Source organism: Vicia villosa, unplaced genomic scaffold (genome assembly GCF_029867415.1).
Source record: "Vicia villosa cultivar HV-30 ecotype Madison, WI unplaced genomic scaffold, Vvil1.0 ctg.004457F_1_1, whole genome shotgun sequence".
Lineage (NCBI taxonomy): Eukaryota > Viridiplantae > Streptophyta > Magnoliopsida > Fabales > Fabaceae > Vicia > Vicia villosa.
In genome coordinates this window covers 1,460-72,817 of record NW_026706441.1, presented here as the reverse complement: position 1 = coordinate 72,817, position 71,358 = coordinate 1,460, and the positions used below count along the sequence as shown (strand labels likewise).

General features: G+C 40.5%; 2 protein-coding genes across 2 annotated transcripts; both read left to right on the top strand.

The window, feature by feature from the left end:
• Window positions 1-18,819: 18,819 nt before the first annotated feature.
• On the top strand, window positions 18,820-20,022 carry LOC131642076 (uncharacterized). The gene has a single exon (XM_058912360.1). The coding sequence runs from the start codon at window positions 18,820-18,822 to the stop codon at window positions 20,020-20,022; it is 1,203 nt and encodes a 400-aa protein (XP_058768343.1).
• Window positions 20,023-26,201: 6,179 nt separating this feature from the next.
• Window positions 26,202-28,088, top strand: LOC131642075 (arogenate dehydratase 3-like). Its single transcript, XM_058912359.1, has one exon. The coding sequence runs from the start codon at window positions 26,367-26,369 to the stop codon at window positions 27,618-27,620; it is 1,254 nt and encodes a 417-aa protein (XP_058768342.1). The 5' UTR covers window positions 26,202-26,366; the 3' UTR covers window positions 27,621-28,088.
• Window positions 28,089-71,358: the final 43,270 nt, after the last annotated feature.

Sequence of the window (71,358 nt, the reverse complement as noted above, 5' to 3'; positions counted from 1 at the left end):
GCTGTGAGAGGAATTCTAAAGCTACAGATTGATGAAGGTAAAGTATGCAGAGAATGTCATGCTGACAAACAAACCAAGATGTCTCATCCAAAGATTAATCAACTCACTACTTCCAAAACTCTGGAACTATTACACATGGATCTAATGGGACCAATGCAGGTAGAAAGTCTTGGAGGAAAAAGGTATGCCTATGTGGTGGTTGTTGATACTCTAGATACACGTGGATAAGCTTCATCAGAGAAAAATAAGATGTGTTTGAAGTGTTCAAAGACCTATGCACGAGACTGCAAAGAGAAAAGGAAAGTGGTGTAATCAAAATAAGGAGTGATCATGGAAAGGAGTTTGAGAATTCCAAATTTGCTGAATTCTGCTCTTTTGAAGGAATCAGCCATAAATTTTCCTCACCTATCACACCTGAACAAAATGGAGTAGTAGAAAGAAAAAATAGGACCATACAAGAATCAGCCAAAGCTATGATCCATGCAAAGAAGTTGCTTATGTACTTTTGGGCTGAAGCAATGAGCACAACCTGCTATGTCCATAACAGAGTCACATTGAGGAAAGCAACTTCCTCCACTCTGTATGAACTGTGGAGAGGAAAGAAACCAACTGTTAAGTACTTTCATGTATTTGGAAGCAAGTGCTATATCTTGACAAATCGTGAACAAAGAAGGAAAATGGATTCCAAAAGTGATGAAGGCATATTCCTGGGATACTCCACAAACAGTAGAGCGTATAGAGTATTTAACTCCAGAACACAAGTCTTGATGGAATCCATCAATGTTATTGTTGATGATCGACATGAAGAATTCGATGTCACGGAGAATGTTGGAACATTCCTTGAAATTCAAGCTAAGAAGTCAGACCAACCTGAAGACAGTAATGATTCTCCCTCAGAACGTGAACCTGAAGCAATCAACAAAGATCCATCTATCAGGATTCAGAAAGATCATCCCAAGGAACTTATCATAGGTGATCCCAACAGTGGCATAATGACCAGATCAAAAGGAACCATTGCTAACTCATGCTTTGTATCCAAAATTGAACCAAAGAATGTGAAGGAAGCCTTGACAAATGAATTTTGGATCAATGCCATGCAAGATGAACTTGAACAATTCAAAAGAAATGAAGTATGGGAACTGGTGTCTAGACCGGAAGGAACCAATATTATTGGTACCAGGTGGATATACAAGAACAAGTCTGATGAACAAGGAGTCATAACTAGAAACAAAGTAAGACTGGTAGCTCAAGGATACACTCAAGTAGAAGGAGTAGATTTTGATGAGACCTTTGCCCCTGTGGCAAGACTTGAGTCAATCAGATTACTTCTAGGAGTAGCATGTATCTTGAAATTCAAGCTATTTCAGATGGATGTAAAAAGTGCCTTTTTGAATGGATACTTGAATGAGGAAGTGTATGTGGAACAACCTAAAGGTTTTGCTGATCCAAATCTGCCTAACCATGTCTACAAACTAAGAAAGACTCTCTATGGTTTGAAACAAGCTCCCAGAGCTTGGTATGAGAGATTGACTGAATTTCTGACCACAAATGGATATAGGAAAGGAGGAATAGACAAAACTCTATTTGTAAAGAATGAATATGGAAGAATCATGATTGCTCAGATATATGTGGATGACATAGTGTTTGGTGGAATGTCAGATGGAATGGTAAAAAACTTTGTCAATCAAATGCATACTGAGTTTGAAATGAGTATGGTTGGAGAATTAACATACTTACTTGGACTACAAATTAAGAAAATGGAAGACTCTATCTTTCTATCTCAAATAAAATATGCCAAGAAAATTGTCAAAAAGTTTGAAATGGACAATGCCAGTCACAAAAGAACTCCAACACCAACACACTTAAAGTTATCTAAAGATGAATGTGGCACAAGTGTTGACCAGAGTTTGTACAAGAGCATGATTGGAAGTATACTATATCTAACAACCAGCAGACCGGATATTGCATTTGCAATAGGAGTATGTGCTAGATATCAAGCAGAACCCAAGGTAAGTCACATAAACCAAGTCAAGAGAATCTTCAAATATGTAAATGGAACTTGTGACTATGGCATATTGTACACTCACAGGTGTGACCCTATCCTGTCTGGGTACTGTGATGCTGACCGGGCTGGAAGTGCTGATGATAGAAAAAGCACATCTGGATGATGTTTTTTCTTAGGAAACAATCTCATATCATGGTTTAGCAAGAAGCAGAATTGTGTCTCGTTATCAACAGCCGAAGCAGAATACATAGCAGCTAGTAATAGCTATTCTCAACTGGTTTAGATGAAACAAATGCTGACTGAATACAATGTTACACAGAATGTCATGACTTTGTACTGTGACAATCTTAGTGCTATCAACATCTCCAAGAATCCTATTAAGCATAGAAGAACCAAACATATTGATATCAGACAACACTTTATTAGAGAACTTGTAGAAGACAAAGTGATCTGCTTGGAATATGTATCCACTGAACTTCAGCTAGCTGACATATTCACCAAAGCTCTTGATGCAACACAATTTGAAAACTTGCGAAGCATGTTAGAAATCTGCACCTATGAGGAACCATAGATCTCTTTAAAAAAAAGAGAGATAAGGGGTTTGGCAACTTTTCTGGCTAAACAGGGGGGAGTAGTAATATGTCACCCCAGAACAACAAGAGTGTGTGTGATCAACAATTCTGATAGCTTATTTTATGTTGATCTGTTTGAATGTGTGTAGTATAGCAGTTTATTTCTGTTATACTTGACAGCTGTTCATGTGGTTGTAGTGGTAGTATCTATTTGAATGTGTGTAGTATAGCAGTTTATTTCTGTTATACTTGATAGCTGTTCATGTGGTTGTAGTGGTAGTATAGCCATGTTATGTGCCTTGATGTTTGCTGTGGTAGTAGTAGCTGTGGTTGATGTATGCATGCTGATGGTAGTAGTAGTGATTGCATGTGTGTGTGGTATGCTGTACTGTATTATCTCTGATTGTGTGTGGTTGTGTGTTTTCTGCTGCAAGTGTTTCTCTGATGTGGTGACAGGATGTTTTAGCAAAAAATTTGCCAAAAGGGGAGATTGTAGATGTTTTCAAGTTGGCTGCATTTGTGGTAAAACAAACCTGGGTGTTTAATGTCTTGACAAATGTCATGACATGCTTTATATGATGTTATGCAGGTTGCATATGTTTAAGCTATTATAGGTTTTTAGTGAATGTCATGATCGATGTCATGAAATCCATGTTTGACAGCAGGAGTTGTTATGTTTTACTATTATGTTTCCTGATTTCTCTCAGTTAGTTTAGGAAACATTTTATTGTGTGTTGAATATTTCTCCTAGAAGATCTCGTATACAGCATATTCTATAACAGCCTGATGATGTGTGAATTAGGTTAACCCTAATTTGTTCTCTTGGAAAGCCCAAGGCCCAAGAGCTGCATATAGGAAGACTGCAATCCTAATTTGGAGCGCAGAGATTTTTGTTCGTGAAGAACCATAGTTATGTGTGTGTGTGTGTGTGTTTAGTCTCTTGTACTCAGAGCAATTGTCTTTTCATGATTGTATTGGAGTAAGATGTTTTTGTAAATTGTCACTCTAAGCTTTTAAGCACGAGTGCGTGTCTCTTGATTGAAGCTTTTAAGCAAGATTAAGGTGTGTTTTTGAAGTGTGTCTTCTCTCTTTTGATTAAAGTCTGGTTGTAATCACTGCTGTGATTGAGGGGGAGTGAGTGGAGATACTCAGGTCTAGCACTAGATTGGAATTGCATTGGGTAGGTCTTAAGTGATTAGTTGTAAGCGGGGGAGTTTAGCTCTGAATTAATACTGCTTATATTAGATTCCCTCCCTGGCTTGGTAGCCCCTAGAGTAGGTATTGTTGTATACCGAACTGGGTAAACAATTCTCTGTGTTCTTTTCTGTTTTATGCTTTTCTATGTTAAAGTATTATTCTGTGTTATTGTGGATGTCATAACATCCGGTAAGACATCGCGTGTGAGTTACTAGAATTTTCAATTGGCATCAGAGCAGGCACCCTGCCTGTTTATATCTGGGTGAGATCAAGGGACAACAAAATTCTGGTACTATGAAGAAAGAGTTGTTAGTGTTTGGGAATAGACCACCCATTCTGGATGGCTCCAACTATGACTACTAGAAACCTTGTATGGTAGCTGTTCTAAAGTCTGTGGACAGCAAGGCCTGGAGAGCTGTGGAAAATGGATGGAAACATCCCTCAGACCAACGCCCTCGGAGTTTAGCCCAGGATTCAGGACCTTCAACTGAGACACTGCCATGTCAAAGCCCCCCTGGCCCATCTCGAAGTAGACGAGTCGTAGCGCCTCAATCTTCTCGATAAGTTCAGCCAAGGTTCCGAAACTTTTCACGTCTTTGGGCTCATCAGCACCAGCCTTCCATTCGGCTTTCAGATCCTCGACCAGCTTCTTCTTCTTCTCCTCCTCCCATTCTTTGGCCTTCTTTGCCAGCTCATTAGTCTTCTTCTTGAGTTTGTCCTTGGACACTCCGAGGATAACCTCCACCTTCCTAAGCTTATCCTCGACGATCTTCTGGGCGTCTTCGGCCTTTTTCAGGTCAGCGGCCGAGGCTGTTCCTCCCCCCTCCAAGACTTGCGCCATCTTCAAGACCCGCATCATGGAGGCGCCATCATCGGCAAGCTACTTCAAGCGAGCAATGAGGTCCATCTGCTCGATCTTCTAAGTGTATACCGGAGACACGCTCAAGGGGAACTGGCCGAAGTAACTAGGCTTAGAGAAACAAGGGGGCAACACGAATCCCCGGTCCTGATTCTCCTCTAGGACCACATTAGCACCCCATCACGGTCCCTCTTCCCCGGTCCCATGTTGGCCCTAGGAGCCTCTTGGTCAAGGTTGACGACCACAGGAGAAGAACCGCCGCCGTCGCTCGCTTGCTGACGATCCTTGTCAGCTTTTTCGCTCTCGACCTCCGGGTCTTGTGCGCCATCTTGGTGAGTTTGTCATTGGTCATCGGCATGCTATCTTCTAAATAAAAAAACCAGTCAGTACGAAACAAAACATATTTACCAAGCAAAGAAGTGCAGTCTAAACAACCTAAGAAGTACAGTCTAAACAACCTATCAAGGCCCTAGCCTCCTCGTCCGTCTTGCACAAAAGTAGGGCCTTAGTGTTTATGGCCCGAGCTTCCCAAACGGTCTCTCCCTGCTCGTCAACCACCGGCTCCCCCGCCCTCGTCACCCATTGGGACAGATTGAAACCTTCCACATATCTGCACAGGGCCGCGTAAGCTGCTGTGTCCTAATCGTCTAAGTCTTCGTCCTCGTAAGCATAGTCCTTATGATTACTGAGGAAATGTGCTCTCCACCACCTAAAGGGGAACAACGACGTCAGCTTGGTTTTAACTTGACCTTGCTCGTCAAGGATCATTCTACCATCCTCGTCGGTGACAGAAACCAACCTCAGGACCGAATTGTACGCACTTTCACTCTCGGGACGGATGATGAAATACCGGTCCTTAAAGTCCTTAACAGAATCCACAAACATCTTAAAAAGCCTGCGGTCGACATTCCAAAAAGAAACCCAACTATGTCGTTCCCCGGATGACTACCGCTGATCCGGAAACAGCGAAAGAACAACGACACTGTGGCCCCAACGCGCAGATAATCACACACGACCTCGAACGCCCGCATAAAAGCAAAAGCGTTCGAATGAAGTTGAGAAGGCGCTAGGTTAAGGTTCGCCAGCAACGCAATTTGAAAACTGGAGAAAGGGAGCCAGAATCCAACTTCCTTAAAGACGTATTCGTACATGGCGAAGCGATCGCCAGGAAATGCAAAACATATCCGATCAATGGAAGACGGGCAACTAACAACTCAGTTTCTCGTGTCATTAGGCCCCCTGTTCTCAACCATCCGGAAAGCACCGGGTAAAGAGTCAGTGTAACGCGAGGCTACTCCCCTCGGCTCCTCAGCGACCCAGTCCAAACCCAGATCTGTCACAGAGTCAAATAGAGGGATATCCTCATCGGATTCAGACAAAAGCATTATCTCATTCTGGACGGCCGAATCACCTGCATGCATAAGGAAACAAGTGAATTTGACGCCATATCAAATCCACCATTCCACTGCAAGACAAGTGAAATGGTAGAGCAGAGGGCGACAGAGGCCCCCGACCGAACCCTTAGCTAGCCCCCGAGCGGCAATCGGACGGACACAGGATGCACATCCCTAGCAACAAGATGCATCTCCCGTGGGCAATACAGGGAAAACATGAATTTCCCGGGAAAAAGCATGAAGGACCCGAGGAAAAACATGGATCTCCCGGGTAAAAACATAAAGGACCCGGGGGAAAAACACAAAGATTTCATCAATTCCTCGAGGAGGATATCCTCTTGTGCCAGATCTCATGCAACCTCTCTAAAAAACTATCACTAGCACCATTATGAATCACAATTACAGGCAATGGAGGAGTTGGGGACATTGATCAGTGGTTTTCACACATATTTTTATCGTTGTTTTTAAGTATGTTTAAGTTTTGCTATTGAGTGTTTTATGTCTTTATTCGTCATTTTATGCTTTGGTTGTATGTTTTAATGTTTTCAGGTTCATATGGAGAAACCGGAGTAAATCAGTGCGAAACTCGGAAGTTTTGAGGAAGTTCAGAAAACATGCTACAGGAGGCCTGACACGGGTGGCCGTGTTGCCCAACACGGGCCGTGTCAGGAAGAGAGTTGGGAGCGAAGTTTGAGAGAGAGGAAAAACAGTGAAGCAACACGGGTGCCCGTGTTGCACAACACGGCCCGTGTTGCACATCCTGGGACCAAAGTTGAAAAATAAATATTACAGGGGACCAACACGGGTGCCCGTGTTGCACAACACGGCCCGTGTTGGGTGATGACGCTGATTTCAGTGATTTTTATTATTTAGTTCAGTGGTTGGCCTGCAGGGGTGTTTTTGGAATTTCCAACCAACTTAAGTGAGTCTGCACTATTTAGGAGGGTTTCCAAGATGAATTAGGGATCTTTTTTGCCACACAAAGAATTGGAGGATTGAGAGAAGAAGCCTATGCAATTGGAGAAGAACGGAGAACTCTCATGAGCGGAAGCCATTGAAGATCAAAGTTCATCATCTCTATTGTAATGTCTTTATTTGATATCTTTGTAATTTCTTTGGATGATATGAGTAGCTAAACCCCCCAATGCTAGGGGGGTGTCCCTGATTAACATTTGTGATGATTTTGAATTCCGAATTTCAATAACATGTTTCTCTTTTACATTCAATTTAATGGTATAAGGTTTTTAATGCTTTCCTCGTCGGACCAACTGGATTGATTTATGACTGACAATTAGGATTGACCTCCATTGTTAGGGTTTTTATACCATTATATTATAGTAGATATCACCTAGGACTAGGGATACCCTATAGTAACCGGATTGTTCTTGATTATAATAATATTTGATTTGATCACTAATTTCGAAGGACTTTGGGATTAGGATTTAAATGTTCAAAAGTTTGCCCACTAAGGACTTAGGAGCAAATACCCTTAAGAACCGGTAATTGATAAGTTGAATTTTGTTAATGAGATAAGGGTTCAGAATTGTTACATGTTAATGCACACACCTACCCTGGCATGTTACTCATATTTGGCCAATTCAACCTTTTTAAGTTTATTTGCAATTTAATTTGTAATCACAAAAACCAAAACCCCAAGGCTTTTTGTTTAATTGAAGTGTGACTAACTCTATAATCTCACGCAGTCCTTGAGATCGATATTCGGGAAATTTTCCCTTTATTACTACAGAGGCAAAATAGTACACTTGCTATTTTACCGATCAAGTTTTTGGCGCCGTTGCCGGGGACTGCCGAAAATTGTAGAGTTTTTAGTTTTATTTCAATTAGAATTTTGTTGCTCTGCGACTAAAATTTTATTTTCAAAAAAAAAAAAAGAAAAATATTTTTATATTATTTTTGTTCCTCATTCTAATAATTGTCTAATCCGTTTATGCGAGGCAAGGCCTCAGCAGAATTTCCTTTTGTCGCAGAAATTGAAAGGACTTTTCACGCAAGGCGCAGACAAGCTCATCAAGCTAAGCTGGAATCTGAGGAAGAAGTTGTGACAGTTCATTCAGGTTCTGAAAGTGAAGAAGAAGTTATGGGCGAGAATCCACCCCCACCTGAGAGACTCCTCGGAGACTATGGAGTTGCAAATACACCGGGGGGAAGACAAACAATTATCAACCAACCGGTGAATGTTCCTAATTTTCAATTGCACCCAAGCACCATCACTCAGCTCGAAAGAAAGCCTTTCACCGGAAAGGTTAATGAAGATGCAAACAAGCACTTACAGAGGTTTCTGACCATGAGTACAACTTTGAAAATCGAAGGTCATACAGAAGAGGCCAAGAAGTTGAGAATGTTCCCATTCACCTTGGCAGAAGAAGCAGAAGAGTGGTTTTATTCCCTTCCAGCGGGCAGCATTACATCATGGGGAGAGATGGAAAAAGCTTTCTTAAATGAGTATTTTCCCGCCGCGGTATTTATAAGGAAGAGGTATGACATTCTGAATTTCAAGCAGAAGGAGGGTGAGCCCTTAGGAGATGCATACAAAAGATTCAAAAGAATTCTAGTAGCATGTCCCACTCACAATATGGACAAGACTGAACAGATGCAAGTATTTGTCAATGGGCTCAGAATGAAAACAAAACAGTTAATTGATACAGCAGCTGGAGGCTCGACAAATTTCACAACAGCTTCAGGCATCATCAAAATCATTGAAGCAATAGCTGCAAATGAGCATTTGGAATTGTATGACAGGTGTGCTAGCAAACCGGAAGGAATCATTGATCTCAAGCTGGAGACTTCTAAAACTCGGGTTGAAGATGCGATAGCCGCAGAAGTTGAAAAGAAATTGAGGGCTATGAATATAGGTAAACAACAGGTGGCTCAAGTTCAACAAGCTCAACCTGTCAGCTGTGAAATCTGTAATGGCCCACACCAGACGGTGTACTGTTTTGCTACTCCCAAGCAGATTGAAGAAATCAAATTCCTAAGGCAAAACAACCCGTATTCTAACACCTATAATCCAGGGTGGAAGAATCATCCAAATTTTGCTTGGAAAGATCAACAACAACAAGGTACACAGAAGGCAGAGTGGGAGGTGGCAATTGAAAGATTAGCTGGGCAGTGTTCTCAGTTCCAAGAAGAAACAAGAAACAACCACAGAAACACTTCGGCCTCAATTAAAAATCTGGAAGTCCAAGTGGGGCAGATAGCACAGCATCTCACTCTACAGGCACAAGGTACCCTTCCAAGCTCAACTGTGAAAAATCCGAAAGACCAGGAGAAGATTAATGCTGTTACTACAAGAAGTAGGAGAGCGGCAGAATCTGAAAAAGAAAAAGAAAAAGAGGAAATAGATGACCCCATGGTAATAGAGGTGGATTTGGAAATAAGAGAGAATCCAAAAGAGCCAGAAGTTGTGGTACCGCCGGGTAAACCAATTGAAGAAAAAAATAAGAAAGACACTGAACCGGTGATAAAACTACCTTTCCCCTCCAGAGTGACAAAGAAGGTTTCAAGAGAGAAAGACTTTGAAAAGTTTACAAAATTGTTCAAAAAGCTAGAGGTAAATCTACCATTCTTTGAAGCACTTGAACACATGCCCTTGTACAAAAAATTTATGAAGGAGGTGTTGGCGAAAAAGAGATCACTAGAAGGAGAGCCAAAAATTGCAACCGAGAAGTGTGGTATAGTCTCGACAGCAAGGAAGATCCCAATAAAGAGGAAAGACCCTGGGGCAGTGGCGATACCATGCACTATCAAGAATATAGCATTTAAAAAGGTACTCCTCGATTCTGGGTCTAGTGTGAGTTTAATGCCTTTGTCCATTTTCAAAAAGCTTGAATTGGAAAAGATTAGTGAGAGTAAGACCCAGTTAAGGTTCGCCGATCACACCGTTAAAAAATCATATGGGGTAGCTGAAGATGTACTAGTGGAAGTTGATAAATTTGTATTCCCTGTTGACTTCCACATCATGGACATTCCGGAAGACGAAGAAACTCCTATCCTTCTTGGGAGGCCATTTTTGTCGACAGGCCGCTGCAACCTCGACATTGAAAAAGGAACGCTGACGCTGAAATCTTTTGATGAAGAAGTAACATTGAAGATGTTAGGAGTCAAGAGACAGAGGGCGGTTGTGAATGATCAAACTTCTGATGGTATGACAGAAAGTGAGGAAAAGAACAAGAAGTCTAAACAACTCCAAGAAAAAGTGTCAAGCATAGCCTCCCGGGTGGAACCATCTTATGTAGTTGTCAAAAATCTTAAGAAAGCTAAGGAAGGCAAGAAGAAGGTGGATGAGAAAGAGCAAGGAAAGAAGAAGAATGTGGGAAGTAAATTAAAGAGAAAAGCGGTGAATGCTTTTCGTCTTCATGAGTTAGTGATTGCGAAAGTGACAAGCAACAAGGTTTGGAAAAGGAAATACCCTCCATAATAGAGGGTAATGGACCGTCGAGCCATGCGACGTTAAACGAAGCGCTTCGTGGGAGGCAACCCATGATTTTAATAGCTAATTTCTCTGTTTGGTTATTTTATTTTCAGGAAATAAAAGAGGAAGTCTCTGGTGAAAGCTTGGAAGTGATCATTAGAGTGCACTACCCTCTGTGAGTCGCCTCTCTCAGGCTCGTTCTGAAACATTGAGGCCAATGTTTAGTTCAAGTTTGGGGGAGGCTCTTCTCTTTGCATTTTATTTTTATGTTATTGGTATGATGTGAAACCATGAAGTGAATTCTGCCCAAATTTTTACCGAAATTTTAAATTTTTGTTGAAGAAGTTTTGATCCTAAAGAGCGATCGGGAATAGTATATAGAGATGAAGCGAGGATTGTTTGAGGACAGGAAGTGCGGAATAATGTGACAAGAGGTTTGTTTAAGCACCCCTGGTTCCCTGAAAGAGATACGAGTCTAACGTGTAGATTTGCACCATAGTACTTGTCTCCTGAGAAGTACTTCTCGAGTAGTTTATTGATACAGTCTGGCATAATTCGGATTCACTTGCATGATGGCTGGTTGAGAAAAAAAAAGAGATATAAAGTTGGTACCAAATGATGAAAAGGCGGTAAAAGGCAATCGGCTCGCTAAGTTGGGTAATCCTCACCCGGTTATTCAGCCCAAAGGAGATTGATCCCCAAACGTCGTCCAAAAGGACAATATATAACTGCAAGGTTTGAAAATTTCATCGGTAATAAAAAGTAGCCAATGCTGCTAGTTTGGTGCCAGAGAAAAATAATAAGAAGCCTTGATCCGTCTCATGCAGGTGATGATTATTATAAGAAATGCAGTGCCTTAATATGATTGTCCGAATGAAAGAGGAGGAAAATTGGAAAGAGACTTAAGTGCAAAGCATAGTTGGAGAGGTACCCGAAACGGGAGCTTGAGGATTAATGTGGTAACAAAACTCGTCGCGTCATGTGAATGCCAAATCACTGTTTCTTGATCAATGCAGACAGATATCTCACGTATGAACACCGTGTGCTTTGAAGGTCATTAACTTTTGTAATTGTCGCTTGAGGTCAAGCAACGGTTTAAGTTTGGGGGAATTTGATCAGTGGTTTTCACACATATTTTTATCGTTGTTTTTAAGTATGTTTAAGTTTTGCTATTGAGTGTTTTATGTCTTTATTCGTCATTTTATGCTTTGGTTGTATGTTTTAATGTTTTCAGGTTCATATGGAGAAACCGGAGTAAATCAGTGCGAAACTCGGAAGTTTTGAGGAAGTTCAGAAAACATGCTACAGGAGGCCTGACACGGGTGGCCGTGTTGCCCAACACGGGCCGTGTCAGGAAGAGAGTTGGGAGCGAAGTTTGAGAGAGAGGAAAAACAGTGAAGCAACACGGGTGCCCGTGTTGCACAACACGGCCCGTGTTGCACATCCTGGGACCAAAGTTGAAAAATAAATATTACAGGGGACCAACACGGGTGCCCGTGTTGCACAACACGGCCCGTGTTGGGTGATGACGCTGATTTCAGTGATTTTTATTATTTAGTTCAGTGGTTGGCCTGCAGGGGTGTTTTTGGAATTTCCAACCAACTTAAGTGAGTCTGCACTATTTAGGAGGGTTTCCAAGATGAATTAGGGATCTTTTTTGCCACACGAAGAATTGGAGGATTGAGAGAAGAAGCCTATGCAATTGGAGAAGAACGGAGAACTCTCATGAGCGGAAGCCATTGAAGATCAAAGTTCATCATCTCTATTGTAATGTCTTTATTTGATATCTTTGTAATTTCTTTGGATGATATGAGTAGCTAAACCCCCCAATGCTAGGGGGGTGTCCCTGATTAACATTTGTGATGATTTTGAATTCCGAATTTCAATAACATGTTTCTCTTTTACATTCAATTTAATGGTATAAGGTTTTTAATGCTTTCCTCGTCGGACCAACTGGATTGATTTATGACTGACAATTAGGATTGACCTCCATTGTTAGGGTTTTTATACCATTATATTATAGTAGATATCACCTAGGACTAGGGATACCCTATAGTAACCGGATTGTTCTTGATTATAATAATATTTGATTTGATCACTAATTTCGAAGGACTTTGGGATTAGGATTTAAATGTTCAAAAGTTTGCCCACTAAGGACTTAGGAGCAAATACCCTTAAGAACCGGTAATTGATAAGTTGAATTTTGTTAATGAGATAAGGGTTCAGAATTGTTACATGTTAATGCACACACCTACCCTGGCATGTTACTCATATTTGGCCAATTCAACCTTTTTAAGTTTATTTGCAATTTAATTTGTAATCACAAAAACCAAAACCCCAAGGCTTTTTGTTTAATTGAAGTGTGACTAACTCTATAATCTCACGCAGTCCTTGAGATCGATATTCGGGAAATTTTCCCTTTATTACTACAGAGGCAAAATAGTACACTTGCTATTTTACCGATCAGACATGCCTTCCCAGACACAAAAATACCCTAAATCAAGAAATCTAACTAGAAAGAAGATCCAAGGGACATACCTATTGGTTGCACTGTGGAGAATGATGAGCGTACATTGATATAGTTGGGTTCTGGGTACTGCAGACAGAGAGAGAGAGAGAGAACAGAGAAAAGATGAGGGAGTTCAAAGAAGTGTAAAACCCAAAATAAGGGGTTTTACCCCTTTTTATAGGGACTGCATGGGACGCGACACGTCGCGTCGGCTGACACACCTCCCCCCTAAGCGCCGCCATCATCATACCCTAGTCCCTAGGCCATCATTACTCTTTAATAGACTACCACGTCAGCAAGTTCCTACCACACGCGACCGTTCTCCTTTTCTCGTGAGCATGTCCCGTTCGGGACTCCCCGACGGACACCGAAGAAAACGTCACCGGACAGATATAAAGTCACAGCTCCGTGTCCGGAAATTTTGACTTAGGGGACTCCTGTTCTGGATTGGACCGACGCCTGGCCCAACCAGACTGAAAGGCCAAAACCTTTCTTAGCCCAAGGGAGAAGCCTCCCCATCAACACATCCCCGTCCGACGAGCATAAGAATCTGGACCTCCAGCCGAGCGAATCCCGTAACCCTCTTTCGGTTGGAATCTCTGCCGAGAGGTCCATTTATCAGACCTCGAGAAGGTGCTCCCGACGAGCACCTCTGTTGTCGAGGACCCCTATCCTCGTAGGGCTTCTTCACCTCCAATCCTCCGAATAAAGTGGGGGTCCATGCACTCCCTGAATAAACACCATATATGCATGAGGGCAATTAATTGATATCATGTCCTCTGTTTTCATATATTAGACTAATTAATTATGACTATTAATATATCTAAATGCTCTATGATTGATTTGTCCATGTTGGTTGTATGAGACTTGTAAGAATGAATTGATTTAGGATAAAGACCAGATTATCTAATATTCATGTGAAATTTCATTTATGAATCAAGAAAGATCTCAAATAGTCTCAAATACAAACATTATCGACTTTGGGTCAGGCAACTAGGCCCATAGCCTAAATAAAAATAGGGTCTCAAAATTTTGATAGGTATGTTTTTTAAAATATAATGTTATATTATTTGTTCTGGACTGGGCCAAGATTAAGCCCAATCTACTTTCGGCCCACTTAGCCTTAGAGGCCCCAACCCCTCTGTGCCCCATAGTTGGGCCTGAAGTGCTCGTCTCCACTATGCTCGACATAACGCTCCTCGTGAATTGTCTGACGCCCGGCAAGGATGCTCCCCGCGAGCTTCCTCTCTGCCGAGGACCCTGCTCTCCGCGAGCACCTTCTCTGCCGAGGACCCCGCTCCTCGTAGGGATCGTTTCACATCCAACCCCCCGAATAATGCGGAGTCCACGTGGTCCCTAAAAGACCGCGTCTCCCTTAAACTTCGGAGCGGTTAACCAGGACAGAGGGCACTCACGCACCTCCGATATTTCCGTCCAGGAAACTTGGCAGTCTCCTAATTGGGCCTGGGCATCCAACCTAAATAGCGAGATCATGGCCCAACGCTGGGGGCTATAAATACCCTCTTTCACTAGAGGGTCAGGTATTCAATTCTTTCTAACTCTTAGCTTGTACTTGCACTCCTTTGCTTGTTTCCTTACTTTGGCATTGGAGTACCTTGCAGGTACACCCTCCTTTTCACTCCTCGAAGACCCAGTTCCGAGCAGCCCGTGACGATTCTTTTGATAAGGTATGATCAGTGGCGCCGTCTGTGGGAATCTTGCTTCCCCTTCTTTAACAAACAAAGATCAAAGCTAAACAATCCTACGATCGTCATGGCCGGCAACAACAACAACGTCAACGTCCCAAACCCTGATCCCTTCCATCTGGACAATCTCATCCAAGGTTCCGCCCCCGAGGGGACGAATCGACATCGACGGGAGGGACAACAGCATACCGCTGACGGGCAAGGGAGATTGAGGCATGAGACCTTGCAACCTAACAGAAGACAGCAACCTCAGAACGTCGAGCAAGTTCAAAACGGTGGGAACGAGCAGCCTCAACCCCAGAACGGACCAGAGCATGCTCGAAACCCGAACGAAACCGACGCCAGAGACGGGCAGGTTGCCTCTTCATTCACCCATACCTCCGAGAGGCGAAGAGTTCAATATGAAGATGACCAAGAACAGGTCGATATCCCCGAGGAAGCCGACTCCACAACCGTCCTCTTGCTCAAAGAACTACAGAAGACCAACCGCCTCATCCGGCTTCAAGGTGACCGCATTGACGAGCTGGAAAGGAAGCGACGATATCGTTCCCCCCCCCCCCCCCCCCCCCCCGCGGAGACACTATCGGTCGCGTTCCTATTCTTCCTCGCGCTCACCGCCGAGGAGGTATCGTCGATGTTCCCCGTCTTCTTCGCGTTCCCCGCCTAAAAGGTATCGTCGTCAGAGATCATACTCTCGCTCTCCACCACGAAAGAGCAGAAAAAATCAGAGACCCGAAGCCACAGAAATTGGGAGCCTCTCTCCCGAGCAAGATCCCCGGGGCCCCTCCAAGGCTGTGTTGAAACCCCGCGAGCGTTCCCCTCCCCGGGACAACTGCATAAACCCAGGCAAAACACAAGGAAAACCCCGACGAAACAGACACTCAACCTCTCTAGGACCAAGTGACGAGGAAGACTTCTGCAAACCCTTGTCCGAAAGCATCCGAAGAGCTCGTCTTCCACGGGGAATGGAAAAACCACCGACCTTGGACTTATACGACGGAACCACTGATCCCGACGACCACATTCGAAGCATCGAAGCCGTCATGGATTATCACGTCGTCCGAGGATCCATCAAGTGCCGCATCTTTCCGACCACACTCAGAAAAGGGGCAATGACATGGTACAAAAACCTTCCGCCCAACTCTATCCACTCCTGGACCGAGCTCAAGGAACTCTTCTTGAGCCATTTCACAGCTTCTCGTCAGCAACCAAAGTCTGAAGCAAACCTCGAGGCTGTGATCCAAGGAACCAACGAACCTCTCCGAGAATACCTCGACCGGTTCAACAAAGAAGCCGTTCAAGTGCAGACGACCGACTACATGAAGAGATACCTCCTAGAGAGAGGACTCCTCCCCGAAAGCAATTTCAAGAAGGCTATAAAGATCGAGAAGGTGCACACTATGAACGCCCTCCTCCGCAAATCCCAAGCCTTCATCGCTTTCGAAGAAGGCGAAGCGGCTGCAATAAAGGTTCAAGGAGCAATGATGCTGCCCGCAGCTCGAGCCACGACCACTCGGGTTCCCGCCGAGGACATGAGAAAAGGAGAGAGGATAGACCCCACGACGCGAAAGAGCGCAGAGGGCCAGCCGGTCGGTTCAGCGACTATACTCCCCTAAACGCTTCACGCGAGAAAATCCTGGCTGAATGCAAAAACACCGACTTCAAGAACTCTAACGTCAGGCCCCCAAAGTCGAACCCCACCAGACCAGGGACCGACAAGTCTAAATACTGCAAGTATCACAAAAGCCACAGACACCTGACTGACGAATGCATACATCTCAAAGATGCCATCGAGACTCTGATCAAGAAGGGTCGCCTTTCGAAGTACACAAAGAAAGGAGAACCTCCTCGGAGAGAAGACCCACGGAACTCTGACGAGGGAAACTCACCAAATGGTAGGCCATTACAAATAGCTCTATCCGTCACCTGACCAGAGGACTTCATACCCTCAGTTGGAGTAACCTCCGCCCTTAGCACCTGGGAAGGGTTCCCGACCGCGATGGTCATATCTAATGGCGGGGACCCCGGTTCCCTCACTATCAGCTCGGTGAAGAGGAAGTTCGAAGAATTGATCAGCGCCAATTCAGACCTCGGCCCTACTCTGCAGAAATTTAAAGGGAAATCAGACCCAATCACCTTCTATCTGGAAGAACTGTCCGGCGGAGCTCCGAACGCCACAATCCCCCTGCTCGTCCGAGCAAGGATGGCAAATTTTGACGTCCGCCGGATCCTTATCAACGAGGGAAGCTCGGTCGACATCATGTATTCCCACCTTTTTCAAACCCTCAAGCTGGACGACTCGCACCTCACTCCATATGTGGGTTCCGACCTCCAAGGCTTCAACGGAACGACCACCAAACCCTGGGGATACGTCGAGCTGATCGTCACGTTTGGGGAAGGAGAAGCTTCCAAACAGGTCAAGACAAGATTTCTGGTGATCGACTGCAAGACCCTCTACAACTACATCATCGGATAGCCTACTCTAGCCGAGCTTACGACCTTCCCATCGACCGTGCACCTAAAGATGAAGTTCTACACGAAGAGGGGACGAGTAGCCACCATCAACGCTGACATCGAAGCAGCCAAAAGGATATTCGACGCATCGATGAAAGGCTTGAAGCTAATCGCCCCCTCCAACTCCAACAAGAAACCAAGGGCCGAAGACAAGCCTCCTCGGGAAGATCAGCATCAACCGACCAACGTCAGCTCGGTCGACCTCGACGCCCGCTTCATGGAAGAAGAACTAAAGAATGGCGAAGAGACGCGACCGAAGACAGCTCACCCCGTCCGACCTATCCCAGATGGGGACTTCGAGCTCATCCCGCTGGGCGACAACCCCGACAAAGCGGTGAAGATCAACAAGGATATCCCAGACCTACCGAGGAAGCAGCTCGTGGCCTGCCTTCGAGCCAACGCCGACTTGTTCGCTTGGAGCGCAGCTGAAATGCCCGGACTCGACCCTGAGGTCGCCTGCCACCATCTCTCCATTGATCCAGCCGCGAAGGCAGTAGTTCAACATAGGCGTCGACAGTCTCCCGAGAAAGCAGAGGCTGCCGAGAAAGCTGTAAAAGACCTCCTGGAGGCAAATTTTATTTCCGAGGCCAAGTATTCAACTTGGCTCTCAAACGTTGTACTAGTTAAAAAAAGCTAATGGAAAATGGAGAATGTGCGTTGATTATACTGATGTTAACCGGGCATGTCCCAAAGATGCTTATCCATTGCCTAACATTGATAGACTGGTCGACAACTCGGCCGATTATAAATTATTGTCTTTTATGGATGCTTATTCAGGTTACAATCAAATTCCTATGGCGAGATGCGACAAGCAGTGCATGACATTCATGACCGAGTCGGGCAATTATTACTACAACGTAATGCCCTTCGGACTCAAAAACGCCGGAGCCACTTACCAACGGATGATGAACAAGGTATTCCGGGGAGAGATCGGCGACACCCTCGAGGTATACATGGACGACATGATCGTCAAATCTCGAGAAGAAGCCGACCATACCACACATCTCAAGCGAGTATTCGAGTAGGCCAGGTCCTGCAAGATGCGCTTCAACCCGGAGAAGTGCACCTTCGGCGTCCAGGCAGGCAAGTTCCTCGGTTTTTACTTGACCGAAAGAGGAATAGAGGCCAACTCGGACAAATTCCGAGCATTCTCAGAACTCCCCACTCCTAACAATAAGAAATCCATCCAAGTCCTAAACGGTATGCTCACGGCACTATCCCGCTTTGTCGCAAAGTCCGCCCAGCACGCTCTTCCATTCTTCAAATTATTACGAAAGGAAGCGACCTTCAAATGGTCCGAGGAGTGCGAACAAGCACTATCCCACCTCAAGCAAGTCCTCTCGGAACCACCCGTCCTCTCCCGACCTGGAGACAACGAAATCTTATACCTTTACCTGGCCGTCTCGAACGAAGCAGTTAGCGCGACCTTGATCCTAGAGGCTGAAGACGGGCAGAAATCCGTGTACTTCACCAGCAAAGCCCTACAAGGGCCCGAGGTGCGATACCAACAAATCGAGAAAGTCGCACTGGCGCTAATAACGGCTGCCAGAAGACTAAGGTACTACTTCCTCGCCCACACCATCATCGTTCGAACCGACCAGCCTATCAAATAACTTCTCTGCCGACCAGATATGGCCGGGAGAATGCTAAAATGGTCCCTCGAACTATCCGAATTCGACGTCCAGTACGAAAGCAGGAAAGCGCTGAAAGCTCAAGCACTGGCAAATTTCGTAGCCGAGATGACCTCAATCCCTACCTCCCCGCCCCCCGTCGAGAATAAATGGACCATCTACGTAGATGGCGCCTCAAGCAGCTCGGGAAGCGGGGCCGGCATTATCTTAGAGAACAACGAAGGGCTTATCATCGAAGTATCCCTAGTTTTGTCTTTCACCACATCGAACAACCAGGCCGAATACAAAGCCTTCCTAGCGGGCCTACGACTCGCCGAAGATGTGGGTGCTCGGGAGGTTAAGTTCTACACCGACTCCCAACTCGTTGCATCCCAAATCAACGGCGATTACCAAGCCATAAACGACGTGCTCGTCGAGTATCTCACGCTCGTCAAAGACAGGATGAAAGGCTTCGCAAAGGCAGAAGTCGAGCATATCCCCCGAGAACACAATTCCCGAGCGGACGTCTTATCCAAACTTGCGAGCACGAGAAACAAAGGCGGAAACAAGTCAGTGATCCAGGAAATCCTATTAAGACCGAGCATAGACAAGAGCGCGACCCCCCTACCAGTGCTCGCCATAGGTGACGACCACTGCTGGATGACCCCGGTGTACAACTTCCTTACGAAGGACGAACTTCCGACCGACGCGAAGGAGGCTTCAGCGATCAAAAGACGAGCCTGCTTGTACACCATCGTCGAAAACAAGCTGTACTGGCGAGGATTTTCCATTCCTCTCCTCAAATGTGTCGACGCGTCGCAAGCGCTCGAGATACTGCAGGAGCTCCACGAGGGGATCAGCGGCCAACACCTCGGCGGCCGATCTTTGGCCAGAAAGGCCCTCAGAGCCGGATATTATTGGCCGACCATGCAACAAGATGCCAAAGAGCATGTCCGGAAATGCGATAAATGTCAGCGTCACGCCGACATGCCCTTGGCTCCCCCAAACGAGCTTAAGTCCCTATCATCACCCTGGCCCTTCTCCACGTGGGGTATGGACCTACTCGGACCATTCCCAGTCGGGTCATACCAAAACAAATATCTAGTGGTTGCCGTAGACTACTTCACTAAATGGATAGAAGCCGAAGCGCTCGCCAAGATCACATCCCAAAACGTGCTCCGCTTTTATAAACGGAACGTACTCGCTCGGTTCGGGGTACCATAGGCGATAATAACCGATAATGGTACCCAATTCACTGATAGGAAATTCCAAGAGTTTGTAGCCAAGCTCAGCACAAAACAGCACTTCACCTCGGTAGAACACCCCCAAAAAACGGACAAGCCGAAGCAGCCAACCGAGTCATCCTCCGAGGAATGAAGCGGAGACTCGACGAGGCTAAGAAATCTTGGGTCGAGGAACTACACAGTGTACTCTGGGCGTATAGGACGACACCTCATTCGAGCATCGGCGAAACCCCATTTATATTAACCTACGGCACCGAAGCCGTGATCCCCGTAGAAATCCGGGAACCTTCTCGGCGGACCGAGTCGCCTCTCGAAGAGGAACTCAACAACGAAGCTATGAGGGAAGAAATCGACATGGTCGAAGAGATCCGAGCAGGATCTTCCCTCCGAGAAGCCAAATTAAAACAACAGATAGCTCTGCGTCATAACGCCAAAGTTATCAAACGCGAGTTCGAAGTCGGCGCCCTAGTGCTCCGCAGAAACATGAAGGACTCACGCGAGGGCAAACTCGCCCCAAACTGGGAAGGCCCGTACCGAGTTTACGATAAAACCGAGAAAGGCGCTTATTATCTCGAGAACCTCCTCGGTGAAAAACTTGCTCGACCTTGGAACGCTGAAAAACTCAGACGCTATTACAGCTAGAAGCAGCTAACCCTCCCCGGTCGCTCCTTCCGAGCACGAAGAGCCCACCGGGCACGGACTCACGTCATGGTACGAACGCGAGCACTCCACGACAACGACAGCCGGGACTCCCTACCAAGGAACAGGACCGGCTACACGGGGGACTCTACACCTAGACCCACCGTGGCAGTACCTGCATGGCAGAACCCCAGCTCGCGATGGGACCGTTCACGCCGCGAGCACTTGGCCCCGACCGCGGTCTCGCGCTCGCTCATTGCGCACACCTGCTCTGCGCACCCGGGTCGTACCCCACACGCCCGGAAGATTAACCTCGGCCGAGCACAATCCAAAAACAAAATATTCCTAAGTGTTGGAATACCTCCCCGAAATACAAACATGATCCGGGCTCAAAAATTGGCAACAATAAACATTCTAAAACACGCATTGAGAAAATCAAAACAGTAAAGCATTAAAGGCCGACCAAATTAGCCGGTGATATCCAAATATTACAAATATGAAGGGCACGCAGGCCCCAAAATTATCCGAGCATAGCCCAACATACAAAAAAAAGAAAAAACAAATGGCGCGCAGGCCAACAAAGGACAGGCACGCAGGCCCAAATTAACACTGATTATTCTTCGCCGTCGGGAGACTCGGGCACCAACACACCGTCCACAATCTTCGATGTAAGCCCGATGTTGTCCTCCTTCAAACCCGGATTCAGAAGCTTCAACTGCCGAACTGCACAGTTGAACCCAACTTCGGCCATCTCAGCAAGGCTAAGCTTCAGCTCGTCTATCTTTTCGACAAACTCGGCTCTGGACTTTAGCACGGCCACATCTGCGAACTCCTCGACTGACGGTGCCCATTCTCGTTGAAGCTCGGCAACCTTTTTCTTCTCCGCCTCGAGCTCCTCGTCCTTCTGCTTCAAAACCCCATCAATCTTCTTCTTCAGCCTTTCCCGGTCGGCCTTTAACTTGTTCGCCTCATCCTCGGCGAGTTTCTTATCCGACTCCGCCTTCTTCAAAGCCTCGGCAGAAACCGGGCTTCTCCTAGCCAACACTTGGGCCATCCCCAAGACCCTCATGACGGTGGCACCATCGCTCGCCAGCTGCTTGAGGAGGGCAGGGGATTCCATCTCATCTACCCGGCGGGCTTCGTCCGGAGAGGTTGCCAGAGGGAACTTTTCAAAGTAACCTCCATCTTTGAAGCAAGGAGGCAACACGAAGGCGCGGTCGGGTCCCAGACTCGACGGTTCCTCACGAGCCGTCTCGGCATGACGAGCTTTCTTGGGGGTCCTCTCGCCATCCAAGTTCACCCGGGGGGAACCAGCCGAACCCGAGTTATCCCCAACACCAGCTCCCCGGGCTTTCTTGTGCCGGAGCTTCTTCGCGTCCTGGGTCACCATCTTTAGGAGCTTGTCTTCCTTCATCGGCATGGCTTCTGAAAAAGAAAACAAATAAGTTAGCAGAAACATTAAACAAGGAAAGCAGACAAGGCAAACAATCCGAGCACAACCTAACAACGCATGCGCTTCCTCGGGGGTCTTGCACGATAGCAAGGCCTTAGTATTGATTGCCCGAGGCTCTACCCTCGGTACACCATTTTCATCTAGGACGGGATCCCCAGCCCTCGTCACCCACTGCGACATTGTGAAACTATCAACGTACTTGCAAAGAATCGAATACGAAGCCGTATCCTGCTCGTCCAACTCCTCGTCTTCCCAAGCATAATTTTTAGGAGGAGCCGAGAAGTGGCCCTTCCACCAAAAGAATGGGAACACGGTACAAAACTCCTTCACCACCTGCCCGTTTTCGTCCCTCTCCGGGGCACCAGCCTCATCCCGCGCCTCCACCACGTCGGGCTGAGCAGAATAAGCTGCTGGGCTGTGCGGGCGGACGAGGAAATACCGATTCTTGAAATCCTTCACGGAGTCAGTGTGCATTTTGAAAAGTTTTCTATCGGCATTCTTGAAAGAAACCCAGCTATAACGCCCGTCAGCCGCCTGCCTTTGTACCCGGAAGCAGCGCCCAAACAAAGCAGTCGTGGCCCCGATGCCCAAATAATCACAGACGATCTCGAATGCCCGCATGAAGGCGAAGGCATTCGGATGTAGTTGAGATGGCGCCAGGGCGAGAAACGCCAGCAGAGAAGTTTGAAAACCGGAGAAGGGCAGACGGAAGCCGAGCTCCTTAAACACGTATTCATACATAGCAAAACTATCCCCGTCAAAACGAGAACACACGCGCTCCTCTCGAGACGGGTAACCTACTTGATAGTTCAACTCATCGCCATATCCCCGGACCTCGACCTCCCGACAGGCCCCGTTCAAAGATTCAGTGTATCGGGAAATAACCGACATAGGCTCATCGGCTACCCAGTCAAGCTCAACCGCACAATCATAGCTGAAAAGCGGCATCGGAGAAACACCCCCCTCGGCATTAGACCCGGGGGAATCCCCCTGGCCCTCCTCGGCTATGGCCCCGAGGGGCGTACTTTGGACTTCAACAACTTCGACGTCGGAGCTACTCGCCGCCGTGTTATCCGAACCGCTGGCCCACGAGCCAGATTCCGAGCTGGACCCCGAACTGCCACTCGAATCAGATTTACCTGCATGCAGAAGGAAAAAATGAATTCGACGGTTCATCAAATCCACCCTTCCACCGCAACAAAAGCGAAAGGGTAGAGCAGGAGCAGCAGAACCCCCGACTAAACCCCTCATCGAGGATAAACCCACCCGTCAACCGAGGACTCACGCCAAAACTTAGCAAAAAGGGACGTGATTACGGCAATCGAACCCAAGAAATCACGAAGACCTGACCAGAAACGTCATCCAGTCCACAAACTGACCCCCGAGCATCGCTTGGATAACCCGAGGAGAAAGTAACGACTGTGCATAGGGCACAACCGACGTAGACAGCGAGAACAGCAAAAGTACGCAGTCGCGAGCCCTCAAAACCCTACGAAAAAGACATAAAACTACAAACAGATTCGTGAACATACCTGACAACGACATAGCAAAGATGACCGGAATGAATTCCTCGGCGGACGGTGGTGGTTTCTGCGAATTATGGAACGATCAGCTACTTCCGAGGATCACTTATCTGAAGCCGAGCGCGCGAACAGAGAGAAAAAAACGCCTAAATATGGGGACTCACCCCTTTTTATAGGGAAAAATCTCGGAAGACGAGACGTCACGTCCCCTGACACTGTCTCCCAAGCGCCGCCATCTAGACCCTAGGCAATCATTGCCTATGCCACGTCAGCGCGTGCTATACACGCGCGACTTTTCGTTTCAACCCACGAACCACTCCATCCGAGCATATCCACTCGACGAGCATCATCACCGGGGCCGAGCATCATCAAAGTCGCAGCTTCGTGACCAGAAAACTCCAACTTGGGGGGCTCCTGTTCTGGACTGGGCCAAGATTAAGCCCAATCTACTTTCGGCCCACTTAGCCTTAGAGGCCCAAACCCCTCTGTGCCCCATAATTGGGCCTGAAGTGCTCGTCTCCACTATGCTCGACATAACGCTCCTCGTGAACTATCTGACGCCCGACAAGGATGCTCCCCGCGAGCTTCCTCTCTGCCGAGGACACTGCTCTCTGCGAGCACCTTCTCCGCCGAGGACCCCGCTCCTCGTAGGGATTGTTTCACATCCAACCCCCCGAATAATGCGGAGTCCACGTGGTCCCTAAAAGACCGCGTCTCCCTTAAACTTCGGAGCGGTTAACCAGGACAGAGGGCACTCACGCACCTCCGATATTTCCTTCCAGGAAACCTGGCAGTCTCCTAATTGGGCCTGGGCATCCAACCCAAATAGCGAGATCATGGCCCGGCGCTGGGGGCTATAAATACCCTCTTTTACTAGAGGGTCAGGTATTCACTTCTTTCTAACTCTTAGCTTGTACTTGCACTCCTTTGCTCGTTTCCTTACTTTGGCATTGGAGTACCTTGCAGGTACACCCCCCTTCTCACTCCTCGAAGACCCAGTTTTGAGCAGCCCGTGACGATTCTTCTGATCAGGTACGATCATTATTATATATATTTTATGTTGAATATAGTAAAATAATTATTCTTACAACACTTCATAAAAGGAATTTTTCTATGAATTTAATAAAATGTCAATATTCTGTAGATAGAATCGAACCTATGCAATAAAAGAGAATTAATAACACAATGATGATTTTTTTTAATAAACTAGTTTTAAAAAAAATACAAAACAAACTAACATCTCAAATAAATTACCTAACTAATGATGTTTGAGTTTTCTTTCTCCGTAGACGCCATCCCACATGGAGCCTCCTATTTTTTAAAATTTTTCAATTACCTGCGAATTATCCTGCAGAAATATTTAATGTTTGGTCTGCAGGTAAATTCGTAAATAATTGAAAAAAAATTAGAAAATAGAGGGCGCCATGTAAGATGGCACCTGTGAAAAAATAAAACTCAAACATGATTAGTTGGATAATTCTCTTAAAATGTTAGTTTGTTTGGTATTTTTTTTAAAAAACTTGGTTGTTATACAAAAATTCTAGTATTGCTTTTTTATTTATATATAATTATTTAAAATTCATTAACCATTAATATAAACTTCAGATAATATTTATTTTTTAAAATTTAATATTTAAACATTTTTATTAAAATTTTGATGATATTTAACATAAATTATAAATTTTTTTATACAAATATATATATTAAAAAAAAGCGATGTTAACATTATTTATAATACAATTTTGTCTTTCGATTGTATAGATAATAAATTAAAATTAAAATTTTAAATTAATTGTTCATTTTTTTATTAAAAATTATTTTTATTAATTATCTTGAATTTTTAAATAATCAGGACCACCCTTAAGACAGTTTTCATAAACAGAGCAAATCCTTAGATACATGCATTTTAACTTTTCAACTATTGGTAAAATAAAAAAAATACATGTATAAAGACAGTTTTCTTGAACAGAGCAAATCCTTAGATACATGCATTTTAACTTTTCAACTATTGGTAAAATAAAAAAAATACATGTATATATTTATTTCCTTATGGGATAACACATGCATGCATCCCATTTCATTTACATAATTTCTTATACTGTGTATAAATTGGCCAAAAGAATATACTTTGTATCTACTATCAATATAAAAGTTAAAAATAACATAATTTTGTAACTTACACAGTACCAATATTCACACTTCAAATTAACATACACAATTCTATGAATTCTCCTCTAATATCAAATATTAGAAATGTGAAATCTTTTAATACGTATTTATTTCTTTTATAAATAATCATTCTAGATTTTCAAGTACATTTAATAGTTATTTAGATTTTTTTTTCTTCGTACTAACAAAAATATTTCAAAATTTCACATTTTTCACCATAGAAATATATTCAAATAATAATAATAATAAATGTATATTCATGTTTTTGATTACTATATTTCTTAAAATTGAATTTAAAATAAAATATTATAGGTAAAGTTAGAGAAGGAAAGTGAAATATCCCGGGGTAGGTGTAGGATTCACCGAACAACCTTACACACTCACCATCCCCTCCTCAAGACTTAGTATTGTCTCATTTACATTTCATAATCTTATCACCACTTGCAACTTCAACTACTATATAAACCCTTTAACCACTCTCTTTTCTCTCAGCTTGAGGTTCCCTTCTTCAAAGAGAACACCAAGCTTCAACCAACTAATATGCATACCCTCACTCCCTCATCTTTCAACTCTCTTACCTACATGAACCGGGTCCAACCCTCACAAAACCGGGTTGGTTCACCTCGCTTAACCGTGAAATGCGGATACGGTTTAGAGTTCTCTAATTTGACTCACTGTCACGGCGTTGGCTCAAGCCGAGCTGACTTGCAAAGCTCCTGCGCCATCTTAGCCAGTAAAGTCATTTCGCAGCAAGATGACGGAAACCACCACGTCAGTGCTGTCAACGGTGAGTCAAACACCGTAACAAATCTCCAGCTCGTTCCCGTCGGAAACAAGCCGCTACCTCCAAAGCCGCTTACCATCACTGATCTCTCTCCGGCTCCGATTCACGGTTCATCACTCCGTGTCGCGTACCAAGGTGTCCCCGGCGCGTACTCAGAAGCCGCCGCTGGTAAAGCATATCCAAACAGCGAAGCCATCCCGTGCGATCAATTCGAAGTCGCGTTCCAATCTGTTGAACTCTGGATCGCCGATCGAGCAGTTCTCCCGGTTGAAAACTCCCTCGGCGGTTCAATTCACCGAAACTACGACCTCCTCCTCCGCCACCGCCTCCACATCGTCGGAGAAGTTCAACTTCCCGTTCATCACTGCCTCCTCGCTCTCCCAGGCGTTCGAAAAGAGTATCTCACACGCGTGATCTCACATCCACAAGCATTAGCACAGTGCGAAAACACGTTAACAAAACTCGGTCTCAACGTCGCGCGTGAGGCCGTGGACGACACCGCCGGTGCCGCGGAGTTTATCGCTACCAACAACCTCCGCGACACGGCGGCCATAGCTAGCGCACGTGCGGCGGAACTTTACGGATTAAACATCCTAGCCGATGGAATCCAGGACGACCCGAATAACGTGACCCGGTTCGTTATGTTGGCCCGGGAACCCATAATTCCGCGAACCGATCGTCCTTTTAAAACGAGCATAGTGTTTGCTCATGATAACGGAACTTCAGTGCTTTTTAAAGTGCTTTCTGCTTTTGCGTTTAGAAATATCAGCTTAACTAAGATTGAATCGAGGCCGCATCGTGGCCGTCCGATTCGTGTTGAGGATGATGAAAGTGAAGGAACAGCGAAACACTTTGAGTATATATTTTATATTGATTTTGATGCTTCTATGGCTGAAGTTAGAGCACAGAATGCACTTGCTGAGGTTCAAGAATTTACATCTTTCTTGAGAGTTTTGGGGAGTTATCCTATGGATATGACACCATGGAGTCCTTCTTCTACTTCTCATTGAGGGGATTAGTAATTTAGAATTAATCTAAAACAAAAATTAAAATATGAAATGTGGTTTATCTTGTTAAATTTATCAAGGAAAATAATATTCCAAATTGTTTCAATCCACTTTTTAGAGTTTTGTTAGTTTGTTGTTAAGTTGAATATAAATGTTATTTAATGGGATTTTCAGAGTGAATGAATGTACATAGTACTTGAGTTTAGGGTTGGTGAGTGTATATTCTAAGTCAAAAAATGATGATGAAGTTAGGTGATTTGATTATGTAATATTGTGAATCTGTATCCCCAAAACATCCTTTAAATATTTTAAGTTGGGTGTTTCTTTGAGGTGATATATTTTGTATTTAAAATTTATGCACGTGCAGATATTAAGCTTTGTTTTATAACTCAGTCATAAGTGGTGTGTTGGATGATCAATTTGTGTATAACATGAAGATGAGGGATGTATACGTAATAACTCTTGTTTTTACTTCAAGTTGTGTTTATGTTAACGTCTAAGCTTGTGATTTTGGCTGCATTCCTTTTCGTCCGTTGACTAAGGTGCCGCGACTTTTTCTTAGAAGCTAGTTAATGTATTAAGTAATTTGTTATATTTTTTCTCTTAATTTTTTAACTTACTTTTCTTCTTGTTTCGAAATCAAAGTTGTTCGATAAATTGATGAAGTTTTTGCTACACCGAGTGTGGATTTGAGCTTCTGATGGAGAGGAGACTGATTTGTAATATTAGCACTCTAATGTTTAAGTCAGTAAAAAAACAAAAAAGTGATGTGAGATTGAAAATGAGTTTGAATATCTGAGAAATGAAGAAAAGATCTACCTGTTATGTGTGTTCCACTATAACATTGGCCCTTCCGTCTTGGCCCTAGTGGTCGACACATAATGATTTCCCCCAAACCTTGTCTATACTTTGTAGGCGAGGGTTTTCCATACGTGCACTAACTCGACCACTGCATCTTGGAAAGTGAAAGTCTTTGATGGGATGTGTTCCTGTAAAACACTTTTGATTACATCTCGGAAGAAGATTCCGGCGAGGTCACACAGGAGTTTGAGATTTATAGCTATAGGGATTTGAGCAGTACAGCTGATGCGAGCGCAAGATGAAAAAAAAGTGTCTTGTTTATCCCTCAGTTGGGAGCCATATTTATAGCTGCTGGAGCTATTATTGCTCTCATTGATGGAGGAACCTTGGATTCCCTCCATAATGAGCGAACCGTCATAACTCCCGCCGTTTTGGTCCTTTAAGGAACTGTAACTTCCACAACGGTAGGTGGTTACGGCCGACTTGGGTGGAATGTTCAAGGTCTCCTTGTAACGTTTCGTACCAACATGTAGTGCCCGCCCGAAACCGGCTGAGGCACTAATGTTCGGGTTGAGGACCCACTCCAAATACATGTTGTGCCGAGTTGGGTTAAGGGTTCTCCCAACCTTGGATTTAATCGTTTACTCCACTATCACTCCTTCCTTCGCCTGCCGACTTGCTGGGCCGACCCAAATACCCCAAATATGTACAAGCCCCCTGATCTAGAGTTTCGTGGGAGCGAATAGTTCGGTTCACTATAGTTAGATTTGGGCCGTTTTGGCAAATCGGTAGCTCTTGGTCACTCCAACAGTCGAGGCTGAGCTGGAGTCTGTCAGTGGGCTTTCAAGATCATTAATGGACTTGTCTTAACACGTGTTCTGTAATGATGGTTTTTAAGGGGAAACGTGCAATAACCCCCTACTTTTGTTAACCTCCTAGACTTTTGCTTAAAAGATCCTCAACGCTTCAAAGCTTTCATTTTTACCTTTTCATCTTCAAGCTCCGTTATCCTTCAAGCGAGACTTCCCTCAGAAGCAAATTATTTACTCTCCAGGTAAATTCTTGTCCTCCCGTATTCATTTTCTTTTTCCGTAGATCGTCCATGCTCTTTATTAAGTATATCACAGTGGACCTTTCTCCCGACGATCATGCATAGATTGTGCATAGGAAGAATGTGAATAGACTCCCTTTTAGATCTCTGTAGACATGCGTAGGGGTCTCTGTGGAGTTTTTAGCGATTCTGATCTGGGATCCTTGATCAGGTTCGTAAAAGCGTTTAGGGAATCATTAGGGGGTCTCCAGTAAGCGCCGAGGTTCTTCGCTACAAGAAAAGTTTCGTGACCCTGATTGAGGTAGAGAAATTACGGGAGAAGCAACGTTTTTCCTCCACTGAAAGTGAGGACGATGTTATTTTGGAGCTTTGTGAGGAGGGTGAAACGGTGGGTTCGTTTCCACCTCAAGACGTTGGAGATGATTACTTATATTTTTATTTTGGGCCTTTAGAAGACTACAAAGTTCAGTTCCCTTTTTCTGATTTCGTGTCGGACCTTCTGACTACTCTGAATGTGGCCCCAACTCAGCTTCATCTGAATGGGAGGGGGTTTATTTGTAACACCCTTCTAAACCCCGCGACAATTATATGAAATTCAGAGTAAAACATAAAAACAAGGGTGCCACAATTAAAATTAATCAATTTATCATAAGTCAATTGTCATGCTACACTTAGGAACGAATCATCAAATTATCATAATCATGTTTCTACACAGCGGAACATTTTTCAACGAATAAGCATAACATCATCTATGCAATATCCCACATAATAAATCCAAAACAAATAGATAGAGTTATAATCAAAACTCTATACTAGCGTCCCCCCCAGTTTTACAATATCAGAGCATGACACTGACTCGAACCAACATAACGGAGAAACTCTACGAGTCATCCTCACCGAGCACTAATGTCGCTACTCCTCAATCTGAAAAATGTCAACAAGTAAGGGTGAGTCTCATTCTCAATTAATCAATGTTATGCACTCATAAGCAATAAAACATCATAATAATAAATCATTCACCCAATTTGGCATATATTTAGATATTCAATTATCCATCAATCACAACAAATACAACACCAAATATAACACTGAAATCAACTTAATCATGTTATGACAAAGATGCATATGACCAACTGATACTATGCATGTGGTACCAATAATTTGTGGACTTAATCCACCCGACCGATCTACACATCACCGAGATACGGCTCAACCGACACAATTTCCGCACAATGGGAAATATGTCCACCATTTGATCTAAAACATCACCGGGATCCATCACCGAATGCATATGAATGAATGCACACATATAACATACTTAAAAACATCACCGATCTGATGCACCGCATCGTCTCACCATAACTCACCATAGTTATCACCAACAAGTATGTACATGTATCATGCATCATTCAAAACAAATCAATCATCATCATACGATCAAAACAATCACCACATGATCACGTTATACACATATTATCAATATTATAATCATGTTGTCACAACATCACCACTAGATCAAAATGAACAATGTCACATTAACAAAATCATGCACCACCATTCCATTATTTACACAATCATCCCAATAATAATAATTACAATTCGTCCATCATCACACCGAAACATTGCCATATCTACGCAATTCCACATATGCACAATGTATATCACCAAAGCAATTAAGTAAATTTTAAAATAATTCGGACCACCGCCCATCTCACCAAATCATCATATAAACTATTTAATTTGCTTTACAATGCCCAAAACGGCACTAAGAAATGATACACGGATCAAAAGATACGCTATTTCAAGGTTTACAAAAATTTCTACACAGTAGAGTTCGCTCAGCGGACCACTAGCGACTCGCGACAGAAGCGAACTACCTTCAGACCTCCGCTCAGCGGACCACTAGCGACCTTCGACAGAAGTTAACTAGGCCGGGTCCTCCGCTTAGCGGACCCCCCTCCGCTTAGCGGACCTGCGATTTTACAGATTCTCAGGTCTGCGACAGACCTGCGTGTCATACCCCAAAATTTGCCCGATCAAATCTACGTCTATTAATTCATCAGGGGTATTAAAATAAGGATCAGGGGGTTTAACATTTCTATTGATAAACCCATTCTCTTATAAGCTGCGTTGAGTAAAAAATGGGGTGTAATTAACAGGTATTTCTGGCCCAATCATTTGGCCCAATCTATCCCATTATAAGGTTTTGACCTTTTGATTAATTATTCAGGGTTTATTTGTACTGGATTATTGTTATTATTATTGGCTATTAGGATTTTAGATTAATATTTTTTAGGATTATTAGTATTAATTTTACTATTATTAATTAGTATTAGTTATTATTAGGTTTATCTTTATTATTAAATATTATTAGTACTAACTATTATTATTAATTTTAATAGGATTATTTTTGTTATTAGTTTCAATCATTACTTATTCTCATTTATTTACTATTATAATAATTATTATTAATTATTATTATTAGTAGGTTGTTAATATAAAATATGAAATAAATAAAAAAAGGGGGCTGTATTAACATCAAAGAAAAAAACGTGAAAAGAAGTTTGAGAAGAACCAAGAATGGCAAGTTTGGATCCATAAAATCTTGATTTGGATGGAGTTTCTTGACCTAATCCATGTACCATATATAGGGACGAATTCAGAAGTGAAGGGGGAGAAAAATTGCGGCCTCCATGGCCATGGCCGAATTCAAAAAATAAGGAAAAAAACAAAATTGATTTGGCAATTGCAGGGGTATTCCAAGGCGTTGGAGCATCACAATGCCATCCTTGGGGAAGAGTGAAGCAATCCAAATCAGTTTCCGGGCTTAGGGCATCAAGAACACACCATCATTCATCACGTTTTTGACCATTTTTTAAATCGATTCGAGTATGATAAATTACGCATTGTAAAGGAGTTTTAATGATATTGCTGAGTTTGTATCATTTATTCGAAGCTTTCTGGATGTTTAATTGAGGTTTAGTGGCAGATAGAAGGATTCACCATTGTTAGGTTTTAGAGCTTCAAACTGGGGATTCTTTAATTAGGAAAAATTGGCCCAAACCGTGGTTACCAATGGATTCAGGGGGCGATTTACAATCGATCTAGGGCCTTGGAATTAATTTATTTGTTGTCTATTCTTGGATTCACATTTGCAGAGACTATAGCAACATACAAAAAACGTTGCCAAAAGTCTTCAAATTTCAGAAAAATGGGTAAGACGATGCTACTGTACAGACGCCCAAATCGTTTTAAAAAATTTCTCACGCTTTGTTTCACTTATTATTCTTGTGCGATCGTTCATTAAACAACAAATGGCGCTTGGTTCGTTGGTGGAATGGGACGTATAAGGCCTTGGTGTGTTAGGGGGGGGGGGTTTTGATCCCCACTCCCTACATTATTTTGTGGAATTTATTTGATTCTTCCTATTTGCAGATCTTGCGCGCGAATCCTCATGCAAGACCATCACGTACCCTTATCTTGCACCATCTGATCTCTTCAAGATCGAATCAAACGTCCCATAACGCGTATGCTCACCATGAACATTCAGTAGTCACCCGTACAGAATTGGTGCCAGGTTTCTATACAATTTTTTCTTATATTTTTATGTATTTAGTTGTTTTATTTATTTGACAATTACTTGTATTTAATCTAATTAATTTTAGGATTAGGGATAAATAATGAGATTAGGGTAGATTAAATTAGGATTTAGGATTTCCCCGATTATTTTCTCGATTATTCAACTTAATTATTTTAATTAATTTATTTAATTTTAATTATTAAAAATCACAATAAAAACCCTAAAAAGGTTATATGCATTAGGGTTTGCTCAATCCCATTGCCATTTGGCAAAAATATTAATTTAATTAATTCTTGAATAATTCTCTCCTCGACCCGACTAAAGCTATTAGTCGCATTAGACGAGAGATAAAAAAAATAAATTAAAACACACTTTATTTGCTGCCCGCGACGATCGAATCTATCGATCTGAGTAACCAACAATGCCCCATTAATCCGTTAGCTATACTGATCAAATCTATTGATCATCGCATCTAACGGTGACATATTAAATCAGGGTTGTACGCCCAAACATTCAAAACACACTAAACCAAGACACTACGGATTTTCATCCCTTCAACACTGCGATGTTCAAAACTACGATAAGGTAATTCAAAATACCTTCGAACTTCGCAATTCAAAACTACGATAGGCCATTCAAAAAGCCTCCAAAACCATATCAAATTCAAATTCTAAGGCGTACAACCCTGTGCCCGAACTACGTTGACTCTGATTCTCCCTAAGGAGATACGTAGGCACTTGGATAACCAAGGCGAGTCCCCCTCCCTAAAATCTCAATTCACTTAAAATCTCAATTTTGCCCTTTTCACTTCTTTAGCTATTATCCTAAATATTTTAGCCATAAACCTTTACCTTAGATACAAACCTTAGGAAAGGGTTGAGGGTGCCTAACACCTTCCCTCGACCTAATTATAATAATCTTACCCCGATCTCTTAACTGCGTAGGGTTTCCTATTCGCCCTTCAGAATAGGTGGCGACTCTAAAAGCAAATTTTAGGGCAGGTTGCTACACTGCGATTTCACACTCCTTTCACCCAAAATCGATTCCAAACGTCATTTACAGACATACAGTCATCACGAACATCATCAGATATCATCAAACATCAAGTAAACATACTATTAATCATCAATTCATACCAGGGGTGTCCAAAAATACAGTTAATTGAACCATATGCCTAAACTGAATTGCATTGAACCAAAAGAAACCTAAACCATTTAAATGGTTAATGAACTGAACCACTTATTATAAACAATACAGTTAACCAAATTTAAGTTTATAAACCGGTTTAAACTTCTTTGAACTGTTTAACTATTTTATTTTTTTTATTTTTTTTACAAATTTTCAAAAATTTAAAAACTAACTATCTATATATTACGAATATAACAAATTTTATACTCTTTTTATTATATGGTGTCAGTTTTTATCTTGATTAATCAATTCTAGAAAGCTTAACAATTTGTTAATATTTAATAATTTCATATAAGTCATTAATAAAGTTTGCACCTTCAAGAAAATTTATTGTCTCCTAATAAGTGAAATTTATCAAATGTAAATATAGTGCCTGAGAACAATTGAAACTTAGTGTCCGAGAACAATTAAAATAAGGAGTTTATATTAAATTATTTCATTAAATTTGCCACGTGATTTTTTTCTTTCCTGTCAAACCAAATCTAACAACTAAAGCACATTAAATCCCTTGAATAAAAAATCAATTTAGCAATGCCTATTGTTCACTTCGGCTTCTATCAACTCCTTACCACCAATCAGAAATTATCGATCTTCTTATATATTCAATTATGATTATAATTATCTCTCTCTCTCTCTATGTTACAGCAAGATGAAAATATCACTTATGTTAGCACATTTTTGAATCCCTTTATATTCTACTATCATTTTCTTTGGGTCATGCTATTATCCTAAATCTGCTCATGCTCTTTTCATAGAATAACAATAGAAATTGTAAATCAAAATTCATCTATCAAATTTTTTTATTGTTTTTTATTTGCTCATTTATGCAAAAACAAATGGGAAATTAAATTTTCTTTGACTTTCTATGCCTGTAAGAAAGAAAAGGTCTGGAGAATTGAAATTTTTAATTTTTGTAAAGATTACGTGCTTACAAAAGGAAAGATATTCCCTTTATATAGGGATACAAAGACTTTCTATTTTAGTCGGTAAGAGCTACTTATGATAGTCGGTTATAACACACAAAGATGAATTATTAATGCCGGGTACACATGGGTCCCATCGACACAACAATAATGCACAAACAGTAGAAACAACAAAACTTTCTTACAAACAGAGAAGGAGAAGATTAGGGATCGTTCAGGGGAGCTTACACGTTCCAGAAACGCAAGAACAAAAGGTAAATGCCAAACACTTAGCTTAGGTTTCTTGTTTGATTGCATATTGTATGTTGTTCACGTTGAATCTGGGGTTCGGTAGGGTTAGATTCATAGATTTGGGGCTAAATTCCATGTTCTTTAGGGTTTCTGGGTTCAGATCATTTGAAGGTATGAGTTTTCCGGTTGAATGTCAACCGGAAAACTGGGTTTAATGGTGGTTCACGGTGGGGGGATCGGCCGGAAACTAGGTTTGTTGGGTTTCTGGGAAAGAAAGAAAAGAGAGATGGGAGAAAAAGCAAGAGAGGAAAGAGAGCGAGATCGGAGGAGTAAAAGAAATGTGGGGTTTTTTGGGTTAACCCTCCATCAGCGTTGGATCAACGCCAAGTGGCTTCACGATAGCCACTTGGCAGGCAATGAGACTATGATCTCATGCCGTCCTCATAACATGCGCTCCAAAATACTAATACATGCATACCGTAGGATCAACTTGGCTCTAGATCCAACGATCAAAACCTCTTTGACACACTCCAATACCATACTCACGCGTGCACTGGATCCGAACGGGCCATAGATTATTTGGGCCTAAGTCTTTCACTATTAGGCAACTCAAAATGCCTTTCAAATCACAACTTCAAACCATATCAAATCAAACTCTAGTTCTAAGGCGTACAACCCTGTGCCCGAACTACGTTGACTCTGATTCTCCATAAGGAGATACGTAGGCACTTGGTAACAAGGCGAGTCTCCCCCCTATAATTTTAATTCATTTTAAATCTCAATTTTTACCCTTTTCATTTCATTAGCTATTAGCCTTATAAACCTTGCCATAAACCTTATTTCTATAATGCAACCTTTAGGAAAGGGTTGAGGGTGCCTAACACCTTCCCTCAACCTGATTATAATAACTTACCCCGAATCTTTATACTGCGTAGGGTTTCCTATTCGCCCTTCAGAATAGGTGGCGACTCTAAAAGCTTATTTTTAGGGCAGGTTGCTACAGCTGACGACTCTGCTGGGGAAAAAACACTTTTGGTTAATTATTATGCTCCTAAGGCTCGAGAGGGTTTAGGTTTATGGTTAATGGTTTAGGTTTTTGGCGCATTTTAGGGTTTGGCTAATTCGCCATTTTTAGGGTTTGGGGTTTGTGTTTTAATAAATATTTAATTTTTTGCTTTATTTATTGTTTTTATTTGCATTAAATGTTTATCTGCCATATTTGCATTAAAATGTTTAACTGTTATAATTTGCACTGTTGGGTATATATAATTGCTGTTAAGCCTAAGTGTGGGAATTATATTTAAGACCAGAGGGGAATTACATCGCCTACGAGTCTTATTATAATTCCACTCAGAGTGGGTTAAATATCCGGAAAGGTCTGATACGAGGCTCGACCTTGTTGAGGGCTGGACTTGTTATTTAGCTGATCTCTCTGAGAACCTACCCCTAAAATTCGAACCTCATGGATAGAATGAGTTGTTCTAAAATCCAAAGAGACAAAAAGTCTCGGCGGCTACGAACGACCCCATGAGACCTTCTAGAACATACCCATTGGAAGGGTAGGCTCCTGAGCCGTTACGTCAAACCTGTGAACCTAGGGCCTATGTGATTATATGCTGAATATGTGCTTATTATTATTATTATATTGTGTTTTTTTGAGTGTGTATAACTGTTTGCATGCATCATACATCATATGCATATTTTTTTTTATTATCATGTCTTATCCACAGGTAAAAAAAAAGAAGAAAAAAAAAAGAATAAAAAATAATAATTCTTTTTGGTGAATATTCAGGAAAATGAATGCTAAGAAGCCTATTGTCCACCTTACCGTCTCAGTGCCTGATATCAAGAAATTAAGGATAATCAGGGATAAAATGTCATCAACTGCTTTGAACAGGTTTGAGGGCCGTTATGGTGATATTCTGGATTTGCTCAAGGTTAAGGTTCAAGAAGAAGCAATCACCGCTTTGATCCAGTTCTATGATCCTCCGCTTAGGTGTTTCACTTTTCAGGATTTTCAGTTAGCTCCTACCTTGGAAGAGATAGATGCTATGCTGGGGTTTTCAAGGGTTAAAAAGGAATTTTATACAGGTGCTGGAAAGAAAGTTGAGATTTCTGATTTGGCCAAAGCTTTAGAGGTGTCCGCTACGGATCTAGAAGCTAATTACAAAACTGATGGTAAAATACAAGGAATTAAGAGAACTTATTTAGAAGCTCAAGCTATGTCTTACGCTCAAAAGAAACAATGGGACATTTGTGGACATTTTCTAGCTCTCTTGATTTTTGGTGTTATTTTGTTGCCTAAAAAGGCGAAGTATGTTGATGATGCTGCTATTCATGTTTTTACCTCCTTCAGGAATTCAAATGAGGATCCAACCCCTACTATTCTTGCTAATATTTATTATACTATCCATGATCGATATGAAAAGAAAAAAGGAACGATATTCTGTTGTGTTCATTTATTGTACTCTTGGTTGACTTCTCATCTTTACAAGGCTAACTACTTGATCAAAGATTTGACCAGACATGAATGTGAAGGATAGAAAAACACTTAGAAAGGGGGGGGGGGTTTGAATAAGTGTAGTCTAAAAACTTGAACGACAAAAACAATTTGCACAATTATTTTTTATCCTGGTTCGTTGTTAACTAAACTACTCCAGTCTACCCCCACGGAGTGATTTACCTCACCTGAGGATTTAATCCACTAATCGCAACAGATTACAATGGTTTTCCACTTAGCCCACGACTAAGTCTTCTAGAGTATCCTGATCACAACCTGATCACTCTAGGAACAAATGCTTAGACACAAGCTAAGACTTTCTTAGAGTATCCTGACCACCACGTGATCACTCTAATTACAACTGCTTAGACACAAGCTAAGACTTCCTAGAGTATCCTGATCAACACTTGATCACTCTAGTTACTTACAAATTAATGTAATCAATTCTAAGAGTATTACAAATGCTTCTGAAAAGCTATAATCACAACAGTGATATTTCTCTTAACGTTTAAGCTTAATCTCACTAATATATTACAACAGCAATGTAGTGAGCTTTGATGAAGATGAAGTTTCTGAGCTTTGATTTGAACAGCGTTTCAGCAAGTTAATATTCACAGAAATCGTCAAGAATTAGTTAACCTTGCTTCTCATCAGAACTTCATATTTATAGGCACTTGAGAAGATGACCGTTGGGAGCATTTAATGCTTTGCGTATTCCGTACAGCATTGCATTTAATGTTTCACGCTTTTGTCAACTACCTCGAGCCTTGTTCACGCTGTGTCTACTGACGTTGCCTTTAATAGCTTCCAACGTTCCTTTTGTCAGTCAGCGTAGCCTGCCACCTGTACTTTCTTCTGATCTGATGTTTGTGTATACAGCGTTTGAATATCATCAGAGTCAAACAGCTTGGTGCATAGCATCTTCTTGTCTTCTGACCTTGAAGTGCTTCTGAGCGTGATACCATGAGAACTTCAGTGCTTCTGCTTCTGATCTCAAGTTCTTCTGATGCTTCCATAGACCCATGTTCTGATTCTGCCTTGACCATCTTCTGATGTCTTGCCAGACCATGTTCTGATGTTGCATGCTGAACCTTCTGAGACAAAGCTTCTGAACGCTGATTTGTGCATACTCTTTATATATTTCCTGAAAGGGAAATTGCAATGTATTAGAGTACCACATTATCTCACACAAAATTCATATCCTTGTTATCATCAAAACTAAGAATATTGATCAGAACAAATCTTGTTCTAACAGAATGGTCTCAGAAATTAAGTGCTCTCAAAGCGGATTCTATCTTTTGGTTTGCAAGGAAATTAAATTCTGAAAGAATGATTTATACATGTGGAGAATTCAACAATGTGCCTTTAATGGGAACTTTGGGTTGTATTAATTATAGCCCCGTGTTAGCATTGCGCCAATTGGGTCATTCTATGGATTGTGAGCCTTCCGATCAACAAGTGGAAGAATTAATTTTGCATGACAATGGGAAAGGAAATCCAAGAACATTAAAGAAAATAATTCAAGCTTGGAAGCATGTTCAAACAAAGAATTATGGACCAAAGAATGTCATTGCTAAGGAACCTTACACTAAATGGGTTCAAGAGAGAGTTGGAAAGATTTTGCTTCCTTTTGTTGTGGATCCCGAATACAAGCCCGATTCTCCTAATCCTGTTTCTCTATCCATCGAAGATATAGAAGGAATCAAGGCTGCCCTAGAGGCGTCCCGTAAGGAAAAGGAAAAATTAGAGCTTGACATACATCGACTTTCCAACGAAAAGAGCCAACTACGCTTCAATCTTAAGGAGAAAAGCCAAGAGCTTCAAGCCGCTAAGGAAGAGAATGATAGACAAAGGAATAAAAGAAAGCGTGCAACCGAAGGAGTCCTAAGTGCTAACTTTGATTTAATTTCACATAATGAAAGGTTGGAACAAGCGGGTATAGAAATTGCAAGGTGGAGGAGGCGTTATGAAAAGGCTTCCCATGACAAAGCGGAATCCGAGAAAAATCTAGAAGCCGTAGTCTTTGAATTAACTGATAGAACTAAAGATCAAGAGGTAGAAATAAGGAATCTCAAATTTGATCTTCAAGAAGCTCGCAATTCTGAACAAGAAGAGCGCACAAGAAGATTGACTACGGAAGAAGCACTTTTACAGCGCACCGGTGAGTACAATAGAGCACTTCAAGCTATGGCATCACTTAGGCAAGTATTCATAAGGCAAAGGGAGATATATGAGGCGGCAAGGGATGACGGGGATTATTGGAAAATACAATACACAATTGTTTCTACGGCAAATGAGCATGTGAGCATGGTTTCCAAGATGCTTGAAGAGTATGAGAAATGTCGTGAGAATTATGATAAGCTAGTCTATTTGTGCAATGATTTAATCCTAGACATTCTGAAGAGTTTGGAAAGAGCGGAGTCTTCTCCCATCATCCTTCCCGAAGCGGTGAAAGAATTTATGGAGCTTTGTAGAGACATAGTGGACAAAATCAAGGAGGATATTCATAGGCGTTCTTAGTCATTTATAGTTTTTTATTATTTATTATTTAGAAGTTTTATTTCTATTGGTGTTTATTTCCTTTCGCAATGTTGAACAATTTAAATTGTACTTTCTTTCAAGTATTTTTGAATTAATAAAGTGTGTTTATTTCCGCATCATTCAATTTCTTCGCAATATTCACCAAAAAGAAATTATTCCAAAAAGGAGTTTTACAAAAAAAAAGAGAGAAAAATAGTATATATATATATATATATATATATATATGTATGTATAAATATATTATAATAGTAATGTGGATAAGACATGAGCATAGCATAAAAATAGCATTCATAACACGCATATCATTTTACTTTTGCAAAACATTAAAAGAAATAAACTGTCTTTATCTCCAGTCACGCCATTGCAACCATTCCGCCCTACCAGACAAGAGCTCAAAAGAAGAAAGCAATGGAACAACTAGAGCAGAATCAAGCCGCCCTTCGCGAAGAAGTGACTCAATTGAAAGGTACTGTGGAAGAAATCAAGGGAGGAATGACACAAATGCTGAGCTTCATGAAAGATCTCAAGGACAAGCAAGACAAGGCTAAGGAAGTTCAGGATCAGTATGAAGAAATACCGAATGATGGCAATCCGTTGTTGGGATATGTTCGAGGCTTTGACCTTCACAAAGCAAATGTTCACTCCTCTAAAAGAGTCATCACAAATGAAGAGGGAGAGGCCTCTCAAGAAGGATTTATTCCTGCTGCTCAGAAGGAGGGGACATCCCGCACAGTTCGCATCCCTGTCAATAATCCTCCTAAGGATGAAGACTACTTGGATCTACGGTATGGGTACGTGGAAGACACAAACCAAGTGCCTCAACCCAAGCTGACTTCTCCTAACTTTGGGGATGATTATAAGGACAACGGCCAAATCAAGGCGCTAGAAGAGAGACTAAAGGCTGTAGAAGGACATGATGCCTTCGATGTGGATACTTTTGAAATGAGTCTAGTCCCAGATCTGACTATTCCACACAAGTTCAAGGTGCCCATCTTTGAAAAGTACAAAGGGCTCACATGTCTAAGGAATCACTTGCGCATGTATGTGCGAAAAATGGCTGCTTATGCTCATGATCAGAAGCTGATGATACACTTTTTCCAAGACAGCTTAAGCGGAGCATCTATCGACTGGTACATGCAACTGGAGAAGTCCTACATCCGAAGTTGGAATGACCTTGCTAATACATTCCTGAAGCAATACAAGTACAATCTGGACATGGCACCTAACCGGATGCAACTCCAAAACTTGTCACAGAAGGAGGAATCATTCAAGGAATATGCCCAAAGATGGAGAGAGATGGCTTCCCGAGTCCAACCTCCTTTGTTGGAAAAAGAGCTGGTAGACATGTTCATGAGTACTTTGCAAGGACCGTACTACGATAAGATGATCGGAAGTGTATCCTCAGGATTCTCAGATCTAGTGGTCATCGGAGAAAGAATTGAAGACGGAATAAAAAATGGGAAGATACAAGGAGCCTCATCTAATTCTTATCACTCAAAGAGGCCCGCCCCAGCTTTCGCTAAAAAGAAGGAAGAGGAGACCAATGCAGTAGTGCACCAAGAATCTAGACCTCCTATGTCGTTCCCACCTCAACAAAACATATTCCAAGGTCCTCCAAGGAAATTCGATCCTTTGCCCACTTCCAGAAGTGAAATATTGAAATACTTAATGAGCGAGTCATTGGTAGAGCTCAGGCCTATGCCACCTCCGCTGCCCGGAAAGGCTTCACCCAGGTTTAACCCTCATGAAAGGTGCGAATATCATGCTAATTCCCCCGGACACACATTGGAAAAATGCTGGGCTTTCAGACACAAGGTTCAGGACTTGATAGAGTCAGGGGCAATCGCCTTTGACAAACCTAATGTGAAAACAAATCCCATGCCTCATCATGATGGCACAGTCAATGCAATCGACGTCGTTACTAAGCAAGAGTTAGTTCAACAACGGAGCTCCCCCATAGACGCCCTTAAGAGGTATCTACTAGCAAAGGGGTTCATCCTAGAACATAACGAGGCTTTTAAAGACACTCTGCAAAGGCTCATGGATCAAGGGTTGATTCAGCTAAAAGAACATTCTGAGGAAGAGTATGTGGCTATGGTGGATAGGAACGAGCCATTGATAATACCCAGTCAAGGGGCAAGGAAGCCGTTAATCATCCCCTGTGCTAAACCACCATTGATGATACCTACGCAAGAGCACACTAGGATCATCCCGATCAAAGATCCATATCCTTTGGATAAAATGAAAGCGGTGCCTTGGGAGTACAATTCTGGTACCGATCCTGCTGTGTCAAGCATTGTGGGACCTGAGAGCATAAGTCGTAGTGGTCGTATATTCAAAATTGCACAGGCGCAACCAGTGTCTAATGGAAACTTGACACAATCTAGTGATCAAGCTGTTACGAGACCAAATAACGAGGCTGACCCTAAAGGTAAAGAAGTTGCCAATAAGGATGCTGAAGAGTTCCTTGCCTTAATCAAGAAGAGTGACTATAGGGTGGTGGATCAGTTACAACAGACACCATCTAAAATATCACTCTTATCACTGCTGGTACACTCCGAGAGGCATTGAGATGCCTTAATGAAGATTCTGAATGCTGCCCATGTAACTAAAGATATCACAGTCAATCAGTTTGATGGAATGGTAGCTAATCTAACTGCTGGGGCATGTCTGGGGTTCAGTGATCATGAGTTACCTCCACAGGGAAAGGTGCACAACAAAGCCTTGCATATCTCTATACAATGTGGAAAGGCTCATCTGGCCAGAGTTCTGATTGACACGGGCTCATCACTAAACGTAATGCCAAAAGCTACATTGGATAAAATAGCTTTAGAGGGTCTTGTGGTTAGACCAAGTCGTCTGGTGGTCAAAGCTTTCAATGGATCACAGAGTCCGGTGTTTGGAGAAGTAGACCTTCCTATCATAGTTGGTCCTCATACTTTCTGCATCAATTTCCAAGTGATGGAGATTGAACCAGCTTACACCTGCCTACTAGGGCGTCCTTGGATTCATGCAGCAGGGGCACTCACCTCCACTCTCCATCAGAAAATAAAATTCGTAGATGGAAATTCCATAGTAACCATCAATGGAGAAGAGGACATATTCGTCAGAAACCTGGATTCATACAAGTACATTGAAGTTGGAGAAGGAGCACTAGAAACTGCATTCCAAGCACTGGAAATTGCAACTGCTGTCACACTACCTGTGGAGAAGGTGCAAAGGGCGGTAACATCCTGGAGAGATCTACAAGACCTGAATGTGGAAGGCTGGGGAAAAGTACCAGAGATCTTAGAGAAGAAGGATCGCCTAGGGCAAGGATACCAACCATCAAAGATCACAAGCACTGTGAAGGAGGAACAACAATTCCCCCCGATTATGCAGACTTTCGTAACAGGCGGGTATGAACACGTGGCTATGGTATCCAACAAGGATTCTAAGGAGGGAACGTCCAATTTCATCCGAAGGGTCAGACCAGGAGAGCAGCTTCAGAATTGGACAAGCCTGGAGATACCGGAGATAGTTTTTATTTCAAAGTAATTTGCTTTTGTGTTTTATTTCCCTTTCAAATAAAGAAAAACAATAACGCTCATGCCTCGCCCGAAGCATAGAGTTGGTTTGTAAGGGCCCCATTTACTTTCAAAGTTTAAAAGTTTATTAATAAAATTTGTCGTTCGCATTTGGTATTGAAAACATTGTCTCTTCTTGCATTTATTTCTTTTCTTTCAAAATGACAAATAAATTTCTTGCACAAAAAGGCACATCCATATCTGCATACTAAAAGCAAAACATAAAACATGTGCAGATCACCTTCTAACATTACCGATAATAATACTGCTGAAACTCTATACAAACTCGAGGCTCTCGCTAATCAGTCCGAAGAAGGGGATTAGGAAGACAATGAACTTCCGGAAGAGTTGTCAAGGTTAATGGACAAGGAATCCAAAAGCAGGCTCCCTCCTCAGGAGGCCATTGAAGCTATAAGCTTGGGTACAGACGAAGAACCCAAGAACATCAAGATTGGGGCAACACTGAACGGGGACGTGAAAGCGACGCTTATCAAGCTCCTCCACGAGTATGCAGAGATATTTTCTTGGTCATACCGTGACATGCCGGGGTTGGATACTGATATCGTTGTACATTGGTTACCACTCAAAGAAGGATGTGCACCTGTCAGGCAAAAGCGCATAAGGGTTCGACCAGATATGGATAGCAAAATCAGAGAAGAGGTGCTCAAACAGTTCGACGCCAGGTTTCTTGCTGTGGTTGACTATCCACCATGGATTGCCAACATAGTGCCAGTTCCTAAGAAAGACGGGAAGGTACGCATGCGTGCAGATTACAAGGATCTAAACAAAGCAAGTCCGAAAGACGACTTTCCACTACCACACATAGATGTCTTGGTGGATAATACAGCACAAGCTTCGGTTTTCTCCTTCATGGATGGGTTCTCCGGGTATAATCAAATAAAAATGGCTCCCGAAGACATGGAGAAGACAACCTTCATGACATCCTGGGGTACCTTTTGCTACAAGGTAATGCCCTTTGGATTACGAAATGCAGGGGCAACATATCAAAGAGCCATGGTCACACTGTTCCATGACATGATTCACAAGGAGGTCGAAGTGTATGTAGATGATATGATTGCTAAGTCTCGCACAGAAGAAGAGCATATCACACACCTACAGAAGTTGTTCGAGCGCTTAAAGAAGTTCAAGCTGAGGTTAAACCCGAACAAGTGTACATTTGGCGTAAGGTCAGGAAAGCTGTTGGGATTCATTGTGAGCCAACGAGGCATAGAGGTAGATCCCGACAAGGTGAAGGCTATAAAAGCAATGCCTGTTCCAAGGACAGAAAAAGAGGTTCGTGGGTGCTTGGGTCGATTGAATTACATCTCAAGGTTTATTTCACATCTGACGGCCACATGTGAGCCTATATTCAAGCTGCTCAAGAAAGATCAACCAATCAAATGGAATGACGATTGTCAAGTAGCCTTCGAAACTATAAAGAGTTACTTGCAAGAACCACCGATACTCCTGCCTCCCGTACCAGGGAGACCACTGATCATGTACCTCACAGTTCTCGAAAGATCTATGGGATGTGTACTGGGGCAACAAGATGAAACTGGCAGAAAGGAACACGCTATTTATTATCTTAGCAAGAAATTCATGGATTGCGAATCTTGGTGTTCACCATTGGAAAAGACATGTTGTGCCCTAGCATGGGCCTCCAAACGTCTAAGGCAATATATGCTGAACCATTCCACATGGCTGATATCGATGATGGATCCCTTGAAATACGTGTTCGAAAAACAGGCTCTCACGGGTAGAATCGCAAGATGGCAAATGTTACTGTCAGAATACGACATACAATACGTCACTCAAAAGGCGATAAAAGGGAGTGTACTGGCAGAACATCTTGCTCACCAACCCCTCGAAGAATACCAGTCTATGAAGTTCGACTTCCCTGACGAGGATATTATGGTGGTAAGGGACTACGAAATACCAGGCCCCAATGAAGGACCTGGGCCAGGGGAAATATGGACACTTATGTTCGAAGGTGCCTCAAATGCACTAGGACATGGTATAGGGGCAGTCTTGACATCTCTCGACAATCGACACTTACCCTTCACGGCGAGACTATGCTTTGACTGCACCAACAACATTGCGGAATACGAAGCATGCATATTGGGATTAGAAGCGGCAATCAATTTGAGGATTAAAACTGCTCGAGGTGTACGTGGATTCAGCACTAGTAGTTCACTAAGTCAGTAAAGAATGGGATACTCGAGATGCAAAGCTAATCCCAAATCGAGACCTTGTACTGGAGTTAATGGCTGAGTTTGAGACAATCACTTTTACTCATATCCCAAGGGAAGAAAAGCAAATGGCTGATGCGTTGGCAACACTTTCCTCTATGTTCAAAGTGACCTGGCCAAACCATGAACCACGAATAACGGTTAGACACTTTGATGAGCCTGCTTATTGTCTCACAATCGAGGAGCAGTCTGATGACAAAACATGGTACCACGATATCAAAAGGTACCTGGAAAAACAAGAATACCCGGAGAACGCCTCTACGATTGATAAAAAGACACTAAGGAGATTGGCAGCTAAGTTCTTCCTGAGCGGAAATATCCTATACAAACGGAACTACGACTCGGTGTTATTAAGGTGTGTGGATAAAAATGAGGCCAAGGAGATTATCAGAGAAGTACACGAAGGGACCTTTGGAACTCATGCAAATAGACACTCAATGGTGAGAAAAATATTGCGAGCAGGGTACTACTGGTTAACAATGGAAGCGGACTGTTTCCAATATGCAAGAACATGTCACAAATGCCAAATATACGCCGACAAAGTACATGTACCGCCAAATCCGTTGAACATTCTGAGTTCACCGTGGCCGTTTGCAATGTGGGGGATTGACATGATAGGGATGATCAAACTGAAAGCTTCTAATGGACACCGATTCATATTGGTTGCCATAGATTATTTCACCAAATGGGTTGAAGCTGCATCCTACACCAACGTGACGAGACAAGTAGTTACCCGATTTATCAAGCACAACATCATATGTCGGTATGGGGTTCCAAATAGGATTATCACTGACAATGGGTCGAATCTAAACAACAACATGATGAGGGAGCTGTGCGAGGAGTTCAAAATTGAACACCACAATCCTTCACCATACAGGCCTAAGATGAATGGCGCTGTCGAGGCTGCAAATAAGAATATCAAAAAGATAATACAAAAGATGGTGAAAACATACAAGGATTGGCACAAAATGCTTCCCTTCGCCCTACACAGTTACATAACCTTAGTGCGCACATCCACATGAGCAACACCATTCTCCTTGGTTTACGGTATGGAAGCAGTCCTCCCGATCGAAGTGGAGATTCCTTCATTAAGGGTCCTGGCTGACATAAAGTTAGAAGAATCGGAATGGGTAAAAACTCGTTTCGATCAGCTTAATCTCGTTGAAGAAAAGCGACTGACGGCTTTGTGTCACGGACAACTCTATCAGAAAATGATGAAAAAGGCGTTCGATAAAAAGGTCCGTCCTCGAACTTACAAAGAAGGTGATATCGTCCTCAAGAAAGTTCTATTACCTCGACTTGACGCCCGTGGAAAATGGACACCTAACTATGAAGGTCCATATATTGTAAAAACGGTGTTCTCAGGAGGAGCATTAGTCCTCACTACAATGGATGGGGGTGAGCTACCGCACCCAATCAACTCTGATGCGGTCAAGAAGTATTACGCCTAGCAAAGGCAGGACTACCAGCTATAAGCCAAAGGCAAACTACGAAGGATAAAGATTCGTGCAATCATTTACTTCTGAGGTCAAAGGATTACTGCGACCCTAGATAACAAAAGAGCAACGACAATATTAATATCATTTCTATTTGTCATTTTCTTTTCTCGCATTTTTGTACACTCGCCAATTCAAGGCAATATCAATAAAAGTTTCTTTTCTTGCATACTACGCTTTCTCTCTCATTTCAATACCATTTGCAAAGGATAAATTATTTTCATAAGCTTTAACTTGGATTTAATATGAGAAACTTACAAATTATCAATACAAAAGCAATAGGATAAAACTACGAAATCTCCGGAAGGCTACATACGCCCTACACTGCGATCATTCCGATCTACCACAACTCTTTCATAAAGGATAATATCAATGGATCGTTCAAATACAATCCGAACTAGGATTCGTGAATATTTCAAAAGGGGTTAAACAAAGGCAATGGGTGATGAGGAGATAAGGTGTTGGGGTTATCATACATACTCATTTGCATACACGGAACATTTACGTGTGTAAACATTCATACATATACATTATACAAACAACAAGATCATAAGCATACGCATAATGCATACGGATTTGCAAAGCAGTCTTCTATGCAGGTAAGCTTGTCCATACCAGGGTGAGTGAATCCAATTGGTCCAGGTGAGCTTGCTAGGGCTATGGCAAGTAATCATTTTGGGATTAATCAAAACTACGATAGTAAGCAGGTATGGCTAACTGCGACGACTTACTAGCACAATAGTAAGTGGGCCACACCATCTACGATAAGCTTACTCCAACTATGATAGTAAGCAGGTATGGCTAACTGCGATGACTTACTAGCACAATAGTAAGTGGGCCACACCATCTACGATAAGCTTACTCCAACTATGATAGTAAGTAGATACGGCCGACCACGACGACTTACTAGAGCTATAGTAAGTGGGCCACGCCATCTACGATAAACTTGCTGAAACTACGATAGTGAGCAGGTACGGTTGACCGCGACGACTTACTAGAACTATAGTAAGTAGGCCCTACCATCTACGATAAGCTTACTCAAACTACGATAGGGAGTGGGTATACCAACCGCGACGACTTACTAGGTCTATAGTAAGTGGGTTACCTACGAACTGCAAACCCTTGCTAGCACCCTAGCAAGGTAACCACTTTCTACGCGGCAAACTATGGAAACTTACTGGAACTATAGTAACTGGGGTTCACAAACTGCGAAAGTTTACTAGTAATATAGCAAGCTGATCACACAACTAACCGCAAGTCCTCGCTATGAAAGACTTAGGCTTTAGCAGGACGATTCTTTTTCCTCACACTCGAGCACAAGGTAAATTCAGGGGGTCTTCCATTATTTAATAACTCTTCGATTCGAAAAGCGTGAGACCTACATATTCTCACGCCATTCAATCCAAGGTAATTAAATAGGGGCAGTTGTCATACCCCAAAATTTACCCGATATAATTTGCATCTGTCAATTTATTAAGGGCGTTAAAAATTAGGAGCCATAGGGTTTAATATACCTATTATTAAACTCGCTCTCTTATAAAATTCCCGTATAAATTGGTTTAAAATAAGTGGAGGTGTGAATAGCAAATATTTGAGGTCCAATTTATTTTGGGCCCATTTGTTTCATTTAATCATTTTATTATCTTTTTTATTTATTTTTTATCAAATATTATTATTTACTAACTATAAGATAATTATTAGTGTGTTAGTAGTGATTTAATTAATTTAAATCATTATTAGGATGCTAGTTAATATTAGTATTGTTTTAAATGATATTGTTAATTAATATTATTATTAAACTTTATTAATCTAAATTAATCATTCTTATTAGGATTTTATATTGTTTTTAAAATTATTAAGACTAATGGGCTAATTAGTGTTTGGGTTAAAGCGTGACAACACAACAACCCAATTATTGGATGTGGTATTGGGTCGTGGGTTTTGGGTCAGACTAAATCAGGATTGGACCGGGTCAAACCGACCCGGATCCTGTTCATCCTCGTCCCCAGCTTCCTAGGGCCGCTGCAACAACCACACAAACCCTAGCTCCAATCTTTCGCCCAGGCCCAGAAATGGATCAAACACAACTTCCAATCAAATCTTCAATTACAATCAGACATTAACAAAGATTGAGAATCAAATCTAAACCAAATAACAAATAGAATCAGATCAAAACTTGAATCAAATAAAAGATTTTTTATTAATCAAAGATTACAATCTGAGTTTACAAACGAATAAATCAAATCACCTAAAACTAATTGAATCAATCTAAGTTTTCCTAATTAAAATCTAACCTAAGTCTATAAAAGAAAAAAGAAGAGAGCAGAAGAGGATTCAAAGATTTTTCTGGAGAAGACCCTTGCGCCGCCGCGAACTCAAACACTTCCTCTTCCTCAACGTAACCTGCAAACAGAGAAGGAGAAGATTAGGGATCGTTCAGGGGAGCTTACACGTTCCAGAAACGCAATAACAAAAGGTAAATGCCAAACACTTAGCTTAGGTTTCTTGTTTGATTGCATGTTGTAAGTTGTTCACGTTGAATCTAGGGTTCGGTAGGGTTAGATTCATAGATTTGGGGCTAAATTCCATGTTCTTTAGGGTTTTTGGGTTCAGATCATTTGAAGGTATGAGTTTTCCGGTTGAATGGTGGTTCACGGTGGGGGGATCGACTGGAAACTGGGTTTGTTAGGTTTCTGGGAAAGAAAGAAAAGAGAGATGGGAGAAAAAGCAAGAGAGGAAAGAGAGCGAGATCGGAGGAGTAAAAGAAATGTGGGGTTTTTTGGGTTAACCCTCCATCAGCGTTGGATCAACGCCAAATGGCTTCACGATAACCACTTGGCAGGCGATGAGACTATGATCTCATGCCGTCCTCATAACATGCGCTCCAAAATACTAATACATGTAGACCGTAGGATCAACTTGGCTCTAGATCCAACGATCAAAACCTCTTTGACACATGTAACACCCATAATTTCAGTTTATTAATTTAATTTGGATTTAAATTAAATAATTGGAATTTTAGAATTTAAATTGGATTTAATTGGAAAATGATGGAGTAAGAGCTATTGGGCTTATGGTATGGTGATAGTAAAAGAGAGGTGCTAATTAGTTAGGCCTTTTACTAAGTTATGGTTAATCTATTTTATTTTATTTTTCATAAAATAAGAAAAAGGAACCATTTAGGGAAAAAGAAAGAACACATGAAAAGAGCAAGAGAAGAGAAAGAGACAAGAACGTGAAACCGGAAGGAGAGCATTCAAGAAATTCATCGAGGTAAGGGGGGACTCTACCTTTTAGTATCTCTTATGTGGTCTTAGGTGATAGGTAGATTGATGTATGGTTTAGTTCAATTAGATACTGGGATTGTTAGGTTAGGGTGTTAAAATTGGATTGAATTGATGATAATTGTGTGAACTACTTGGTTAATAATGAGTTTGGATGATGTTTTATGGTGTATAATTGAATGTATGATGATTATATGCCTGTACGTGATGTCTGGAATCGTTTTTGGGTGAAAAGGGAGTGAAATCGCAGGGTCTGTCGCAAACTTGGGGTTTGCTGAAATCGCAGGTCCGCTGAGCGGAGGTCCCAACGTAGTTCGCTCCTGTTTGACGTCGCTTGAGGTCCGCTGAGTAGGGGTCTGAAGGATTTCGCTTCTGCCTTGCTCCGCTGAGCGAACCTTGCTGTGTGTGAATTTTCCCAAACTTCAAAATAACGTATCTATTGATCCGTGAATCATCTCTTAGTGCCATTTTGGGCGTTGTGCAAGTAATTAAATGTTTTACATGATGAATGATGAATAATGGTATTAGCCGACTTTATTTCCTTAAAAACTCGATTTAATTACTTGATGAGAATTGAACAGTGTGTGCATATGAGATAGGTGTGACAATGTGTTTGATGTGATGATGAATTGGTGGTGATTTGTTATTATGATTGTGATGGATGCATGACTATTTGAATGATGTTGAAAACATGTACATACTTATTCGGTGATGTGGTGTTGAGATGAGTTGTTCATCGTGATTCGGTGTGTTTTAAGTATGTTATATGTGTTTCATTCATTCATATGCATTGATGTTGGATCCCGGTGATGTTTGGATCGTTGGTGGACATATTTCCCATTATGTGGAAATTGTGTCGGTGGGCCGTATCTCGATGAGGCGTAGATCGGTTAGGTGGATTGATTCCACGGTTTATTGGTACCACATGCATAGTGTCAGCTGTGTCATATGCATTTTATCATAATAGGATTGTATGGATTTCTGCAGTATGTGTTGTAATATATTATTGTGTGAATTAATGAATAATAGATGTGAATCTGAATATGTATAATTGGGTGAACGGTATAATATGATGCTTGTTGCTTATGAATTGCATAATATTTACTAATTGAGAATGAGACTCACCCTTACATGTTGTCATTTTCAGATTGAGGAGTAGCGGCATTAGTGCTTGATGAGGATGACTCATAGAGTTTATCCGTTTATGTTGGGTCGTGTCGGTCATGATCTGATCTGTAACACTTGGGAACGATAGTTATAGAGTTTTTATAAAATTAATCTACTTTATTGGTGTTGGATTATGATTCCATTGGATGTATTTGATAATGTTTCTTATTCCGCTGTGATAAACATAATTACGATTTGGTGAACCGTTTCCTAATGAAGCATGACTTGACCAGGATTGGTTTATTTATTTTATATAATTGTGGCACCCTTGTGTTATGTTTTACTATGATATAATTGTTTAAAAATTGTCGCGGGGGTTTAGAAGGGTGTTACAATAGTGGTATCAGAGCCAGACCTCTCCCAGTACGATGTGGTTCGAGGATGAACCATGCGGAAGCTGGTGGGCATGTAACACCCGAGGCCGAAGAAGGCGAGGGTTGGTTGCACCGCATGTAACACTTGAGGCCAATGAGGGCTAGGGTGGTCGCCACATCGGAATGAGAGGGATCCTGAGGCTGTGCAGGTATGGGACTGCATGGTTGAAGGAAAGCTTATAAGGATTGATGGGTACTACCTATACCAACAAGATGCATCTTCTTTTCGGGAGCCCGTTCAATAAGAACTTCACAGTTAAGCGTGCTTGACTTGGAGTAGTATTGGGATGGGTGACCTTCTGGGAAGTTTCCCGGAAAGCATGCGAGTGAGGTCAAAGCATGCTGAAAAGACCCGTGTTGGTTTGTGGGGTCAGTCGATCATCCCGAAAGTAGTCTGGGGCGTTACAAATGGTATCAGAGTCAGACCTCTCTCAGTACGATGTGGTTCGAGGACGAACCATGCGGAAGCTGGTGGGCATGTGACACCCGAGGCCGAAGAAGGCGAGGGGTGGTTGCACCGCATGGAACACCTGGGGCCAATTGGGGCTAGGGTGGTCGCCACATCGGAATGAGAGGGATCCTAAAGCCGTGCAGGTATGGGACTGCATGGTTGAAGGAAAGCTTATAAGGATTGATGGGTACTACCTATACCAACAAGATGCATATTCTTTTCGGGAGCCCGTTCAATAAGAACTCCACAGTTAAGCGTGCTTGACTTGGAGTAGTCTTGGGATGGGTGACCTTCTGGGAAGTTTCCCGGAAAGCGTGCGAGTGAGGTCAAAGCATGTCGAAAAGACCCGTGTTGGTTTGTAGGGTCAGTCGATCATCCCGAAAGCAGTCTGGGGCGTTACTAATGGTATCAGAGCATAGTCGGTCGTTTGAGTCAGAGTCTTAGTGTCAGTTAATCCCTCGTATGCGAATAGTGTAAGGTTGACACTATCGATACATCTCGTTCTAATGAATATTATTTTATATTTAGCAGAACAATGGCCGGAAGAGGAGGAAGAAACGACGATGCAATTGCTGAGGCTCTGGGCATGATTGCTGGTGTACTGGGAGGGAAGCTGAACACTTTTCAGCGGAACAATCCTCCGTTGTTCAAGGGCACACATGATCCTGAAGGTGCTCAGAAATGGCTTAAGGAGATCGAGAGGATTTTCAGAGTCATCGATTGTGCTGAGAACCTGAAAGTGAGGTATGGTACTCATATGTTGTCCGAAGAAGCTGATGACTGGTGGATGGCTACCAGGGCTGAATTGGATGCTGATGGTGTAGCTGTTTCTTGGGCTGTGTTCAAGAGAGAGTTTCTGAGGAGGTATTTTCCCGAAGACGTTCGAGGCAGGAAAGAGATTGAATTTTTGGAGCTGACTCAGGGTAATATGACGGTACCAGAGTATGCTTCGAAATTTGTCGAGTTGGCGAAGTACTACGTTCACTACAACAATGACGAGGCTAGTGAATTCTCAAAGTGCATCAAGTTTGAGAATGGTCTTCGTGATGAGATCAAGCAAGGGATCAGGTACCAGAGAATTCGGCGATTTGTCGATTTGGTGGACTGTAGTAGGATCTTCGAAGAGGGTAACCTTAGGCTGAAGTCATCTCACTCTCGCGAGTTGGTTGATAAGAAAGGTAAGAAGCCTATGGATAGAGGTAAGCCATATGGTAGAGGAAATCCTAGGGCTGGGGATTAGAAGAGGCCTAGTGGGGGAGATTCTGGTACTCCCGTTAGGTGCTATAACTATGGAGAGACTGGGCATAGAAGGAATGAGTGCAAGAGTGGAGAGAAGAAATGCTTCAAGTGTGGTAAGGCGGGTCATATTGCTTCAGATTGTAGGATGAAGATTGTGACTTGCTACAATTGCGGCGAAGAGGGTCACACCAGTCCGCACTGCACTAAACCGAAGAAGGATCAGGTTGGTGGAAAAGTCTTTGCATTGTCTGGGTCAGAGACTACTCCAGAAGATCGTCTAATTAAAGGTACGTGTTTTATCCATGACACACCTTTAGTTGCCATTATTGATACTGGGGCGACCCATTCGTTCATTTCATTGGATTGTGCTAAACGATTGGGATTAGAAATATCTGCTATTCATGGAAGTATGGTTATTGACACTCCTGCGTCGGGTTCAGTAACTACTTCTTCTGCTTGTTTGAACTGTTCTATTGACATATTTGGTAGAAAGTTTGGAATGGACTTAGTGTGCCTTCCTCTTGAAGGACTTGACGTCATTTTGGGGATGAACTGGTTGCAATTTAATCGAGTTCATATCAATTGTTTTACGAAGACGGTTATCTTTCCTGAAGAGGTTAGTGTTGAGGATTTGACTATGTCAGTCAAACGGATGAATTTGGCTATCAATGATGGAGCGGTGGTATTTATGTTGTGCTCCTCGATGGAAGTGAAAGGGGGCGATAGCACTGGTGAGCTACGGGTAGTGAATGAGTATCCGGAAGTGTTTCCAGAAGATGTTAGTGAGTTGCCACCTGAAAGAGAAGTGGAGTTCGCTATAGAATTGATTCCTGGAACTAGTCCTGTGTTGATGGCACCGGATCGCATGTCGGCATCGGAATTGGCTGAACTGAAGAAACAGTTAGAAGAATTGTTGGAGAAGAAGTTTATTCGTCCTAGTGTGTCACCGTGGGGTGCGCCGGTACTGTTGGTTAAGAAGAAAGAAGGTTCAATGAGGCTATGTGTTGATTATAGACAACTGAACAAAGTGACAATCAAGAATCGATACCCTTTGCCGAGGATTGACGACTTGATGGACCATTTGGTGGGAGCTTGTGTGTTTAGCAAGATTGATCTGAGGTCTGGATATCACCAAATTCGCGTGAAGGCGGAAGATATTCAGAAGACGGCATTCCGAATGAGGTATGGACACTATGAATATTCTGTTATGCCATTTGGTGTTACTAATGCACCTGGTGTTTTCATGGAGTATATGAACAAGATATTTCACCCGTATCTTGAAAAGTTCGTGGTAGTGTTCATTGACGACATTCTGATTTACTCGAAGAGTAATGAAGAACATGCAGATCATTTAAGAGTGGTGTTGGAGTTATTGAAAGAGAAGAAATTGTATGCGAAATTGTCTAAATGTGAATTCTGGTTGAAGGAAGTAAGTTTTCTTGGCCATGTAATTACGAAGGACGGTATCGCAGTGGATCCTATGAAGGTAGAAGCAGTATCTCAGTGGGAGACGCCGAAGAATGCTTCAGAGATTCGCAGTTTTCTTGGTCTGGCAAGTTACTATAGAAAGTTCATTGAGGGATTTTCGAAGTTGGCATTACCAATGACTAAGTTAACAGGAAAAGGACAAGTATTTGTATGGGATTCAGAATGTGAAAGAGGTTTTCAAGAATTGAAGAAAAGATTGACAAGTGCTCCGATCTTAATTTTGCCTAATCCAGCGAAGTCTTTTAATGTGTACTGTGATGCTTCACTGATGGGTTTAGGTGGTGTTTTGATGCAAGATAAGCAGGTAGTGGCCTATGCTTCAAGACAGTTGAAAATTCATGAAAGGAATTATCCGACTCATGATTTGGAATTGGCGGCTGTGGTGTTTGTGTTGAAGTTGTGGAGACATTATCTCTATGGTTCTCGATTTGAGGTATTCAGCGATCATAAGAGTCTGAAGTATCTCTTCAATCAGAAAGAGCTCAACATGAGACAGAGAAGATGGTTAGAATTTTTGAAGGACTATGATTTCGGTTTGAATTACCATCCTAGTAAAGCAAATGTTGTTGCTGATGCATTGAGCAGGAAGTCATTGCATATGTCTATGCTAATGGTGCGAGAATTGGATTTAATTGAACAATTCCGAGATTTGAGTTTAGTATGCGAAAGTACTTCTAATAGCGTTAAGTTGGGAATGTTAAAGTTAACTAGTAGTATCCTTGAAGAAATTAGAAACGGACAGAAATATGACGTTGGATTGATAGATAAGTTGACATTAATCAACCAAGGTCGAGGAGGTGAATTCCGAATTGACGAGAATGGTGTCATAAGGTTTGGAGACCGAGTGTGTGTACCCGATGTTGCTGAGATCAGAAAGAGTATTCTGGAAGAAGGACACCGGAGTGGATTGAGCATTCATCCTGGTGCTACCAAGATGTATCATGATTTGAAGGAGTTATTTTGGTTGCCTGGAATGAAGAAGGAAATTGTTGAGTTTGTTTATGCTTGCTTAATTTGTCAGAAGTAAAAAATTGAGCATCAAAAACCGTCTGGATTGATGGAACCGTTGTTTGTTCCGGATTGGAAGTGGGATGGAATTTCCATGGACTTTGTATCTGGTTTACCTAGAACGAGCAGGAATTGTGATTCTATCTGGGTTATTGTAGACCGGTTGACGAAATCTGCTCACTTTATTCCAATAAGAATGGATTATCCGATGGAGAAGTTGGCTCAGTTGTATGTTGAGAAGATAGTGAGTTTGCATGGTGTTCTAGCTAGTATTGTGTCGGATAGAGATCCGAGATTTACTTCTAAGTTCTGGACAGGATTGCAGGAAGCCTTAGGTACTAAGTTGAGGTTGAGTTCTGCTTATCATCCGCAGACAGATGGTCAGACGGAGAGAACGATTCAATCGTTAGAGGATTTGCTACGAGCTTGTGTATTAGAGAAAGGTGGTGCTTGGGATAGTTATTTACCTTTGGTTGAGTTTACCTACAACAATAGTTATCATTCGAGTATTGGTATGGCTCCGTTTGAAGCATTGTATGGTAGGAGATGTAGAACGCCGTTGTGTTGTGTTATACCCCAAAATTTGCCCGCATCTTTTTTCAAGAAAACTTCAATCTAAAAATTAAGAGTTTCATATAATCTTGGATTTTCATATCCTGATTTATGAATACTTGGTTTTTAGAATTTTTTCTTATACGGTATTTTGGCTCGCTGTTGAATTTATTCTTACGCAAACGCCAATTACTGTTTATTACTTCACACACGCTATTTATTTGATATTTATTTACAGATAAATAGTACTGACGCAATTGGTACAGAGTTAAATCTTTCGCAGGCACATAGTCTGGGGATTCAGACTGTACTGGTAACAAGTAAATTATTATTAATTTTCTGTTTCCCACTAATTTTTGTACTATATTCCATTATTTTCAAAATCTTTTCCTTTCTTTTCAAATCTCTTCTTTCAAAATAAAATCTTAACTTTATTCTACACATCTCTCTTTTTTCCAACACTATCATACACTTTCTTTCAAATCTTACTTCCACTCAAATTTTCCTTTTGTACGGAATCACTTCATTCCCCAACGTCTCTATCCTTCTTTTCATTCTATAAATACCTCTCATTTTTTCCATAAAATCTCACATCAAATTCTAACTCATCTCTCAAATTTCTACTTCATATTCATTCTCTCTTCCTCCCCGGCAAAATGGCGAAGCGGATGGAAACGTGTTTTCTTATGGTGATCACCATTGCTACGGTGATCATGTCCTTCTTCTGTCTGCATAGTCCTGAAAAATGTGGACCTGCGATGGTTACGCTCCCTGTTATACCCCAAAATTTGCCCACATCTTTTTTTAAGAAAACTTCAATCTGAAAATTAAGAGTTTCATATAAACATGGATTTTTATTTCAAATATCCTAAACATATGAAGTGCTTAAATTTCAGAATTTCTCTTACACAGTAACTTGGCTAACAGTGGAATTTATTCTTACGCAAACGCCAAATGCTGTTCATTACACCACAAATACTATTTATTTATTTTACAGATAAATAGTACTAACACAGTTCATGCAGGGTTAAATTTTTTTTTGCAGGCGCAAAAGCAGGAAACTCACACTGTACTGGTAACAATTGTTTTTGTTTTCCCACTAACTTTTGTGCTATATTCCATTATTTTCAAAATCTTTTCAAATCTATCCTTTCAAATTCAAATCTCAACTTTATTCTATCCATCTCTCTTTTCCCAACAATACCTTACACTTTCTTTCAAATCTCACTACCACTCAAATTTCCTTTTGTACGGAATCACATCATTCCCCAACGTCTCTATCATCTTTCCATTCTATAAATACCTCTCATTCTTCCCACAAATCTCACATCAAATTCTAAATCATCTTTCAAATTTCTACTTCATCATCCATTTTCTTTCTTCTTTCCTAGCAAGAATGGCAAAATGGATAGAGACACTGTTTCTTACAGTCATCACCATTGCTACGGTGATCATGACTTTCTTCTGCCTACACAGTCCTGAGAAGTGTGGACCTGCAATGGTTGCATTCCCAATCCTCTACATGTTATTGATCATAGCATGGTTCATCAACCGTCATTTTTAAAGTTTGCCGTGTTTCTTATTTTCTTAAACGTACCGTCTATTCGTCGTACTGTTCAATAGTATGTAATATTTATACTGTCAGTATTAAATGTTGTACTATTTGTCATAATATTGCTTAATTACTAAGATAATATTTTGTGTGTTTCTGCCAGTCAAATATTTCTATTTCTGTGCATTTAATAATTTTCAGGTTATTATCGGTAATTTTGCCCGCATACCGTAAATATCAGTTATTTATTATGTTTCTGTTTCTAACAAGTCATGTAAATAAATTTTCATGCTTCACACAAAACAAAAACAAAAATAACAACAAAAAAAAAAAGAAAATTAACTTTGACAGTTGATTTTTCACTTTAACTGCTGCTTCAGTACACGAACAGTCGGTTGACAGACAAATTGCAGACAGTACAATTCACAGTGATTTGTACAATCAATCAAATCAATCATTCACAATTCAAATTTCCAAGATTTTTGTGTTAGAAGTCTTCTGAATATCACATGATTAGCAGAAACTCAACACTGCACAAAAATCAGGTACGCTTAACTGCCTCCTATACAGACAGTCCCTAATCAGGGTTTTTCTTGTTTTAACAGGAGCAACAAGTTTTGAGAGCTCAAATGGATTTCATATACATCCATACATCTCAAAGTACCATCATACAAATTTTCAAACTTCAATTCACTCAGACGCACCGTCAGCAGCTCAAACAGTCAACAGACGACCCGTTTGACCAAAAAAGTCAACTGACAGTCAAAAATGAAATTTTTTGTCAAAGTCCATATTTTGTCAAAGGATTCAACATTTGATCATTGGATGATCACAATTCATCAAGGAAAGATCAAAAATCAACAAAACCCTAAGATTCAAAATTAGGGTTTTTGCCTGAAAAGTCAACTCAACTTTGACTGATCATAACTCTCTCATCCTTCATCCAAAAAATGTCAACCAAAGCTCATTTTGAAGGAAATTCAATTATCTTTCAAATGCAATTGATACCATGGTCATTGCATTCACCATTTGAAAAATATGGCCAAAGACATTACAGGTCATTTTCAAAGTCAACAAAAAGACACTTTTTTCAAAAGGACACACAAGGAGAACCAAAAATCATTTTGACATGAAACCAAAGACATTGGTTAGAGGACTCTTTGAGGTTTCCAAAAAGTGCAAGATCTCCTTCATATGACAAAAATTGAAGGATTTACACCTTGTTGAAGTTGGCTAAATTTTGGGAAAATGCATGAAATCAACATTGCTCAAAAATGTTTTTTTTCCAAAAGATGCCAAGTTTTTGTGGTCCAAACATCTTTGCCATGTTACTATGGGCCTCCCACGACCAAGACAAAGCCCACATCTATATTATCCATTTTTGATATAATTTTATCTTATTTTAAGATTAAAATTAAAGGAAATTGCATGGATAATTGATGGCTTGATCTCCAAGTATGACACACCTCCAAAGTCTTCATTTTTCTGCAGAAAATTGATGCCCAAGGCAAGAGCATTGAATGGAGTCAAGGATTGGTCAAAAAATTCAAGGTTTTTAATATTTTAAAAACCAAACTTTCAACAAAGGCAACAAGGCTTCTTGCTTCACTTCCAAGCAGCCTTTGGGCTATAAAAGAAGCATCATACTTCAGCAAAAAAAGAGGAGAGACACGAAATATATCAAGGCATAGTCAAGAAACTCATCAAAATTCTCTCAAAATTCCATAACTTTGTAAAATTCAAATTTCATTCTCCAATCAATATTAATACAAATCAAGCTTTTTAATCATCTTCTCCAACATCATAGAGTAAGATTAAACTCTTAATACAAGCACATGAGAGTCGTATAAGACATTCAAAGTTCTTCATGTACATATGCCTTTAATTTTCGTTTTCATATATACAATTAATATCAATGTAAACTAACCATTCTATCATGCTCATAAGGTCCCATGTAGATGATCTGGGTTTTAACATGCCAACTCCCACGTGAAAATTAGCCTATACCATTAACCATTGAACATGAGTGTTCATACTTGAATCCTTTCGAATCCATAGTTACAAGGCTTGAATTGAAAAACTAACACCACCATCGTGTTCAGGAGACAATTTTAAGTCAGTCTGGGTCCTTTTCTTTTTCGTTCATGGCTGTTTTTGTAGGTTTTCAAAAAGCATGGAAATCTGAAGGAAAATCCGCAGGAAATTCCATAAGTAAATCCGCAGCTAATTTCGCAGGTACCAAGGAAGAAGATGATGAATAGTGGCGCTGAAATTTTGACCGCTTGCGTGGCAATTTCTAATCATCCCATTCGCTGGTCAAAAAACGTGGACCCCACGTTGAACCCTTGACTTCAGCATGATCACATGTTGAACCTCAAACCATGTGCATCATGTATCCACGCATCTGGGCCTTTGATCTCCATCAGTTCTTCATCCAACGCGCCTGATCCAGCAATCCACACCATGGACTTTCAATCATGCCACACCAGATCATATCCTTTTTATATTTTCTATTTTTATTTTATTTTTATTGCAAAAATAATTAAAAATACTTAAAAAATTCCAAAAATTCCACAAAAAAAAAATATTTTAAACTTCTAAAAATATATATTATTTTCTGAGATAAAAATATTTTATTTTTCTTCAAAATTTCAATATTTTTCATAATTAATTAGTATGTATTTATATATTTGCTTATTAATTATTTTAATTAGTCAAAAAATCAAAAAAAATTGTTCTTTGTGTTAAATATTGTTTATATATCATAAACTAATTTTGTACATATTTAGGATAATTTTATCATTAAGTTGTAATTATTGGTGTAGTTATTTGCATAATTACGTTTTAATTAACTTAAAATATCCAAAAACAAATTTCAAAAATTCCAAAAAAATTAGTTTTGTTCTAAAATCAGTTAACAAATGTTTTATACATATTCTAAACTTATTTTCTAAGTTTAATCATCTTTTTATCTTTTTTTTTTCTTTATTTTAAATTAATTAATAATGCATTAATTATATTTAAAATAAATCATAAAAAAATCCAAAAACATGCCTTTTATTTATTACAATTTAAATTCCTAGATAAATGTATAGGATGTCAAATTCATGTAACTAGGCTAGTTTACATTTCCCGCACAATCGATGTAATAGCGTAGATTTACTTTCCGCACTTTACATTTCCGCATTTTAATTTCCAGCACACATATAAACTGCGTGTATGTCGAAGATAAAACTGAACCGTCAGATCACTAACTTCAAAGATAAATATCTGAATTCAATCACAATCACATTTGCACCTCCTAGGGTAACCCCTTTTCACTCTTTTCAAAATCAAAGTTACATTTCTACTGTTTCGAGTACAAAATCGAACCTTTTGTTTATATCCGACGAATGGATTAGATTTTTAAAGGGAACAAGGATAAAGACCTCCTAACTCAGGGTAGACCTCCTAGTTTGCTTGCTCAAAATCAAAACAAACAAAATTTCTCATACACTGTTGTTTTTTTTAAAACGAATTTTCCAAAAGACAATATTTTGTATACATCCAAACACGGATCATTACAAAATTAACGATCTTTTCAAAACATCTTTCGAAAGATAAACAAGCATTTGTATATATCCGCACAAGGATCATTACAAATTCTATTTGCAAAGGTATTTCAAAAACACAGGTAAAGCATTCCGAATCAATTGAAAAGTAAAGCAAATGAGCTAAGCAAACTAAAGAGCCCATGGATAACCATGGATACAAAGGGTGCTAACACCTTCCCTTTGTATAACCTACCCCCTTACCCAGAATCTCTCAAAGGTCTTTTTTCTGTTTCTTTTATAAACCTTTCCTTCATTGGATAAAATAAAAGGTCGGTGGCGACTCTGTAAACTTTTTCAAAAGTGACGCGAAAGCGTCCGATCGACAAAAAAGAGTCAGTTCACGTATCCCACCCACGGAGGGGTATGGCCCGAAAGGACGGTCCACACTCCCGATCATCTATTTTCTGTTGGTCATAGCATGGGTTATTAATCGTCATTCTTAAAGTTTGTCGTATCTCTTATTTTCTTAAATGTACCGTTTACCCTCGTCGTAACCGTTCATTATAGTATGTAATATTTGTACTGTCAGTATTAAATGTCGTACTATTTGTCATATTGTTGCTTAATTATCCAGATAATATTTTGTGTGTTTTCTGCCAGTTAAATATTTATTTTTCTGTGCATTAAATGATTTTCAGGGTTATTATCGGTAATTTTGCTCGCATACAGTACATATTATTTATTTATACGTCTGTGTTTTTCTAACAAGTCATGTAAATAAATTTTCATCATTAACACAAAACAAAACCAAAAACAAAAACAACAAAAAGAAAATTAACTTTGACTGTTGAATTTTCACTCTAACTGTTACATGCCCAAACAGTCAGTTGACAGTCAAACCACTGACAGTGCATTCTCCGTGTTTTGTGCCATCAATCAAATCAAACTTTTGCATTTCAAAATTCCAAGATTTTTGTTCTAGAAGTCTTCTGAATATCACATGATTAGCAGAGACTCAACACTGCACAAAAATCAGGTACGCTTAACTGTCTCCTACACAAACAGTCCCTAACTAGGGTTTCTTGTTTTTTTTTCTGGAGAACAAGTTTTTGAGACCTCAAATGGATTTCATGGACCTCCATATATCTCAAAGTACCATCATACAAATTTTCAAACTTCAATTCGCTCAGACGCAACCGTCAGCAGCTCAAACAGTCAACAAACGACCCGTTTGACCAAAAAAAGTCAACAGACAGTCAAAAATGAAATTTTTTGTCAACATCCATATTTTGTCAAAGGATTCATCATTTGATCATTGGATGATCATAATTCATCAAGGAAATATAAAAAATCAACAAAACCCTAAAGAATCAAAATTAGGGTTTTCTCCTAAAAAGTCAACTAAACTTTGACTGGTCATAACTCTCTCATCCTTCATCCAAAAAATTCAAACCAAAGCTCATTATGAAGTAAATTCAATCATCTTTCAAATGCAATTGGTCCCATGATCATTTGATTCACCATTTGAAAAATATGAATCAAGACATTACAGGTCATTTTCAAAGTCAACAAAAAGTCACTTTTTTTGAAAGGACACACAAGGAGCATGGAAAATCATTTTGACATGAGACCAAAGACATTGGTTAGAGGACTCTTTGAGGTTTCCAAAAAGTGCAAGATCTCCTTCATATGATAAAAATTGAGGGATTTACACCTTGTTGAATTTGGCTAAATTTTGGGAAATGCATAAAACCAACATTGATCAAAAATGTATTTTTTCCAAATGGGGCCAAGTTTTCATAGTTCAAATATGTCTACCATGATATAATGGGCCTCCCACGACCAAGACAAAGCCCACATCATTTTTATTCCATTTTTTGGTTTAATTTTATCCCATTTAAGATTAAATTGAAAATGGAAAATGGAAGGATAATGCTTGGCTTAGTTTCTAAGCATGACTCATCAAGGAATCAATCAAAACTCTGCCCCAAGCCAAGTACAGCAGAAGGAGAGTGGAAAGTCAAGCCATGGTAGCTTAAATGCAAAGCCACATGTGTTGAAAAAGTCAAGAATTCAACAAAAGCACTTAATGCTTTTTAGCTTAGTTCTTAAGCACTTCAATGCTTATATAAGAGCTAACATACTTCAGTAATGGAGAGAGCACGAATTCAGAGCCAATATAATGCTTATACCACTCTTGTAATCACTTGTAGTTTTGAAGAAAATTTGAAATTCGAATTTTTAAATTCAAGCTCATTTCAATAGAAACTAAACACTTAAACACGTTCTCTAACCTTCATTGAATATATCCCAATCACTTTCAACAAGCAAAGCACTCAGAATCAAGCTTCATTGCTCACAGTTTTCTCAAACAAAAACTAACCAAAATCTCATTATCTGTGCATATTTAACACGATGTAATCGTATATTTGAACTAGGCGTGATGTTCTGATCGTTTCTGGACATTTAATTAAGGTTTGGTTAAGTATTCACGAAGATACCATTCTAGGGTTTGTGAACTTAAATTTAGGGCTTTCCATTAGAAGCAAAATTAGAAGAAATTAATGGCATATTCGAACTCAGTGAGCCAAGCCTAGTCGAATGGACATGTCGCGCCAAATTTCTTTTCCTGTTTACCCCTATTCGCTATTTTGCAGGTTTGGAACTCATCATTACAACGCTTTTCTCCATAAAAGCGCTGTTAAAAGTGTGGCGAGAGGTTGAAGATGAAGACGTGTCCCCTCCCCACTGGACAGTCTGCGCGTGCGTGTTTTTTAAATAATCCTCGGATTCAGTGTCTGCATGTGTGTCACGTGTGGTGGTCCCTCACAATCTGAGCCATCTAATCTCATTAATTCACTCATCCAACGCATCAGAATGAATCCCCATACCATGGACTTTATTTAATTACCACATCTGATTATTGTCTTTATATTTTCTATTTTATTTTAATTTCTTTATAAAATTAATTAAAAATAGTTCTAAAAATCAAAAAAATACACAAAATATTTTTAGGCTTCTAAAATAATATTTTATTTTCTGATATAAAAATATTTTATTTTTCTTCATAATTTAAATATTTTGTATAATTAATTAGATAATATGCATATAGTTATCTTTTAATTATTTTAACCAATCAAAAAATCATAAAAAAATTTTGTTCTTTATATTAAATATTGCTTATATATTTTAGGCTAATTTTGTACATATTTAGAATAATTTTCTATTTAAGTTTTAATTATGTGTGTAATTATTTGTATAATTATATGACTATTTAACTTAATGATTTCAAAATCAATTTCAAAAATTCCAAAAAAAATTAGTTTTGTTTTAAAATTAATTGACAAGTATTTTGAACCTATTTTAAACTTTTTTTTAGGTTTAAATTTTATTTCCATCTTTTTTCTCATTTTAATTAAATTAATCATGCATTAATTATAATTAAAATCAATCATAAAAAATCCAAAAACACTTCTTTATTTTCTTGCAATTTAAATTCCTAGATAAATGTATAGGTTGTCAAATTCATGTAAATAGCGTAGTTTACATTTCCTGCACAATCGATGTAATAGCGTAGATTTACTTTCCGCATTTTACATTTCCGCATTTTAAATACTAGCACATATAAAACTGCGTGTATGCCAAAGATAAAAATTGAATCGTTAGATCACTAACTTCAAAGATAAAATATCTGAATCAGAACACAATCACACTTGCACCTCTTAGGGTAATTCCTCTTTTCACTCTTTTCAAAATCAAAATCAAATTCAAATGCAACATCGAACTTTCGTTTATATCCGGTGAAAGGATAGTTTTTTAAAGGAAATAGGATAAAGACCTTATAACTTAGGGTAGACCTCCTAATTTGCTTGCTCAAATCAAAACAAACAAATCTCTCATACACCATTGTTTTTCAAAATAAAACTTTCGAAAAAGACAATACTTTGTATATATCCAATACAAGGATCATTACGAGGTTAACGTTCTTTTTTCAAAACATCTTTTGAAAGATAAAAACACTTTGTATACATCCGCATAAGGATCATTACAAAGTCAATTTACAAAGGTATTTGAAACCACATACGAGCATTTCAAGGCAATAGAAAAGTAATTGAAAACAAGTGAGCTAAGCAAATTAAAGAGCCCATGGATAACCATGGATACAAAGGGGGCTAACACCTTCCCTTTGTATAACCTACCCCCCTTACCCAGAATTTCTTAAAGGTCTTTTTTCTGTTTCTTTTATAAACCTTTCCTTAATTGGATAAAATAAAAGGTCGGTGGCGACTCTCTGATTTTCAAAAACACAAATGCAGAAACAAAAAAGAGTCAGTTCGCGTATCTCTCCGCGAGAGGTATGGTAAAAAACCGAGGGCGACATGTTGGTACGAATCTGGAGAAAATACGGTGGTTGGACCGGAGATTGTGCAACAAACTACAGAAAAGATCAAGATGATTCAAGAGAAGATGAGAGCTTCTCAGAGTCGTCAGAAGAGCTTACCATGACAAAAGAAGGAAGGATATTGAATTTAAGGAAGGAGATCATGTATTCATGCGGGTTACTCCGATGACTGGCATTGGGAGAGCCTTGAAGTCGAAGAAGTTAACTTCGCGTTTCATTGGTCCATTTCAGATTACTAAGAAGATTGGAAAAGTTGCTTATCAGGTTGCTTTACCGCCTGCACTCGCTAATTTGCATGATTTGTTCCATGTATCCCAGTTGAGGAAATACATTGCGGATCCGTCTCATGAGATTCAAGTAGATGATATACAGGTGCAAGATAATCTGACTGTAGAGACGTTACCTATGAGGATTGAAGATCATAAAGTGAAGCAGTTGCGAGGTAAAGACATAGCAACGGTGAAAGTGGTTTGGGGAGGACCAGCCGGTGGAAATGTCACATGGGAGTTAGAGAGCCAGATGAAGGACTCTTACCCGGAACTTTTCGTCTAAGGTATGTATTCGAGGACGAAAACTCTTTTAGTGGGGGAGAGTTGTAACACCCATAATTTCAGTTTATTAATTTAATTTGGATTTAAATTAAATAATTGGAAGTGATCAAAAAAAAAAGTGATCAAAAAAAAAAATTAAATAATTGGAATTTTAGAATTTAAAATTGGATTTAATTGGAAAATGATGGAGTAAGAGCTATTGGGCTTATGGTATGGTGATAGTAAAAGAGAGGTGCTAATTAGTTAGGCCTTTTACTAAGTTATGGTTAATCTATTTTATTTTATTTTTCATAAAATAAGAAAAAGGAACCATTTGGGGAAAAAAGAAAGAACACGTGAAAAGAGCAAGAGAAGAGAAAGAGACAAGAACGTGAAACGCGAAGGAGAGCATTCAAGAAATTCATCGAGGTAAGGGGGGACTCTACCTTTTAGTATCTCTTATGTGGTCTTAGGTGATAGGTAGATTGATGTATGGTTTAGTTCAATTAGATATTGGGATTGTTAGGTTAGGGTGTTAAAATTGGATTGAATTGATGATAATTGTGTGAACTACTTGGTTAATAATGAGTTTGGATGATGTTTTATGGTGTATAATTGAATGTATGATGATTATATGCCTGTACGTGATGTCTGGAATCATTTTTTGGGTGAAAAGGGGAGTGAAATCGCAGGGTCTGTCGCAGACTTGGGGTTTGCTGAAATCACAGGTCCGCTGAGCGGAGGTCCCAACGTAGTTCGCTCCTGTTTGACGTCGCTTGAGGTCCGCTGAGCGGGGGTCTGAAGGATTTCGCTTCTGCCTTGCTCCGCTGAGCGAACCTTGCTGTGTGTGAATTTTCCCAAACTTCAAAATAACGTATCTTTTGATCCGTGAATCATCTCTTAGTGCCGTTTTGGGTGTTGTGCAAGTAATTAAATGTTTTACATGATGAATGATGAATAATGGTATTAGCCGACTTTATTTCCTTAAAAAATCGATTTAATTACTTGATGAGAATTGAACATTGTGTGCATATGAGATAGGAGTGACAATGTGTTTGATGTGATGATGAATTGGTGGTGATTTGTTATTATGATTGTGATGGATGCATGACTATTTGAATGATGTTGAAAACATGTACATACTTATTCGGTGATGTGGTGTTGAGATGAGTTGTTCATCGTGATTCGGTGTGTTTTAAGTATGTTATATGTGTTTCATTCATTCATATGCATTGATGTTGGATCCCGGTGATGTTTGGATCGTTGGTAGACATATTTCCCATTGTGTGGAAATTGTGTCGGTGGGCCGTATCTCGATGAGGCGTAGATACGGTTAGGTGGATTGATTCCACGGTTTATTGGTACCACATTGCATAGTGTTAGTTGTGTCATATGCATTTTGTCATAATAGGGATTGTATGGATTTTCTGCAGTATGTGTTGTAATATATTATTGTGTGAATTAATGAATAATAGATGTGAATCTGAATATGTATAATTGGGTGAACGGTATATTATGATGCTTGTTGCTTATGAATTGCATAATATTTACTAATTGAGAATGAGACTCACCCTTACATGTTGTCATTTTCAGATCGAGGAGTAGCGGCATTAGTGCTTGGTGAGGATGACTCATAGAGTTTATCCGTTTATGTTGGGGTCGTGTTCGGTCATGCTCTGATCTGTAACACTGGGGAACGATAGTTATAGAGTTTTTTATGAAATTAATCTACTTTATTGGTGTTGGATTATGATTCCATTGGATGTATTTGATAATGTTTCTTATTCCGCTGTGATAATACATAATTACGATTTGGTGAACCATTTCCTAATGAAGCATGACTTGACCAGGATTGGTTTATTTATTTTATATAATTGTGGGCACCCTTGTGTTATGTTTTACTCTGATATAATTGTTTAAAAATTGCCGCGGGGTTTAGAAGGGTGTTACAACACACCCCAATACCATACTCACGCGTGCACTGGATCTGAACGGGCCATAGATTATTTGGGCCTAAATCTTTCACTATTCAAACCCCCCTTAATTACTAACCTTCATAAAATACACCCCCCTATACAAAGATTTAAAAAACAACATTTAATTAATTAATTTTGTAAAACGTTAATTGTTTTAATTATTCGATTTTTTGATAATTCAATCTAATTTTCTCCCCGACCGACTATACCTATTAGTCGCATTAGGCGAGAAATAATTTTGATCAATTTAATTTATTTGTTAATAATAATTTAATTAATTCTGATTTAATTCTCTTCTCGACCCGACTAAATCTATTAGTCGCATTAGACGAGAGAATAAAAAATATATAAAACTTAATATACATATTATTTGCTGCCCCGCGACGATCGAATCTAGCGATCAGAGTAACGAGCAACACCCCCGTAATCCGTTAACTATAATGATCAAACCTATTGATCATCAGAACTAACGGTGACATATTAAATCAGGGTTGTACGCCCAAACTTCAAAACAACTCAAATCAAACTACGGATTTTCATCCTTTTCAATCAGGCAACTCAAAATGCCTTTCAAATCACAACTTCAAAACCATATCAAATCAAACTCTAATTCTAAGGCATACAACCCTGTGCCCGAACTACGTTGACTCTGATTCTCCATAAGGAGATACGTAGGCACTTGGTAACAAGGCGAGTCTCCCCCCTATAATTTCAATTCATTTTAAATCTCAATTTTTACCCTTTTCATTTCATTAGCTATTAGCCTTATAAACCTTGCCATAAACCTTATTTCTTATAATGCAAATTTTAGGAAAGGGTTGAGGGTGCCTAACACCTTCCCTCAACCTGATTATTAATAACTTACCCCCGAATCTTTATACTGCGTAGGGTTTCCTATTCGCCCTTCAGAATAGGTGGCGACTCTAAAAGCTTATTTTTAGGGCAGTTGCTACAGAATCCATTGATCCCATAGAAGAGCTAGTCTTCATAGATGAATTCTCATCTTTTGATGCTTTAGTTGGAAACGTGGAGAAGAATTGGTTCTCATATGATCCAAAGTTCTAACCATGATTTCTTCTTCCGATTCATTTGGATATTTTCTCTGGAAGAAGTTCTTTAAATTTCCCATAGACATTTGTTGGAGCTTTGCTCTTTGATTTTATTATTTCGATCTTCATTTTATAGCTGCTTGAATTAAAATAATTTTATTCTGGATTTCTTCAGAACTCATCTTGTTCCACCATTTGTAGAAGAAATTTCTTTCTAAATTGGGTATGTTGAATTTATTTAAAGATATGGTGATAGACCATATCCATATCCATGGAATCTGAAATTTGGTAAAGAACCAAAATGGATATTGTCCTGTGATTAAATTATCAGATAAAATATTTACAATAAGTAGATTATTATCATACCAGGGATTGTATAAATCAAGTAATTCCTTGGGTAATATTTCCCAAGACGGGCCAAATTTCATCCATCATTCGTAAAACCCAATTTGGTGCGGGTTTATTAATCATTTCTGGATTAATAGAGAAAAAACAAAAATGCTTGTTCTTGGATTTTGATAATAAAAAGCTTGAGTAAAAGCTTGGACATAGTGCCGGTAATTAAAGTAGATATATTTTCCTTTAACAATACTTAGTTTTCTTCTAAGTTATCTAACCTTCCCTAACAAAAAAATGTAGCCACTAATTGTCAAAAAACTAATAGTTGGATTAAGAAATATACTTTAGTTTTGAACCAGGTGATGATACCAGAAATGTATTTCAGCGGAAACAGGATCGGAATTTTAAGTATTTTAGTGAAAGAGAGTAGATAAAAGACAGAGCATTTATAAAAACTTTGATGTATTATTCAAATTACGTGCTTACCAAAGAAAATATATTCCCTTTATATAAGGATACAAAGGATTACTATTTTAGTCGGTAAGAGCTACCTATGATAGCCGGTTACAACACACAAAGATGAATTATTAATGTCGGGTACACATGGGCCCCATCGATACAACAATAAATCACAAACAGCAGAAACAACAAGTCTTTCTTACAAAAGCAAA

Bases quoted from the DNA above. Each gene is read 5' to 3' on its own strand.
- LOC131642075 (XM_058912359.1), top strand. From the start codon at position 26,367: ATGCATACCCTCACTCCCTCATCTTTCAACTCTCTTACCTACATGAAC.
- LOC131642076 (XM_058912360.1), top strand. From the start codon at position 18,820: ATGGCCGGGAGAATGCTAAAATGGTCCCTCGAACTATCCGAATTCGAC.